This window comes from Rattus norvegicus, chromosome 8 (genome assembly GCF_036323735.1).
Source record: "Rattus norvegicus strain BN/NHsdMcwi chromosome 8, GRCr8, whole genome shotgun sequence".
In the NCBI taxonomy this organism is placed as follows: Eukaryota; Metazoa; Chordata; class Mammalia; order Rodentia; family Muridae; genus Rattus; species Rattus norvegicus.
The window spans coordinates 25,852,114-25,924,202 of NC_086026.1; the positions used below are offsets into that span (position 1 = coordinate 25,852,114).

At 38.9% G+C, this 72,089-nt stretch overlaps 2 protein-coding genes and 1 pseudogene across 2 annotated transcripts; 1 reads left to right on the plus strand and 2 right to left on the minus strand.

The window, feature by feature from the left end:
- The first annotated feature begins 15,564 nt into the window (after positions 1 to 15,564).
- Zfp317 (zinc finger protein 317) lies at positions 15,565 to 53,143 on the plus strand. The gene is given in 10 exon segments (NM_001134634.2): positions 15,565 to 15,756; positions 18,547 to 18,625; positions 23,057 to 23,168; positions 25,138 to 25,195; positions 34,214 to 34,418; positions 35,133 to 35,248; positions 35,758 to 35,884; positions 36,812 to 36,907; positions 38,688 to 38,770; positions 50,198 to 53,143. Coding segments are annotated over 6 exon segments (1,806 nt in total). The 5' UTR covers positions 15,565 to 15,756; positions 18,547 to 18,625; positions 23,057 to 23,168; positions 25,138 to 25,195; positions 34,214 to 34,387; the 3' UTR covers positions 51,551 to 53,143.
- A 9,855-nt stretch (positions 53,144 to 62,998) lies between these two features.
- On the minus strand, positions 62,999 to 63,729 carry Plekhf2-ps1 (pleckstrin homology and FYVE domain containing 2, pseudogene 1; annotated as a pseudogene).
- A 733-nt stretch (positions 63,730 to 64,462) lies between these two features.
- Or7d12 (olfactory receptor family 7 subfamily D member 12) lies at positions 64,463 to 65,404 on the minus strand. The gene has a single exon (NM_001000872.1). The coding sequence runs from the start codon at positions 65,402 to 65,404 to the stop codon at positions 64,463 to 64,465; it is 942 nt and encodes a 313-aa protein (NP_001000872.1).
- Between the last annotated feature and the right edge of the window lie 6,685 nt (positions 65,405 to 72,089).

Genomic DNA, 72,089 nt, shown 5'->3' on the forward strand with positions numbered 1-72,089 from the left:
AGAATTGATTCCAATTCTTTTTTTAAATGTTTTCTGCATCATGCACCCCAATACAACACTCTCCTTTCCCTCATACCTACTGTCCATTCTAGCAATTCCCATGACAACAGAGAAAATAAGTCTCATTGAGGAAGCTGTAGTATGTCACAAGGTGTTGCACAGTATTCCCTTTATTCATACTTCTTTTCTTGAAAATCTTAATTGCAATGACTCATTGGTTTGGAACAAGTCCTCTGGCTTCTGCTACTCTATAAACACCTGAGTTTTACTAGGACTCCTTTCTGATATCCTGTTGTTGTCATGTGTCATGATGATCCTGTAGTTTTGGCTCTATAGGACAAGCCCCTTCATGCAGTCTGGCAGTTCATCAATGGGGTGGATGTTGGGCTGGACCAATTCAAAGCTTTGGATCTGGGCCTGAGAAGTTTCTGAGATGGTCAGTCCACTGGCTTTCTCACTCTCATGCCCTAGGAGCTAGCTCATCTACAAAACCTGCAACCAGGGTTAACTCTACCCTGCTGCCTAGGTGAAGTGGAGGGCCCACAGTAAGTGGAAGCTTGTGAAAGACATTGCCAGTTGCCCTATGCTTAAGAATCCAGGGCCAGCTCCCACATCTACCATGAGTGTTAAAAAACAAGAATAGGGAGAAAGATGTCACCTGTGTTACAGTCCTTCAGTACAAAATTACCTGCAATGGCCACATCTATTTTCTGTACTCCTCAGGTAAGGTGCAGGGCTTGCTTTCCTGAGTGCTGCAGCAGGTCGTGGGCATGGCTTGTTCTCTTGATTATATGACCCTACTTCTAGCTCTTCACATACAAGGTGGCAAGGGGTAAGGATACAGGATGACACATCTTTCTCACCCACACTTCTGAAGGCAGGCAAGAGAAAGAGCCAACTCTCCCATGCTCAAATCCCCAGGGCTGGCTCATGCACAAACCCTCACATCCTAGGTAAACTCTACTGTACTGCCCAGAAGATGTTGAGGGCGTGTTCTACCAAATACTGGATTGCTGTAGGAAGGACCAACACTCATTTCATGCCCCCAGGATTAGTTTTTCCATGATGCTTCATCCTTCAGACATCAACATGTCTCCAGTGGCAGACAATCAGGGATACCTGCCTTGTCTTTGATGGTAAGAGACTCCTGCTGATGCAAGGCCAAAGACTCTGACATTGCTCCCTGTGGCAACACAAGACAAGACCAAAGTCATATAACCACCTACTTAAATCAAGGTGTTCTTTACCACCTTTGAGTCTCTAGTTCTTCATTTCTTCATTGTGCCCACGTCCTTCTGTTTCTCTTCCATTTCTCAACTATTTACTAGCATTTCTTAGTGGCTCCCAGGGTCTCTTGAGTATCTGAGGACATCTCAGGAGTGGTCTCAAGAGGACTGTCCACTACTCACACAACATAGTGTCTTCTGAACCCTCCAGACCTGTGTGGTGCTAGACTAGGTTCAGCTCAGGCTAGATCCCTTTCTAAGCACCATGGGCCTAGTCTTGTGGACTGCTTAGACTATCTTCTCACCAGGCCTTCCAGAGTTGCCTATTGTGAGGGTAATTTGTCTTGGGCTCATTCTTGCCCAGTGCCTGTGTTACCACATAACATTCTTCTAGTCACTAACTTGCATCAAATCCTGGGAGCCTGTCTGACCCTTCCTGGCACTGTATTTGTGCCTGTCCCAGGCTAGCTCTTTGTAAGAACCCCTGGTGTTGGACTGACAGTTGTCTCAGGCTCACCTTTTTTTAAAAAAAAAATATTACTATTACCTTTAATTTTACAGTTCAGTCATTGTCCCCTCCTGGTTCCCTTCCCACTGTTTCTCATCCCATTCCTCCTCCTCCCTGTCTCCAAGAGGATGATGTCCCTGTTCTATGCTGCTCCATTCCTTGGGGACACAAGTCTTTAGAGGGTTAAGCACATCTTCTCCCACTGACAAAAGACCGGGCATTCCTCTGCTTTATATGAGTCATCAGGGGGTGGGGGATCTCTCTTACCAGCTGCTGTATGCTGCCTGGTTAGTAGATCAGTGACTGAGAGATATCAGGTTTCCAGGGTAGTTGAGACTGCTGGTATTCCTATGGATTCACCCTCCTCCTCAGCTTCTTCTAGCCTTTCCCTAATTCAACCACAGGGGTCCCCACGTTCAGTCCACTGATTGGGTATAAATATCTGCATCTGTCTCAGTCAGATGCTTGTTGGGCCTCTCGGAGGACAGCCATGCTAGGCTCCTGTCTGTAAGTTTGCTACTACATCAGTAATAGAACCAGGCCTTGGAGCCACCCCTTGAGATGAACCCGAAATTAGGTTGGTCACTGGACTACCTTTCCATGAGTCTCCTCTCCATTTTTGTTCCTTGCAGTTACTTTAGACAGGAACAATTCTTGATCAGAATTTTTGACTATGGGATGGCAATACCATTCCTCCACTTGGTGTCCGGTCTTTCTACTGGAGGTTGACTCTACAAGCTTCCTTTATCCACTTTGGGTTTTTCATGTAAGGTCCCTCCTCCCTTTGAGTCCTGAGAGTCTCTTACCTTCCAGATCTCTGATACTTTCTAGATAATCTCCCAACTACCCACTTCCTAAAGTTGCATATTTGCATTCATTTTGCTGACCCTCAGGACATTTGTCCTGCCTCCCCCATCCCTACCAGTAATGTTCCTCTTTTCCCCTGACCGTCTCCTCTTCCACCTAGGTACCTCCCTCTACCTCTCTTGATTATTTTCTTCCCTCTTCTAAGTTTGATTGAAGCATCCTCATTTGACCTTTCTACTTGTTAAACTCCTTAAATTCTGTGGGTAAATTCTGGTATATAAGCCTTTATTTTCGATGAGGTTTCATTTGTCAACTTAATTTCTGAGTGAATGATCCTAAACCAATAAAATATCTAACCAATAATGATTAATTTTATACACATGTAAAAGTGTAGCTCTTATATCCCACAGAACAGCTTCTTTTATAGTTAATAGAGATCATAATAGAAATACATGACTGGTTAAAAAAAAAAGTAATGGCTGTGTGTTGGGTCCAAGGTTACCACATCTACAAGGCAACTCCTAATCCTGAGACTCAGGCAAATTTGCAGAAGTGCAGACATGTTGTATTTATCAGAGAACCAGAATGACTGCTGGCTGCCACAATGGCATTTTCTAAACATGGCTGGGAAGGTGCATCCATAAAACCTTAAATTTATTGTTGCATTTACAGTGCTTGCATAATGATAACAACAGTCAACATGGTTGGGTAAATTTTAATATGACCTGATCCCTAGCTAATGTACTATATGTAATGATAATATAACATATGCAATAGATAATAAACTATATGTACTCAATAATTGATGGGTGATTATATTATTACAATCTATAATGCAAATTACATTATAATTCAATAGGATATATATACATGTAAATATATACATAATGTATGTACATATGAGAAGAATTGCAGAGGACATAGGAGGAGGTGAAACAGAGAGGGGTGGTAATAATATAAATACAGTGGTCATGTAAAACTCTTTAAAAAGTTAAATTTAAAAAAATTTACAAAGGAAAATTAACATGTAAAAATGTATCTTACAGTTTCCTAAACTAAAAAAGTAGACAGTTAAATGATTTGAAGAAACTGAGACCATTTTAAAATTCTCAGTACAACAATGCAGTATATTCTGACCACAGTTTCTCCAACACTATCATCTCTCAGATTCTTCATAGTTCCTCAACCATCTTACTGCATGTTTACTTCCTCCCTTTCATTTCTTTTTATGGTGGAAAAATTAACCACAATGACTCAGTTGAGATAATTTCAATTTGGTTGGCAACATCCATACCATCATAATAATGACACAACTAAAATATATACACCTTTTTTCTCTATCAGGCTCTATCAGGTTATTGACTTGGGCCACATCGACATCAATGAGTTTATGTACATTCCGTTTGATCTGGTAAGGGAAATGCAAATCAAAACAACCCTGAGATTTCACCTCACACCAGTGAGAATGGCTAAGATCAAAAACTCAGGGGACAACAGATGCTGGCGAGGATGTGGAGAAAGAGGAACACTCCTCCATTGTTGGTGGGATTGCAAACTGGTACAACCATTCTGGAAATCAGTCTGGAGGATCCTCAGAAAATTGGACATTGAACTGCCTGAGGATCCAGCTATACCTCTCTTGGGCATATACCCAAAAGATGCCCCAACATATAAAAAAGACACGTGCTCCACTATGTTCATTGCAGCCTTATTTATAATAGCCAGAAGCTGGAAAGAACCCAGATGCCCTTCAACAGAGGAATGGATACAGAAAATGTGGTACATCTACACAATGGAATATTACTCAGCTATCAAAAACAACGACTTTATGAAATTCGTAGGCAAATGGCTGGAACTGGAAAATATCATCCTGAGTGAGCTAACCCAAACACAGAAAGACATACATGGTATGCACTCACTGATAAGTGGCTATTAGCCCAAATGCTTGAATTACCCTAAATGCCTAGAACAAACGAAATTCAAGACAGATGATCAAAATGTGAATGGTTCACTCCTTCTTTAAAAGGGGAACAAGAATACCCTTGGCAGGGAAGAGAGAGGCAAAGATTAAAACAGAGACTGAAGGAACACCCATTCAGAGTCTGCCCCACATGTGGCCCATGCATATACAGCCATCCAATTAGACAAGATGGATGAAGCAAAGAAGTGCAGACCGACAGGAGCCGGATGTAGATCGCTCCTGAGAGACACAGCCAGAATACAGCAAATACAGAGGCGAATGCCAGCAGCAAACCACTGAACTGAGAATAGGACCCCCGTTGAAGGAATCAGAGAAAGAACTGGAAGAGCTTGAAGGGGCTCGAGACCCCATATGTACAACAATGCCAAGCAACCAGAGCTTCCAGGGACTAAGCCACTACCTAAAGACTATACATGGACTGACCCTGGACTCTGACCTCATAGGTAGCAATGAATATCCTAGTAAGAGCACCAGTGGAAGGGGAAGCCCTGGGTCCTGCTAAGACTGAACCCCCAGTGAACTAGACTGTTGGGGGGAGGGGGACAATGGGGAGAGGGTGGGGAGGGGAACACCGATAAGAAGGAAGAGGGGGGAGGGGGATGTTTGCCCGGAAACTGGGAAAGGGAATAACACTCGAAATGTATATAAGAAATACTCAAGTTAATAATAAAAAAAAAAAAAGAGAAAAAGGAAAAAAAAACTAAAAAAAAAAAATAGATTTGAAATCCACAATGAACACAAGTGCAGTGTTCTTCAATCTTATTCAGGGCAGTGGTCATGGAAAATTTGATGATATTATAATGGTCAAGCTTCCTACAAGCCAATAAGAGAGAAAGACCACAAGAAACACACACAAACACAAACGCACATGCACACACACACACACACACACACACACACACACACACACACAAACACACACACACCCCAAATCCATACAAAAATAAAGTTTAAAAATGATATTTTACATTCAAAAGGCCAGTAAAATAAATAACAAAGCAATATATGACAAATAGTCAACAAAATACCATTGAGTTTATTTTGTGTTGGCCATCTAGTGGTTGACCTAGAACTCCCCTTATGTGTACTAATGATACAGTGAGTTTCCATTGAAAATTGATGTTTACTTTGCAAGCTGTTGTTTATTGAAGAAAGCTTTTTGGTTATGGATGGAAATGTGTACCCAATCTCCTTCTCAGTGCTAGGACCCCATCTAGCTTAAACATGTGCAGAACCTGTGCATGCTTCCAAAGTTTGTGTGAGTTAATATATGCATCAATCCTATTGTCTCTATGTCAACATCTAATGCATTGAGGGGTCCCAAGTGAGGGCCACATTAATCAGACACAGGGATGCACAGTGATAACATACCAATGCATAGTTTATTAAAAGTTTCAGTATATATTATAAAATTGCAGAATAAAGATTTTCCTACAGTTTCCAGTTTATATCAGGTGTGGTTTACCTAGAAATAGCTTATCTTGGTTTTAAGTGGCCCAAACCTCCTTGCAGACTGATGAATCTGCCAGCAATTCAACTCTTAGTTGTGTTGCTTCTAATAATTAAAAACAATGTTACTTTCTCATGAGGAAATGGACAGGGAGGTTGCTTCTTCAGGTTTGTAGAACCTTGGCAGAACACAAGGATTCTCTGCTTAAGAAAGTAAGCTTCCTGGGTCTCAGACTGCTAAGAATGACAAAGACACTAGGTTGCCTGGAAGCTGGCAAGCTGAGAATATTCTCCTCATGTCACTTTTCTACATTTCTGGAAGACATTGTCTCCTTTGTGACATCCATCTCACCCAGCTCTTATAATCTCTCTGCCTCTACTTCTCGATAGCTTCCTGAACTCTGAACAGAGGGCTTTGATAAAGAGATTCCATTAAAAGATTAACTGTTTTAAAGCACCTCACTTTTTACAGTATTTAGTTCTGGGTCTCTATGTGAATTTCCATATACTGCAAAAGGAAGAATCTTTGATGGGGGTTGATCTAGACACTGATTTGTGGATATACCAGAATATCACTACAGGTTACTTTATTGCTATGTTCCTTCACTAGAGCAATAATATTTTACATCCTTCAAACCCATAGTTTATTTAACTTAAGGTTGTTGACTAGTAAAGCAACATGATGATCTATTGGGTAGGGTCTTAAATCCAAGCAGAGACCCTGAAAAAATCATTTCCTATAATTACATTAAAATATTAGAATGTAGTAATATTAAGTGGTATTTAGGAAAAAAAGAGTATTTGTAATGTTACAATATGACACCTAATTAAGTTTTTAATCTGGTTCCGTGCCATCGTTACTGAGAAAGTAAAAGATTTTATTTTTATATATAAAGTGTCGATTTAATTTACTCTGGAAAAATATGTCCCAGATACATGGAATGAATATAAATAGGCAAAATGGGGAGAATTTTGTGATGCCAAAAAAAATCAATATTCATTTAGGTGAATAGCAAGAGCCTATATTGCTTCTTCAGTGAATATTTATGTAAATGGATAAATAAACTTATTTGTCTTGAAATTATTGAGTTTAGAGATCCTAATCTAGAAAAGATCACCCTGAGTGAGATAAGTCAGACCCAGAAATACAAACATGGGATGTACTTACTTATAAGTGGCTATTCTCCATAAATTACAGAATAACTATGCTACAATCAATAGACCCAAGAAGCTAAGGAACAAAGAGAGCCCAACTTGGGATTCTTGAACGCCACTGAGAAGAAGAAATAAAACCAGCATTGGGGGTGAGCAGATGGAGGGAACTGGGTGAGATAGGGGGATCAGCTGTGGGGAGGATGGAACTGGGGAAGAGGGCTACTCTGTTTTGATCTAGAAACCTAGGTCAATGGAAACTCCCAGGAATCTATGAGAGTGACCATAACTAAGACTCTTAGAAATAGGGAATATTAAACATTAAATGGCCACTTTCTGTAAGCAGGAAAGATCTCCAATGGAAAGACAGGAATACCAACAGACCCATAGAATCTTCAACCTACAATTTGTCCTGCCTACAAGATTTTTAGGAATAAAGATGGGGCAGAAATTGAGGGAGTGACAAACCAATGACCTGCCCAACTTGAGACCCACACCATGAGAGAGAGTCCACCCCTGGCATTATTAATGATATTATCCTATACTTGAAGACAAAAACCTAGCATAAATTTCCTCTGAGAGGCTTCACTTGGCACCTGATTGAAACACATGCATAGACTCCACAGACAAATATTAGGCAAATCTCAGGGAACATTTGTGGAAGACAGAGAAGAAAGTTTGAAGGAGCTAGAGGAGTCAAGGACACCATAGGAAAATCTACAGAATTGATAAACTGGGCCTATAGGTGTTCAAAGAGATTGAGCTCCCAACTAAAGATCACGTATGGTACAGATCTAAGCCCCCTTTACATATGTAACAGTTGTGCAGCTTGATCTTCATGTAGCCCCCCTTAATAAATGGGGCAGGGTTTGTTTCTGACTCTGTTGCTTGCTTCTGGACTCCTTTTTCCTTACTGAACTGCCTTGTTATAATTTTATGAAATATTTTGGTATGATGCTAACCAAGCAAGTGAAAGATCTTTATGACAAGAGCTTCAAGTCTCTGTAGAAAAAAATTGAAGAAGACTTGTTAAGATGGAAAGATCTCCCATGCTCATGGATCACCAGAATTAGCATAGTAAAATGGCCATCTTATCAAAAGAAACCTATTGATTCAATGCAATCCCCATCAAAATTCCAATGAAATTCTTCACAAATTGAGAAAGAGCAATTCTCAAATTTATCTGGAATGACAAATAACCCAGGATATCACAAACCATTCTCAACCATAAAAGAACCTTTGGGAGAATCACCATCACTGATCTCAAGCTATATTACAGAGCAATAGTGATTAAAAAACCACATGATTTTGGTACAAAGACAGACAGGTAGATCAATGGAACAGAAGTGAAGGCCCAGAAATGAAACCACACATCTTCATACACTTGATCTTTGACAAAGGAGTCAAAATCATCCAGTGGAAAAAAGACAGCATTTTCAACAAATTGTGCTGGTTCAGCTGGCAGTCAGCATGGAGAAGAATGTAAATTGACCCATTCTTTTTTTAATTGAACCATATTTTTATCTCCTTGAATAAAAGGTCAAGTCCAAGTGGATCAAGGACCTCCACATCATACCAGATATGATGAATCTAATAGAAAAGAAAGTAGGAAAAAAAAACCTCAAACACAGGGGAAATTTTCCTAAACAAAACACCAATGATTTATGCTCTAAGATCAAGAATTAACAAACAGGACCTAATAAAATTGAGAAGCTTATGTAAGGCAAAGGACACTGTCAATAGGGCAAAATGGCAACTAACAGAGTAGAGCAAGATATTTACCAACCCTAAATCCAATACAGTACTAACATCCAAAATATACAAAGAACTCAAGAAGTTAGATCCCAGAGAACAAAATAACCCTTTTTAAAAATGGGGTATAGAAGGGCTGGCGAGATGATGACTCAGCGGTTAGTGGCTTACAACCATCTGTAATGGGTCCAATGCCCTCTGCTGGTGTGTCTGAGGACAGCTACAGTGTATTCATAAGAATATAAAAATAATAAATCTTTAAAAATAATGGGGTAGAGAACTAAACAAAAATTTCTCAACTGAGGAACATCAAATGGCCAAGAAGCACCAAAAGAAATGTTCAACATCCTTAGGCATCAGGGAAATTCAAATCAAAACAACCCTGATAATCCACCTCATACCAGTTAAACTGGCTAAGATAAAAAAAATTCTGGTGACAAGAAGATTCTGGCAAAGTTGTGGAAAAGGGTGAACACTCCTCCATTGCTGGTGGGATTACAAACTGGTACAACCACTCTGGAAATCAGTTTGGCAGTTCCTCAGAAAACTGAAAATAGTTCTTCCTGAGGATCCAGCTATACCACTCCTGGGCATATACCCAAAAGAAGCTCCAACATATAATAAGGACATATGCTCCACAATGTTCATAGCAGCCTTATTTATAATAGCCAGAAGCTGGAAACAACCCAGATGTCCTTCAACAGAGGGATGGATACTGAAAATGTTGTACATTTCCACAATGGCATACTTCTCAGGTATTAAAAAACAACGAATTCATGAAATTCATAGGCAAATAGATGGAACTAGAAAATTTGATCCTGAGTGAGGTAACCAAGTCAAAAGGAAACACACAACACACATGGTACATACTCACTGATAAGTGGATATTAGCCAAAAAGAAGCTCTGAACACTCATGATACAATGCACAGACAACATGAAACCCAATAAGGAAGAAGATCACAACAAAGTGTGGATGCTACAGTCCTACTTAGAAGAGGGAAGAAAATTATATCCAAGAAGTAGAAGTAGAAAGGAATCTAGGATAGAGAGAAGAAGGTGATGGAGAGGAGGGCAGTTCAGACATGGGAATTGATAGGGGATAACTACAGAGGATCAGGGATTTGAAAGTAGGTGTATAGCATTGGGGAAGGGGGAATCTGGGGATAGGAACCAGGGAATCTCCAATACCAGGGACCCAACAGGGCGGACATTACCAGAAATACCCAACAAAAGGGAGAGAGACTGGTAGAAACCATATCCAGTGGGTAAGCATGGCCCCTGGTTGAGAGATGGGGCCACCCATCCACTTCAAAAATATCAATCCAGAGTTTCTTCTGTCAAAAGGAAATGTAGGGATAAAAAGCAGAGCAGAGACCAAAGGTAAGGCCAGCCAGAGATCGCCTCCCTTAGGGATCTATCCCATCTGCAGACACCAAACCCAGACACTATTGCTAATGCCAAGAAGTGCTTACTGAGAGGAGCCTGGTTGAACTGTTCCCTGAGATGCTCTGCCATAGCCTGACCAATATAGATGCAGTTGTATGCATCCAAACATTGGACTGAGCTAAGGGACTCCAGTGGAGAAGTTAGGGCAAGGAGTGTAGGAGCTGAAGGGTCTGCAACCCCATAGAAAGAACAACAATATCAATAAACCAGACCCCCTGAATCTTCCAGGGACTAAACCTCCAACAGAAGTGTACACATGCGGATGACCCAGGGCTCCAGCAGAGGATTGCCTAAGTGTCAATCACTGAGTGGGGAACATCTAGGTCCTGTGGAAGCTGGATGACCCAGGGTAGGGAATGCTAGGGTGCTGAGGCATGAGTGGGTGGGTGTGCTGGGCAGCAAGCTCATAGATGCAGGGGAGGGAGGAAGGGAAAGGGGGCTTGTGGAGGAAAAACATGGAAGAGGGATGATATTTGAAATGTACATAAGTAAAATAATCAATAAAAATGAAAAACAAAAACAAAACAAGATACAATGAACCTGATATAAAAGAAAATAGGGAATGGCCTTGAATACACTGGCACAGGTGACACCTTCTAGAACAGAAGGCCTTAGCACAGGAACTAAGGTTGACAATTAATAAATGGTTGTCATGAAATTGAAAGGCTTTTGAAGGCAAATGGCACCTTACAAAATGACAAAAGTTCTTTACCAGCCTCACATTTGACATGGGGCTAATATCCAAAGTACATAAAGAACTCAAGAAACTGGACATCAACAAACCTACTAATTCAATTTAAAAAATCGGGCATATATCTAAATAGAGAGATTTCGACAGAGAAATCTCAATGGCCAAGAAACACTTAAAGAAATGTTACATCTTTAGCCATAAAGTAAATGCAAATCAAAATGACTCTCAGATACTATGTTTCACCTGTCAGAATGACTAAGATGAAAAACACAAGGGATAGCTCAAGGTGGCAAGGATGTGGAGCAAGAGGAACGCTCCTCCATTGTTGGTAGGCATACAAATATGGCCACTTTAAAAATCAATATTTTTGTATCTTAGCCAATGAGGAATAGATCTACCTCAAGATTCAGCTATAAAACTCTTGAGCATATAACTAAAAGACGCTCCATTATCCCACAAGGGCACTTGCTCATCTATGTTCATGGCAGCTTTATTTGCAATAAACAAAAACTGGAAGCAACTTAGATATCCCTCAACAGAAGAACAAAGAAAATGTAGCACATCTACACAATGGATTATTATTCAGCTTAAAAATATGTAACATGAAATTTGCAGGCAAATGGATGAAACTAAAAATAAAATAATTGTCAGTGAAATAACTCAGGCCTAGAAAGTCAAACATGGCATATACCAACTTGACACAAGCTGGAGTTAGCACAGAAAAAGGAGCCTTTCTTGAGGAAAGGTCTCTATGAGATCCAGCTGTGAGGAATTTTCTCAAATCATGATCAAGCCAGAGATGGTGCCTGGTGGGTGCTACCATCCCTGGGCTGGTAGTCTTGGGTTCTATAAGAAAGCAAACCAAGCAAGCCAGGGGAAGCAAGCCAGTGAGTAACATATCTCCATGGCCTCTGCAGTAGTTCCTGCTTCCTGCCCTGTGTGTGTTCTAGGCCTGACTTCCTTTGGTGATGAACAGCAATATGACTATATAAGCTGAATAAACCCTGTCCTCCCCAACTTGCTTCTTGGTCATGATGTTTGTGCAGGAATAGAAACCTTGACTAAGATACCAACCTATAAGTCAATATTAGCTTTAAGGAAAGAATAACCAGGTTATAATACACAGATTCAGAAAAGCTAATTAAAAACAAGGTGGAATGCAAGAATCACCCTGGGAAGAAAAAATAGAAAAGATATTATGGATAATCAGTTGGGGTGGGGTTCTTGGGTGGGAGTTGGCAGGGGGGTTGACTCAGGTCCATGAGGGATCAGGTGGAGGGGGACAGTGGGAAAGACTATGAGGGGAGACAACTGCCAATGGGAGACTCCTTGGGGGCCAGCTAGAAACCTAGTGCAAACGAAACTACAAGTAATCTATTAGGATGACTCTAGCTAAGACTTCTAGCAATGGAGGATATGAAGCCTGAACTGGCCATCTCTTCTAACCTGTAGAGTGTTCCAGTGGATATATTGGTACACCAACCCAACAACAAAACCTTCGACCTCCAATCTGTCCTGCCTACCAGATAATGCTTGGGTAAAGATAGCACAAAATTATGGGAGTGTCTAGCCAATAAGACTTATTCCACTAAAGGGAACACACCCTTGAATCTGCCTGGAAGGGCAGGAACTAGAGCCTGGATTGCCCAGAGACCTAGGGAAAAAAAAGCATGATTTGAGAGGAAAAGTCAATTAAACGATTCCTAACTACATTCTGCTCTACTCATGGATTGGTGACTATCTCAATTGTCATATGAGAGGCTTTGTACATCAACTTATGGAAATAGATGTAGAATCCCAGAGCCAAACATTAGACACAATTTAGGGATTCCTGGAGAAGAGGGAGGAAAAAGATTCTAGGATCCAGAGAAATCAAGGGCACTACAAGAAATCCCATTGAATCAAATAACCTCATCTAAACAGAGAACCAGGGTACCGGCATGGATTGTACCTTGGCCCTCTACATATATGTAACAGTTGTGTAGCTTGTCACTCTTTATGGGACTCCTAGCAGTGAGAGCAGAGGCTGTTTCTGACATGAGGTTCACTTATTAGTTGTTCTTATAGCTTGGGCTATGATTGTTCTGTTCAGAAGTTTTCTCCTACCAATGAGTTCAAGAATATTCCCCACTTTCTCTTCTATCAGAGTCAGTGAATCTGGCCTTTTATTGAGATCTTTAGTCTATTTGGAGTCAGGTTTTATGCATAGTTGTATGTATGGATCTCTCTGTCTTGTTCTACATACAATTATCAAGTTTGACTAGCTCCATTTGTTTAAGACATGTCTTACTTTCAATGTGTATTTCTTTCTTTCTTATAAAAAATCAGTTGTCCATAGTAGTGTGGACTTACTTCTGGGTCTTCAGTTACATTAATTAATGTGGCTGTTTTTGTGCCAATTTCATGCTGTTTTTATTCCTAGACCTCTGCAGTATAATTGGAGATCAATGATCATGATACCAGCAGTTCTTTTACCATTCAGGGTTGTTTTAGGTATAATGAATTTTTTTGTTTGTTTTTAAATGAAGCTGAAAATTGTCAAATTTTTTGAAGAATTTTGTTTGAAATTTGATGGGAATTTTACATTGAATCTAAGGTTTGCTTTTGGTAGGAGGGTTATTTTTACACAGTTCTATTAGCTATTTACCTTACATTGTCACAACATAAATAACATGAAGTAATTTCCAGTTAAACAGTTATCTGAACTTATAGTTTGAGAGGATATAGTCCATTCTGATTGGGAAATTCCGGGAGCAGGGGCATAAAAGGGGCTTGTCATATTGCATCTGCTGTTAAGAAGCAGTGCGTAAATAGAACTGGAATCAGACTTTCAAACCTCTAGTGATTCTGTAACTAAAGGTTACACAGACTTCCTAAACAGATATTCCTGTACTGGTCAACTATTTAAGCTGTGGCTGCCATTTTACCTTCAAACAGCAACAGGGTTACAGCAAGATACTGGAAATCAATACTTCAGGTCTCACATGCTACCGGATGACATTTTTTGGCTCTCAGTGTGGTAGACCCTAGTGTTAAGTAGACATAGTCAAGGCAAAATGAGTAATATTTTGTGAATTATTGAATGCAGGCTGACAAGTAGAAGTATACAAATGTTGACTGCTATCATCTGAAATTTCCCTAATGGTAAAAATAGAAAGAAAATAATACAAATGTATATTGACTTTGACATTGGAGATTCTTCCTGTTGGTATTCTGTCTAAGCTCCACTCCCACAACTTCCTGGCAACAGCCAGGTATGCTCCGCCCTAGAGTTACCTGGCAACAGCCAGCTGTGCCTGACACTATATAAGGGGCTGCTTGTCCCTTCCTCATTCTCTTTGCTCTCTCTCCTCCATTCTTTTGTCTCTCCCCTTGGTTACTTCTCTCCCCATTCCCCTCCCCTGCTCCCTCCACTTGCCCATGGCCGGCCTCCTTTAATTCTCCACCCTTCTACTCTTCTTCTCTCATTAAACCTTTCCACATGGAACCATGTTGGCTTGGTGTATTCTGTCCAGGAAAGGAGCTGAGGTTTAAACCCCAATACTTCCACCTTTACTAATATTGTGATTTTCAGCCTGGGGTCATGGTCTATGCTGGGAGGACAGGTTGATAATACAGAGATACTATGGCTATGAGAATTTCAGAGCTTCATGTGAAGTTTGAATGCTAAGTAAAAACGAATTATCTTGGGCAATTTTCAGTATCCTCTATTCATTTCATTGTCTGGCCCTGTATGTGGTTGAACAACCTTTTATGAAATTCTTTAACATGTGTTATTAACAGATAAATGATATCAATTAATACTGAAACTATGAGTGGTATCGGGTAGCAACACAGACACACAGCAGAGGTTTTTTATTCTTTCTGTTTTTCTGCAAGATACTAATCATGTCACCCATCATATTTATTAAATGTCTTGATTATTATTAATGTCTTGATCAATTTCTGTGGTAAATATTTGTCTTTTATCACACAGTTGGTGTTTCTAGATCATGATCATTGGTATTTCTTTCAAAACAAATTTGTGGCAAGAACAGTTTTGTGTTGACACCGATTTTGAAATTAACAATCTGGTAGAGCTGCTATATTTGAAATTATGTTGGGAATGGTTTTAGAAATTTAATATGTGAATAAAATATGTAAGTAAGGCAGTCTGATTTGGGGGTTAGAGGTGTGGGTTATTAATGGAACATAGTGATTCTATACAGACTATTTAAAATAGAGTCACTGCTAAGAGATGATGGTTATTAGAAATAAGAATAAACTGAGTACAATGCTGTAGTGCAATTAGAAATTGGAAAAATACTCCTGATATACATTCTCTACTTGAGCGAACTTAAGCAGGCCGTCAAACTTAAAGACTACATTTCCCATAAACCATTTCTAAGGTAAGTCACATCGAAAGAGTTAATTGTTTACGCGAGAGTTTCCAGTACACCGAGAATGCGGAGGTTCATGGAGGCTATCAAACTCCATTTCCCAAGATGCACTCCGAGAAGGTTTCACAGTATAAATGGCTAATGAAGTTTCGCGAGATTTCGAAGGAAGTGAAGTAGAAGCCATTACTGTCAAGGAACTACTTTAATAAGACACATCTGCTAAAGAATGTTTGGGGTTTCTCCCGTGTTTGGTCGGGACCCTTCTGTTCCCCGAAGCGTTCTGAAGCATTCGGGGCCTTTAGGTGAACTTCTAGTTCTTCCGCCTTAGCTGCGGAGACTTCCGCTTCCTGCATTCCACCCTCTGGTAAGCTCATGCTTCATCACTTAACCCTTTAGCTCCAGGAAGCAGAGGGCAGTGGTCCCCATAGCTGGCGACCAAGGAGAACTTGGATTAGAACACTTCATAGGTGATAAAAGGAGTTTCTGCTTACCTGGCTTAAAAATATGTAGAACAGGATGTTCTTGGGTGACGAAAGGACAGGAATGCTCTTAGCATGGATTTTCTTTCTAAAACTATCATCCTATGCACACTTTCTTCTTGTTATCATTAATTTCTTCCTATTATTGTTAAATCATCAACTACTTTATGCGTTTGTTAGCTGGCAATCCTCGTGTTTATAAATTACTTGTAAAAGTGGTTTTAATTCAATTTAACATACTGCTAATTTAATTCAGAAGTTAGTGTATTCGCTAATGTTCTGCCTTGAACTTTTCCCATAATATTTTCCATGTTTTGTTTTAAATGAAGACCACAATTTTCATGCTTAACCATACAATTAAAAAGATAGCAATAGTTATATTCTTTGTAGAGGCCAAATTTTTGTTTGCAGTCTGTGAGGTGACAGTAGTATCGGTAAATAATAAACATGACTTTAGAGATCAGTGATAATGGTTACACAATAATGAACATACTGGGTGCCAGTGAAATTGTACACTTTAAATAAAATCACAATTTCTATGTTACGAAAAAATTAAAAATATGACCATTTAGGAAATTTATAAGTTAGATTATGGTGGAGATCATTAAGTCTTAAAGACTTGGGTGTTCTTTTTATAGTGCTTATTTTTCTCTCCCCTATAATCAACTATATGGATTTCACTGTTTCCCAAATACATATTACACTATTATGTATCTTAATAAAATCATTTTTCTACTGATGCAAGTATACTATTGATGTAATTTAACTGTTTCTAAGTATCTTGAATGCAAAAAATAGTCATTGCTTTTCAATAGTGTCACACCTTATATTTTAAAATGAGATTATAAAACTCATATACTGGATTTCTCTTTCCAAGGTATGTTGGATCTGTATCTAAATCTTAGAATATTGACATTTTTATGCCATTGAATTTTATAGTTAATCTGTTTCTATTTCTGAGAACCTTGACTTTCAGTGTGCAATTACATTTTCTGTTAATCTGTTATACTTTTTGAGATCAAGATTCTTTCTACAATATATATTTCTACTAATTTAGTACACTATTTGGATGTTATTCATAGGTAGTTCTGTCACCTGAATAAAATAAGTAAATATGTATGCTTCTTTTGAATTATACACAGTTGTTGCATCTTGGTCTGGATGGAGACTTGAAATATCGATAATGAACTTGTCTAGTGTCTAAGCGGTCCTGCTTTCCTTCTGACTCCCCAGTGCTGGAATTTTTCTTTCTATTTTTATGTCAAGAAACTTATCTTTTTCTGGAGGTGATTTGCTTTGTTTGTTTGTTTGGTCCTTTTTTTTTTTTTTTTTTTTTCTTTTCTTTTTTTCGGAGCTGGGATCGAACCCAGGGTCTTGTGCTTGCTAGGCAAGCGCTCTACCGCTGAGTTAAATCCCCAACCCCGTTGTTTGGTCCTTTTAATTGTTGTTGTTCACTTGTTTTTATTCTTTTTGTCCTCTGAGTTGCTGTACTCTTCCACTAAGTGTTTTCCTTTTTTCTGTTCTTTTTTTTCCCCACTGTCTGATGTGCTGATGAATTGAGATAACTTGTGCTTGACCAATATAATGCTGGTATATTAAATGAATAAGCAAATAATAGAGTTTTGTTTTGTATTCTTTTGTTATTCAAGAATAATAGAATTAAGATAACTGACTTTTCAGTGGTAATTAGGTTTAGAAAGGATACATTCTCTTGACATTAGGGAGTTTTTGCTGAGTTTGCTAATTGTGTGTGTGTGTGTGTGTGTGTGTGTGTGTGTGTGTGTGTGTGTGTGTATGTGTGTGTGTTACTATAAGTTTTTCTTTTCTATTACAGGCTCATGCCAGCTATCTTCCCAAAATGTGTCAGAGGTTTTTTGTCATCTAAATTCTTGGATATTTGGGTCAGAATATCACTGGACATGTTTGCGGACCCCTATAATTTCAGTATTTAGGAAGTAGAAGCAGGAGGATCAGGAGTTCAAGACCAGTGTATACTGTATGCGTGTCTAGTTATAGGCCAACCTGGGCTGCATGAGACCCTATCTGATAAGAACTATAAAAGGAGTTCAGTAAGATGACTCAATGGATGAAATCATTTACAGAGTAGTTCTGACTAACAACCTGACCACACACATCAAATCCCACCATTCCTTTAAGGAAAATGGAGGCTCGCACAGTAGAATATCAACTAGAAGCAAGTGGGATGGTGGGGGAGGAGGCATGCAACTGTCCTAGGAAGTACAGACACAGAAATAGGAGAGCAGCCTTGAATCAACAAGGTGGAAATCAACAGACCTGACTCTCAAGGGTTACTCTCTGACCTTCTTGTGTGTGCCCAGACACGTGTACACACGTTTTTGTTTTAAAAGTACAGTCTCACTTTATAGCCTTCCAATCTTACTGCTTCAGAGGCCAGAGTGTGTGCTTGTATTAAAGGGTTTTGTCATCTTGCCCAGCTCCAGAAAATTTTATTTAAAGCTGTACTTGAGTTCATGGAGGATTATGTTGCATCCATCTTTTCTATTTTGTTATGGTAAACATTTCTTTAGGAAGTTAGTATTTCCTCATAATCCTCAAGTTATATAATTAATATTTATTCACTATGACTTATGTCTTAATATGTCCTACATATTCTTAATATTTATATACTTAATCTTTTTTTTAAATTTCAACAGGATCTCACAATGTAGTCCAGACTGGCTTTTCAAACTTAAAATTTTTATGTTCTGACTTTCTTCTGTCCTGGGATTATAGGTGCGTATGTACCATGCCTGGTTTAGATATTATTTATTTATTTATTTAGAACAAAACCATCCGGTCTTTACCTGTTTTATTTAGATAGTCCCTTTTCTATTATGTATTAGCTGAGAGTTCTACATCTTCATCTGAAGGCTCCTAGTAGAAGGTTGACTTCTAGGCAGCTAGGGTGAGGGTCGTATATCCCACATCCACAGTATCACACCTACTCCAACAGAGCCACACCTTTTAATAGTTCCTAGGTCAACATATATAAACCGTAACTCTCAGTCAAGTATAGCTTGCCATATGGTTATCATATATAATGGCTCCTTTGATATGTGTATAGAGGTTTCTAATGAATTTCCTTCCTCAACATTTTGTTGGAAATAAATCTCACTCTTCCCTTCTAGCTCCTGGGACATGGGCTAGATAGCAGAGCTATATTGAAATATTTGTATGTATTTACTGAGAATGAAACTCATATTGTTTCCAAGTAATACTGGAGAAATGGATCTAAATAGTAGTGGAATTGCAGAGGCAATAATATATATTGTTTTGTGTATGTTTATATCCTGAATACTAGTTGAAATAAGGACAGGCCCAATTAAAATGCTGCTTTGTTCATAATAGTTGCAATTATATATGAATGCCCTGCCTGCCACTGTGTTGTGAAGTCATATATGGAAATAAAGTTGAACTTTCTAAGAATTACAGCACAGAAACAAAACCAAATTTGAATCATAAACTTGACAGCCTACGTATAACTTCTGCCCTTGTGAGAAGAAAGGCAGAGACTAGCGTAAGTTCTATTAAGTTCCAGGTGCCAGTTCAGGGAAGCCCTTCCTTGGGACCAACACTTGATGACCCATGTCTGTTTGAGTTAAGCACTCTAGTGAAAGGAACCTAAGTAGTGGCTGGAATAGTAACAGCCACTCCTTGTTAGCCCACTGCTTTCTATAGTCCAAGTCATAATGAGAAAAATGTGTCTGCATAGTAGTGGAATTGAGGAAACAATACACAGGGGTAATACTCACTGTGTTACAAGGTGGGCGCCATAGAATCCAACATCTGGTATCTCTGAAAATTCTGTATCCCACTTCATCTATGGTGCTGTCCTTCTGATTACCACTGTATTATATTGTGGATCTTGCAGAAAACTTCAGAACTAATATTTACTGTGCTTCAAACAGTTGATCTCTGCTGCATCTGTATGTGAGATCACCAGTTTGTGACCTTCATCCAAAACTTGTATATAGGGGCATTCTCTCTGCTTGAACTACCTGGGAAATTATTTGCTCCATGAAGTAGATGGCAAGGCTTAAGGTGCTAAACTGTAAGGCTGTCTTAGCACCATATTTGCTGTTGATATCACATAACCTTTAAGAATATTTCCAACCCTTTAAATTCTTTATAGGTCTTTTCTTTGTAATGCTTGCAAGGCGCTTGCCTCATAGAAAGTATCTTGCTGTAAGAGTAAATGCATATTGACTTCTGTTTTTTTTTTGTTTGAATTTGTTGCTTGAATCACTGTTTACTTTTCTGTTATGAGTTATCACTCCAGCTTAAGGACAACAAACAGAGCAGAGAGGCGAAAACCTTACTTGGAGTGTATTGTATGATTAGAAATGTAGAGAAAGAACTAACCAAGTAAGCTGTGTAGGACGTTGGACATATGGCATCCTAATTTCATTACTGTAGCTGTGATAAGTACTCTAACAAAAAGCATCATAAAGGAAGAAAGACTTTGCAGAGAAGACACAGGCCGCAGTGCAAGGCAGCTAGCCTCATGATATTCAGAGCCACGAGCAGAGGAAAAAGAATACATCCATGCTGCCTGCTTACCTGCTTCTTATTACTCAGCTAGCTCCTTACACCCTCACACAGCTCATTGCCCAGTGCGCGAAATGGTGCTGCCACAGCGACCTGTGTCAACTAGGAGTTGAGCTAGTTTCCCTGTGCTTGACCACAGGCCTGTCTGGGCTTGACAATTCAATTGAGACTCTCTCCCAGGTGACTATTAATTTTGTGGAAAGGGGACATTTTAAATTAGCCATTATAGACAGCAATGCCTACTGACCTTTGTGTGTGTGTGTGTGCGCGTGCGTGCGTGTGTGCGTGCGTGCGTGCGTGCGTGCGTGCGTGCGTGTGTGTGTGTGTGTGTGTGTGTGTGTGTGTGTGTAGCTCCTTGGAGATAGCAACAACAAGAGGCTAGCTCTGACCAGTTTTCTGTGAGGATTTGTAGGCAAAAGCGTAGAAGAAAGAATGCATTGTTCCTTCATTGCTCAAAGTGGCCATAGGTTTAACTGATTTCAGGAACCAAAATATATTGCTGGGTAAATCAAAATATTCACTCTGTAGCAGATTGAATTTGGAATAATGTTGCAGGAGTTAGGGTCAGACCCTGGATCCTGTCAGCCTTAGCAGAGTAGGTTTGGTAACCATTCTCAATAAGGCAATTAAAAAGATCAAAGTGAAGATTAGGGAAAGGATATTCATTCAGTGAGTCCTCAATGGAAAAAAGAAAGCCTAATGATTCTTCAAGTCCTGCTGGTGCTGACATGAAGTTTCAGCTTGAGCAGAGGGGGAGAGTATGTATACTTAGCAGTTGCAGTGAATGTGTAGTGTCCCCTGCAATATGATCTGATAAATTATCAGAAACTTCTTCAAGTACTATAGGTTCCCCTCCCCCGCTGAGTGACACCAAACTTCAACCTATTCTTTTTCCAGTGAGATTCCTGGACATATTTTATTTTCTGGATTGAATTGTTTCAGCAGTCTGGTAGCAAAGAGAAGGGTATCAGGGCCCTTTAGAATATCTTCATTTCTGTGAGGATGATGACAGCAAGATTTGCAAGACTTTGTTTCATCCCCTCCTCTTTCTACTCATTACTCCTTCCCTTCCTTTATTGTGTAGTTTTGAGGCACAAACTCAGGCCCTCAGCGTGGCAGGAATACATTCTGCTACTAAACTGTATTGTTACCTCTAAATTCTGGTTTATTAGTTATTCAGGTCTACATTTGTTGATTTGTAATAATATATAGCCCGTTATAACTTACTAAATAATATTTGTGGGTGGGGGAGAAATGTAGATGAAAAATGGAATATCTTGGAAGCAAGAGATAGGAAGTGCCAATGTCCTAAGTTGTGTGCATGTCTGGGGACATGGGACTCAGTCAAGAAGTCATTATATACTAGCATAAGTGAAGGACTGGGTAAGGGACATTATTCTGAGGAAAATATGACACTTTCAGAATGTTTGCAGCAAAGATTTGATGTTACATATATTTTATAAGCAAAGTTCATGGCAGCTTAGGAGATTGATTTTGGTTTAGGAGATTTGGGTTGATTTGCTGAGGGGGTGAAGTCTGAGATCAAAGCAGTTATAGTGTAGATGCTGAGGAATAGCCAGAATTTTTCAGGTATTGAGTGTGAAGTGACAGGATTTGATCATTTGAATGAAAAATGGAGGAAATTGCTCCATTCTTTAAGACATGGACTGGTATTAAATGCAGAGTTTGTTTTGGTTAGACGGGTTGGTCAATAAGACCCAAAGATCCCAATATTGTCCTGCTTTCTCTTTTCCTGTGATATGGCCGTGGACTTGACCTGTCATGGCCAGTGTTGATGTGGGTGATGTGATCGGAAATCATGTCTTTATGTGTGCCTGGCAAGTGTTTTACCATCTCCCCAGCTACTTCTTTTGCAGTGCTGAAGATTAAAGGTTTTACCCATTCCAGGAAAGGTTCTCTATCATTGAATTATGTCTTCCAGGCATACTCTTTCTTATTTTTCAAATTAATAGGTTAGTTATACATTTCTTTTATGCTTTTAACCATCTATTTTGTATTTCTTGCCTAGTTTGAATGATTCCAAAACTGTAGCTCATCAGCTTGGCAAGTCAAGTGTTTTTGCTCATGTGTAAAAAATATGTACATAGCTGAAGGAGCTGCAAATCAAACGATTCCAGAAGATAGTTTCCCAACACTTAACAAAAGGGTTATATGTGTTTATAAATATTGGTCAAGCATCTTACTATCTAGAAATTCATTCAATGAGGAAAAAGAGTTATAGAATTTTAGCTGTAAGAAATTATTAGAGGTATAGTTTTTCTATTTGCAAAATGTAAAAAATTCAAATTACTGTAACATAGAATACAGAACATTTAGTAACATTGAAGGCTTGAGGATGGTTGGAGAAAATGGGCCAAGAAGAGTGTAAGAGCCAGAGAACAAGGACACTTGCTCCAATATTGTGTTTTCTTTTAGGAAAGGTGACGTGAACTAGAGGTGGATAGGGAGGAGGAGCTGTGGGGTACTGAGGGAGTGAATAGGTTCAAAATTCTCAAAGAATCAATAAAATGTTATTAAAAATGAGAAACCTCAAGGATGTTTTGTAAATACTTTTGTTGATTCTAAATGCCATTGTACTGCTTTTTTAACTTTCAGACAAGATTGCGATCCAGTTTCCAGTGGTGCTTGTTGCTGACCCAAAGCAGAGTTTCTACGAGGTTGCCTATGCTTGGTGGAGACAGGATCCAGGGAGAAAGAAAGGAAGCAGGTGTGCAATTGGCCATGGAGGATTTCAGTTCGAGGGTACCAGTCAGAACACCGTAAGATCCTCCACAGTGATCATAGTAGGCTCTTACAGCAAATGGGGATGCCACAGTCCCAGGGAAACTGATGGTTAGGGGAATCTTCACATAAGTCTTTTCCTTTGGTCCACACACTGAGGTGCTATATCGTACTCCATACAGACTAGAAAGGCTTGCTGCTTGGTTTCTCCTTGGCTTCACTCCAAGTGCCTTTATTGTTTGTTTTGTTTGAGAGCAAACAAATACATGTTTGAGATTGTTCTTGTCCTCTGTAAGGTTGTTGTGTCCATAATCTGCCTCACCACAGGGCTTGGCCACTGGGGAGCCAGGATGTAGGACGTTTAGCCGCATTTACCCCACACAAGTTTTGGGCTGGGACGCCTGTGGGGTGGGAAGCTCAGTCTGAGGTGCGGGACAGCTGGTTCAGGGTAGGGGTGGGGGTTCCTAGGCCTGTGACTAGGTGAGGCAGAGTGACGGCCTACAGGCTAGATCTAGTCTCGAGGGTGGAGGAGGTCTCCTGCTGGTGGCTGCAGTGGCTTGAGCTTTGATCATGGCTGAGAGCAGAGAGGCCTCCTGCAGGAGATTAGACAATGTCTCTGTAGGTGAAGGCCTTCTGCATGGCTTTCATGGAGGATCCCGATGAAAAGATGGTTTTAAGGCATTTATTGTCAAGGCAGAAAGTGGATGTGAAGGACCATACCCCACTTCTCAGGGTGCACCTGAGATTAAATGCCTTTTGCAGGGAGGAGTGTCTGGGAAGGAAAGCTTATTGGCTAAGCCCTCCAAGCCTTTAGGTACCTCATTAAAATGGAGATATGTCTTGAGCCTAAGTGACCACAGGTCATATCCTATACATGTGGAGGGCTTGGAGTGTTGCCCTTTAGTGACTGATGGCCACAAATCTATGGGTGGTGGAGGCTAGTGATGGGGGCCTGGTGCCTGGGAATCAGGCAAAACTCCTATCATCCCTCCAGGGTCTCTGGGTTTTTGAGCCTTAACTCAACCAGGAACCAGGCTATCTTTCATGCTCCCACAGTTCTCCATTTATTTGCTTAAATTTTTTCATTTATCCTTTGTAAATTTCATATCATCCACCCATATCCTACTCATGTATTCAACCCTCCATTGCACACACACACACACACACACACACACACACACACACACACACACACAATGAAAAAATAATAAAAATTAACGGAAGAAAATTCTCTGTGGAAGCTGCAATGTGTCCCTAGGTGTGACACACAGTATACCTTTCTGCTCAAATAGCCTTACTTGCAAACGTTTATTGCAATGATTCATTGTTCTGTTTCGAAACCTCTGGCTTGTGCTATTCTTTCAATACTAGATTCTCACTGGGGCTCCTCTCAGATATCCTGCTGTTACCTTCTTCATGGATCCTGCAGCTTTAGTTCTGCAGGAGTGGCCCCTTTCCTGTGCTCCAGCAATTCATAGATAGGGTAGATGTTGGTGTGGCCCAACTCAAAGTCCTGGATCTGGGCCTGGGTGGGGGCTGTGTTGTTCATCCTACCAACTCAGGTATCACCAGGACCAGCTCTCCAGCAATGCTCAGAAGAGGTAACCAGCCCCCAACTCCCACCCCATCCTGCCCAGTGTTTCAACTTGTGAGAGACAGAGCCAACTCTAAGTCACAAGGGTCAGCTCTACACTATTGTGCTCCCCAGTTGAGTTGCAGGAGGCCTGCTCTCCAGAGAGCTCCAGATGTGCGTGTGTTAGTGTGTGTGTGTGTGTGTGTGTGTGTGTGTGTGTGTTTTATGTGTATATATATATATATATATATATAAATATACATCCTTACAGTAGATGTATATTGATTGGTACTCAAAACTGGATTTTATGTCTACCATATTTATTCTTGATTACTCGTTAATAACATTTTTTTACTTGTTTCTTTATTTTTTGTGTTTTCAGATGTCTCATTATAAGGTGGTTTGTAATTCTCAATCCTCAAACCTTCTATGTACGAGAGGTTAGTGGAATGTATTACGAAGCTTGACTTCCTTTCTAAGTTTTGATTGCCACTTATTTTAATGAATTATGATTGGAAAGTCCATGCATAATCCTTTTTTAATGTGTAAATATTGGCAAATAATTTCTACAAGAAAATGTCTACAAATAATCCAAACTCTAGTACAGTCCATACCACACAAAAGCTACTTAGCATGAATGCATATTTTTTCATAATGTCCAAAAATGAATCATGCATATATGATAAAACTTTAAAAAACAGAAGAATCAGAGTTTAGAGTAGTGGTTTTCACTGAGGCTGTCCCAGTGGAATTGTGGACATGTGCATAGTTGAGTACAATATATACTTTATCTATTTGTTAGTTAGAATCTATTCTTTAGGTGTTTCTTCCCATGTCTAGCTCATATCTTACATCCTCAACTATTTTTAAGTTTAGACCTCTCTGTTTATCTCTCTTCTCAGGGTATTCCAAGTGCTTTAGCATTTAGGTAGATACCCCTCTCTGTCTCTATGAAGTATCGGTGTGAAATAAAATTTACAATAATTGCACAAGTATTGGAGTAGGTGATGCTTTTCATGAATATGTGTAAAATTTTAAAAGTCGTATTTTCAGTGTGAATCCCTTATGAAATATCAGGTTAATTTAGTATCTTTTGTTTGTTTGTTTGCCACTGTGTTATCAAATCAGGTAGGAAAGAGTTAAAGAAATTTAGGAAAATTTGAGGGCAATGAGGTAGTTCAGCAGGTTAGGTAACTTGCATGTGCCTAAAGATCTGAGTTGGATTCCTAGAGTCCACATGGAGGAAGGAAAGAACAACACGCACCTACAAAAGATTAAGTGGTGTGCTTTTGTCCTGTTTTGATATATAGGTCCCAAAATGAGGCCATAAATTTGAAAGAAGAATGGGGATTTAACAGGAGGGATTGTAGGGAGGGAGGAATGATGTAATTATATTAATATTTCAAAAAATTTTAAATTCTAATATTCAATTACAATCGGATATATCATCAGGTTGGCATGATAAATATCTAGTAGGGAATTCATGCTTAAGTCATTATTTCTTCTAACATTTGTAGTAGTTCTTAAAATGTTAAAAACATTTCCTTTTAGGTTTTGAAATGTGTAATCTTTTTATTGCATTGTCTAATTATTCTCCTGTGCAATAGGATCTTTTTATTTACATTTCAAATGTTACCCCCTTTATTGGTTTCCTGTCCATAACTACCCTGTCTCATCCCCCACCCCCCTTTTTCTATGAAGGTGTTCCCCCACACAACCACCCACACCTTCCCACCTCCCTGCTCTGACATTCACCTACACTGGGGCATTGAGCCTTGTCAGGACCAACAGTTTCTCCTCCCACTGATGTCCAACAAGGCCATCCTCTGCTACATATGCAGCTGGAGTCATAGGTTTGTCCGTGTATACTCTTTGGATGGTGGTTTAGTCCTGGGGAGCTCTGGTTGGTTGCTATTGTTGTTCTTGTGGGGTTGCAAGGCCCTTCAGTTCGTTCAATCCTTTCTCTAACTCCTCCAATGGGGACCCTGTTCTCAGTTCAATGGTTGGCTACAAGCATCGTCTTCTGTATTTGTCATGTACTAGCAGAGCCTTTTAGGAGACAGCTATATTAGACTCCTACCAGCATGCACTTATTGGCATGAGCAATATTGTCTGGGTTTGATGGTTGTATGTATGTGGGCTGGATACCCAGGTGGGGCAGTCTCTGGTTGGCCTGTCCTTCAGTCTCTGCTCCAAGTGTTGTCTCCTTATTTCCTCTTGAGATTATTTTGTTCCACCTTCTACAAAGGACTGAAGCATCCATACTTCGCTCCTCCTTCTTCTTGAGCTTCCTGTGTTCTATGGATTGTATCTTGGGAAATCTGAGCATTTTGAGCTAATATCCATTTATCAATGAGTGCATACCATGTGTGTTGTTTGGTGATTGGGTTACTTCACTCAGGATGATATTTTCTAGTTCCATCCATTTCCTTATGGATTTCATGAAATCAATTGTTTTTGATAGCTGAGTAGTACTCCACTGTGTAAATGTACCACATTTTCTTTATTGATTCCTCTGTTGAAGGACATCTGGGTTCTTTCTAGCCTCTGGCTATTATAAATAAGGTTGCTATGAACATAGTGGAGCATATGTCCTTGTTATATGATGGGCACCTTTTGGATATATGCCCAGGAGTGGTATAGCTGAGTCCTCAGTTTACTAACTATGTCCAGTTTTCTGACGGAGCTCCAGATTGATTTCTAGAGTGGTTGTATCAGATTGCAATCCCACCAAAAAAGAAGTACTGTTCCTCTTTCTCCACATCATCACCAGCATCTGTTCTCACCTGAGTTTTTTATCTTTGCCATTCTGACTGGTGTGAGGTAGAATCTCAGGGTTGTTTTGATTTGCATTTCCTTAACGACTAAAGATGTTGAACATTTCTTTAGATACTCCTTAACCATTCCATAATCCTCAGCTGAGAATTCTTTGTTTAGCTCTAAACCGTATTTTTTAAATACAGTTATTTGATTCTCTGGAGTCTTACTTCTTGAGTTCTTTGTATATACTGGATATTAGCCATCTATCAGATGTAGGATTGGTAAAGATCTTTTCACAATCTGTTGGTTGCCATTTTGTCTTAATGACAGTGTCCTTTGCCTTATAGAAGCTTTGCAATTTTATGAAGTCTCATTTGTTGATTATTGATCTTAGAGCATAAGCCATTACTGTTCTGTTCTGGAAATTTTCCCCAATGTGCTCAATGCTCTTCCCCACTTTTTCTTCTATTAGTTTGAGTGTATTTGGTTTGATGTGGAGATCCTTGGTCCACTTGGACTTGAGCTTTATACAGGGTGATAAGAATGGATCAATTTGGATTCTTCTACATGTTGACCTCCAGTTGAACCAGCACCATTTGTTGAAAGTACTATCAACACTTTTATAGTGGATAGTTTTAGCTCCTTTGTCAAAGATCAAGTGACCATAGGTGTGTGGGTTCATTTCTATTCCATTCATCTACCTGCCTGTCTCTGTGCCTATACCATGCAGTTTTCATCACTATTGCTCTGTAATATAGCTTGAGGTCAGGGATGGTGATTCCCCCAGAATTTCTTTTATTGTTGAGGATAGTTTTCAATATCCTGTGTTTTTTGTTCTTCCAAACAAATTTGCAAATTGCTCTTTCTAACTCTATGAAGAATTGAGTTAGAATTTTGATGGGAATTGCATTGAATCTGAAGATCGTTTTTGGCAAAATGACCACTTTTATAATTTATCCCTCCAGTCCATGAGCACGGGAGATCTTTCCATGTTCTGGGATCTCCTTCAATTTCTTTCTTCAGAGACTTGAAGTTCTTGTCATACAGATCTTTCATTTGCTTGGTTAGAGTCACCCCATTTTATATGATGTGTGACCATTTTGATGGGTTTCGTTTCCCTAATTTCTTTCTCAGCCTGTTTATCCCTTTAATAGAGGAAGGTTACTGATTTCTTTGAATTAATTTTATATCCACCCACTTTGCTGAAGTTGTTTCTCAGATTTAGGAGTTCTATGGTAGAATCTCGGGGTCACTTAAGTATACTATCATATCATCTGCAAATAGTGATATTTTGACTTCTTCCTTTCCAATTGGTATCCCTTTGACCTCCTTTTGTTGTCCCATTGCTTTGACTAGGACTTCAATTACTATATTGAATAGGTAAGGAGAGAGTGGGCAACCTTGTGTGCTTCCTGATTTTAGTGGGATTGTTTCAAGATTCTCTCAATTTAATTTGATATTGGCTACTGGTTTGCTGTATATTGCTTTTACTATGTTTGGTTATGAGCCTTGAATCCCTGATCTTTCTAAGACTTGTATCATGAAGTGGTATTGAATTTTGTCAAATGCTTTCTCAGCACTTAATGAGATGATCATGTGTTTTTGCCCCACTTTGAGTTTGTTTATATAATGGATGACATTGATGGATTTCCATATATTGAACCATACCTGCATCCCTTGGATGAAACCTACTTGATCATGATGGGTGATCATTTTGATGTGTTCTTGGATTCAGTTTGTGAGAATTTTATTGAGTATTTTTGCATAGATATTCATGGGGGAAATTGGTCTGAAGTTTTCTTTCTTGAATGGGTCTTTGTGTGGTTTAGGTATAAGCATAATTGTGGCTTCATAGAAGGAATTGGGTAGTGTTCCTTCTGTTTCTATGTTGTGGGATCATTTAGACAGTGTTGGTATTAGGTCTTCTATGAAGATATGATAGAATTCTCCAGTAAGCCATTTGGTCCTAGGGTTTTTTTGGTTGGGAAACTTTTAATACTGCTTCTATTTCTTTAGGAGTTATTGGACTGTTTAGATGGTTTATCTGATCCTGATTTAACTTTGGTATCTAGTATCTGTCTAGAAAATTGTTCATTTCATTCAGATTTTCCAGTTTTGTTAACTAAATGTCCCATAAACAACCTGGAGTAAAATTGTTTTCTAGCCTTTTACTCTGATGTAGTAACTGTCTTTGTCACTGAGGTGTGTTTCTTGTATGCAGCAAACTGCTTCGTCCTCTTTCCATATCCAGTCTGTTAGTCTGTCTTTTTATTGGGGAATTGAGTCCCTTGATGTTTAGAGATAGTGAGGCATAGTTATTGTTCTTTTTTGTTATTTTTGTTTCTACAGGTGGAATTATGTTTGTGTGGCTATCTTCTCAAGGGTTTCTTGCAAGAAGATTCTTTTCTTGCTTTTTCTAGGATGTGGTTTCCCTCCTTGTGTTGGAGTTTTACATCTATTATCCTTTGTAGGGATGGGTTTGAGGAAAGATACTGTGTAAATTTGGTTTTCTTGTGGAATATCTTGGTTTCTCTATCTATGTTAATTGAGAGTATTGCTGGATATAGTATCCTGGGTTGGTATTTGTGTTCTCTTAGGGTCTGTATGACATCTGTCCAGGATCTTTGGGCTTTCACAGTCTCTGGTGAGAAGTCTGGGGTAGTTTTGATAGGTCTGCCTTTATATGTTAAATGACCTTTTTCTCTTACTGCTTTTAATATTCTCTCCTTGTTTTGTACATTTGGTGTTTTGACTATTATGTGACGGGAGGTTTTTCTTTTCTGTTCCAATCTATTTGGAGTTCTGTAGGCTTTTTGTATGTTTATGGGTATCTCTTTCCTCAGGTTAGGGAAGTTTTCTTCTATAATTTTGTTTAGATATTTAGTGGCCCTTTAAGTTGGGAATCTTCACTCTCTTCTCTACATTTTATCCTTAGACTTGATCTCATTGTGTCCTGGATTTCCTAGATACTTTGGGTTTAGGAACTTGTTGTGTTTTGCATTTTCATTGGTGGTTGAATCAATGTTTCCTATCCTATCCTCTGCTCCTCAGATTCTCTCTTCTAATCTTCTGTATTCGGTTGGTAATGCTTGTGTCTATGGCTCCTGATCTCTTTCCTAGGTTTTCTATCTCCAAGGTTGTCTCCCTTATTGTTTCTATTTCCATTTTTAGATCCTGGATGGTTTTGTTCACTTCCTTCACCTGTTTGGTTGTGTTTTCCTGTAATTCTTCAAGGGATTTTTGTGTTTCCTCTTGAAAGGCTTCTACCTGTTTACCTGTGTTGTCCTGTATTTCTTTAAGGGAGTTATTTATATCCTTCTTAAAGTCCTCTAATATCATCATGGGTTGTGATTTTAAGTCAAAATCTTGCTTTTCTTGTGTGTTGTGGTATCCAGGGCTTGCTGTGGTGGGTGATGATGCTATGTGGGCTTGGTTTCTGTTGTTTAGGTTCTTACCTTGCCTCTCACCATCTGCTTATCTCTGGTGTTATCTGGTCTTGCTGTCTATGACAGTGGCTTTACCCTCCTGTAAGCCTGTGTGTCAGCACTCCTAGAGACCGGCTTTCTCCCTACCTTGAAGGGAACAGAGAGTTGTGGCACAGGGTCAGCTTTGGGCTCATGCAGAAACTGGAAGGATCCTATCTCAGACTGCTCCTCAGTTCCTGTGTCTAGAGGGCTCCAGGCGGGTTCCTCTTGGGCCAGGAATCTGAGCAGAAGTGGTGTTCTCTCCTTTCCTCTCAGGATTGTCTGCATTTCTAAGAATCCAGCTCTCTCCCAACATGATCGGGTTATGGAGAGCTGTGGCGCAGGTTTAGCTCCTGACACAGGTGGAAACCCAAAAGTTGCTATAGGGTTTAACACTTTAAAGTGCTGAGATAAAATAAATGATTGGAGGTATAGCTCAGAAGTAAAGAGCAATTGGTGTTGCAGACGACTTTTCATGGCACCTTTATGACAGTTCACAATATGACCTTGTCTTTCATTCTCTATATGCACCAGGAACACGCATGATGCATATACATACACACAGGCAAAATACATAAAATCATTTTAATTGGTGTGAAATAAAACAAAACTTTCCCTTATTGATCAATTCAGTGATGATCCATACATTCATAGTGCACTTCATTCCCTCTGTGTAACTCTTGAACTTTTCTTTAACTTCAAACTGAAACTGAGAATCCCTCAATTCTTTTCTCCATAGTCCCTGGCAAAAGCATTCTGTTCTTTGCCTTCATGAATGAATCTGACTTCTTGAATCTCATGTAAGTGAAATCACATATCTGCCCTTCTTTGTTGTGGTATTTTCTTTTAGCACATTGTTTTCATTATTTATATGTATCGTAGCATGTTTCAGAACTTCATTCCTTTTAAGGCTGGTTATTATTCCTTATATTTGCTTGTCCATACTTCTTGCTAACTCTTATAAACTGTTTGCTTCTCCCTTTATTTTCTTCTTTGTTCCTCTCTTTTCCTCTGTCTCTCTTTCCTTATCTTACTTGCTTTCTCTTTCTCCTCCTGCCTGCACTCCCTCAATATCTGGTACTACGCACACAATTACCAAAACCCTTCAAGGCTGTTGAAGTTAATCTTTATGATTATATTCATGGTGTCCAATTCATCCATAAAAATTTTTGATTAGTTTGTTTATTTGTTGTTTTTATTGTTTTTAAGTCAAGACCATTTTTTCTGTCTGTATTGAAAATAAAGTTCAACCCACTTTTTAAATTAAAAGTTCTAAAACAGGGATTCTAATGGTTCTTTGATACTGAATTGTTTTGTGCCCTTATTGAAAATTGTTTGTTTACCCATGCCAGAGTTCTTCCTAGCTTATGGTTTTGACGTTCCTGTGTCTACTTTAGTTATTTTCCATACTGTGAAAGTCTGGATTTATGATTTTTTTAAGTTTTACCTAACTTTAATTATTGTTGTTAGAGTTCTTTATTTTTTGCTGTCACTCTTTTTTTTTTAATAATAATTATTTAATTTTTCCCCTCTCTTTTTTCCCCCATTTAGCATTTGGTCTGCTGAGGCCTATGCTTAAGAGTAGTTTGCTTTTCCAGTGAGACACCATTGGAGAAAACTGGTTTTCATATGTAAGCAGTTATCACTTGATGATATCGTCTGGGTTAGGGACTGGACTTATGTGCACTTTTCCTTTTAGTTCTGTTTCCAGTTTTTTGCAATTCTGAATAGAGCAGCGCTGAACATGGTTGAGTATGTCTCTATAATAGGATAAAGCGTCTTTTGGATATATACCCATGACTGATATAGATGGATCTCAAAATAGATCTACTCCCAGCTTCCTGAGAAACCGCCCCATGGATTTCCATCATTGCTATATACGCTTGATTCCCCTGAGCAATGGATGAGTGTCCCCCTTACTCCACATTCGCATCAGCATGAGCATTCATTTGTTTTATTGATTTGGGTATTCTGGCTAGTGTATGGTGAACTCTTAAAGTTGGTTTGATTTATATTTCCTTGGTGACTAACAATATTGAACATCCTTTAAATGCTTCTCAGTCATTTGTGTGTCCTCTTTTGAAAATTCTTTGTTTATATCTGTACTCTACTTTTAAATAGGGTTATTTGTTTTCTTGATGCCCAGTTTTTTAAGTTTTTTTAATATAGTTTAGATATTAGCTCTCTATCAGAAATATAGTTGGCAAAAATCTTTTCCTATTCTGTGACCTCCTACTTTCTCCAAATGATAGTGTCCTTTGTCTTACACAAACTTTTCAGTTTCATGTGGTTCCATTTATTAATTGTTCATTCTGGGTCTTCGATTCAGTTCCATTGATCAATCTTGTCTATTATTGCTTCTGCAATTGTTTTGTTCAGAAAGTTTTTTTTCTCATGCCAGTGAGTTCAACTCTTCTCTGTGTTCTCTTCCACCAGATTCAGTATATCTGGTTGAGGTCTTTGATCAATGTGGAGTGGAGTTTTTTGCAAAGTGAAAAGTTTCTATCTATTTGGAGTCTTTTTACATGCAGCCACTGAGTTTGACCAGCATCATTAATTGAAGGTGCTACATTTTTTCCAATTTTTTTCTTCAAAAATCAGTTGCTCATTGGTGTATGGACTTATAACTGGATGTTAAATGAGATTCCATTTATCATCATGCCTGCTTTAATGTTAAATCATGCTGTTTTTATAGCTATATTTCTGTAATACAATTTGAAAATTGGTGATGATAATACTTCCCGCAGTTCTTTTATTATTCAGAATATTTTATATTCAAAATCCAATGTGTGTGTATGTATATATGTGTGTGTGTGTGTATATATATATATATATATATATATATATATATATGTATATGTATATATATATATGCCATTGTAAAAGGTATTGCTTTCCAGATTTTTTCACAGTTCATTTTTATAGTGTATAGAAGGGCTACTGATTTTTGCATAGTGATTCTGTATCTTGCTGCTTTACTAAAAGTATATATATCAGATATAGCAGTTTTAAGATCACTTATATATATATATATATATATATATATATATAATCCTAATATCTATGATTTAAAATCCATCGACTGTCTTTTTCCATTTATATTCATTTGTTCTCTATCAATTGTATTATTCTTCTAGCTAAAACTTCAAGTGTATTGAATAGGTATGCATACAGTGGTCACTTTTGCTTTGTTCCTTATGTTAGTATAAGTGCTTTGTATTTCTCTTCATTTAGGTTAATAATCTGTCTGATTATGAATCAAGAGGAAATGTCAAGATACCAAATTCAGTGTTCTCACTAAGTATGAGAGACAGCCTTTGAAGATCCCCCTTGTGGCAGTTGTCAGCTTGGAAAAGCAGTGCTTCTTCAAGTACTCCCACATTCAGCTAAGGTTACTGTGCCCCACAAATGGCTACCATCTGTCTGTCTCCCAAGTTTGGTAAGTTCTTATGTTCTTACTTTCAGTAAATGAACTTTTATGGTTCCTACCACTCGTAAGATAGAGAAGATACATATATGTAAGCTGTTGAGCCAGGATGAGTGAGCTGAGCAGTGTTAGTCTATGTTATTGACTAAGGGCATGCGTGCATTTGAGGCAAAGAAAAACGTGTATAGTTGTATACATAGAGAATAAGGTAAAGGTGAAGGATAACCTTATATGATCTGTTGTTTTCATAAAATTGAGAAAGGCATCAGCTTTACTTCTTAGGGCTTCAGTTTCCTCACTCAGAAACAGAGACTGACTGTGTAGAGGTTGAATATCCCTCAATCTGAAACCCATATCTGAAACTTTATAAGGGTAGCCATGATGCCACTTGAAGACAATTTTAAACTTTACTCATAACATAGGTTATTCAAAGTAACTATGTTGTAAAAGTAACAAGGTATGATATTCAACTATGTGTGTTAACTGTGTTTAAACATCAGTACCATCCCTAAGATACATATATTTATTCAAAGATCCCAGACTTAAGGTCTAAGCAAATCATGTATAAGATATATCACTGCTCATGGCTGTGTGTCACCAACACCCTCTTGTTTGTGAATATGGAGAAGACTGTGTGAGTGTTGGCACTTATTTGAGTATGCTTACTGAGTGAGTCTCAAGGACTTTATTTTCTTGCCTTAGCTATGTCCTCTCTGGGCTCTGCAGATAACCAGGAATCAGAATTTCCTCTTCCATCAAAATGTGATTCTTGTCATCAGAGTTTGAGTTTGTTTGCTTGCCGTGCTCCAGAGCCTGATACACCAGCTCATGTTTATTCTCAGGTACATAAGATCACAAGGCCCAAGTGTGGGACAAGTACATTTTAGGACATGACCACTACTGCCACCACTGTGTATTGGTATTCTTGTAGATATTTATCCAGTTCAGTGAATGCCTGGTCAAGGACCAGCACATGAAGGAAAGTTGGATGGCAATATCCATTATTAGGGAAGTTAGAGGTTATTTGTGTAACAAGTACTTCTTTCATGTTTACATAGTGCTCAGAATCAACTTGTAGACACAGAAAGCAAGTAAAGCTACAAGCTTTTAGCTACCCTAGCCATGAAAAGAAATTTTCTTCTTGCTAAGAGTTATATTTGAAGCAATGACACCGGTTAAGGTCAACTCAGAAGAGATAATTATCTGGGAATATCTTTCTAATACATATACAGAAACCTTCAGAAGACCATATCTGGCAAAGCCGCATCATATCCCTTGTGCTGATATTCTGCCTCTGTTGTCTGCCTATGCACTGGTTTCTAATTGCCCTTAAATATATATGGTATTCCAGGAGTTCGTGACATTTCAAGATATTGCTGTTGACTTTACTGAGAAAGAGTGGCCCCTGCTAGATTCTTCTCAGAGAAAACTGTACAAAGATGTAATGCTGGAGAATTATAGCAATCTAAGTTCATTGGGTAAGGCTAACATTGTTCCTTCATCTATTCTGCAATAATATGTTTTATGTAGTAGTACTTGCTGTGACCCAAACCTAGGTGTGGTTTATAATAAAGTAGGAAACAAGCAGAGCTGATTCCTACTCTCATAGATTCTCTGGTAGTAGGTCCCGTTTCATTCAGCTGAGAGGTTTTCAAGTGTGTGACTGAGATTAACGATAATTTTCTAAAATAAAAGGTTCTCATTCTTGTCTATAGGGAATGCTCACTGAGTAAAGGAAGTTACTGTAAAAGTACTATGCCCAAAGTTTAAATTCTTAGCAATCACATGCAAAGCTGTTGTTGTAGATAGCAAGTGATAGCTGAGAGCTGTTGGGGATGGAAATAGATAAGTGCTGGGGATTGTTGGACAATAGCCTAGCTCCAAGTTCAATGAGAGACTTTCTCCAGGGAATGAAGTAGAGTTATAGATCAGTGACCACACACACACACACACACACACACACACACACACACACACACACACACACACACACACAGTGGGAGGAAGGGAGGGAGGGAGGGAGAGATTTATTAAAGTTAACTTTGAAAATAAAATAAGAAAAATTAATTTATTTCTAAAAGTTTTCATTTTTGTTTTTGGGGTGTAGCTCAGTAGTAGAGTGCTTTTCTAGATAGTACAAGGTCTTGGTTTTCATTCCTAGCACTTACCATAAAAAAGGCCATATTCTTTTGGATGGCAAAATGTATGAGTCTTTGTGGTTTTCTTTTTTTAACGAGAGACTTTTATTGTGTTCCTTAAAAAAGTGGCACCATCATTTTGTTGCTTCTAAGTCAGCCTTATCCATATACAGATAACCCTGAAGACCAAATTGTTGACCACAGTCTAATGGAAGGCTTGTTCATCTGCATGGTCCTCTTTCAACATGTGTCTTTCCCCGTGAGTAGGTTTTCAGGTTGGCAAACCCCGCCTCATCTCACACCTAGAGCAAGAAGAGGAGCTGAGAATGGAGGAGAGAGGCATTCAGCAGTGTCCTTCTCCAGGTGAGTGAGCACCGGTACCAAGGTGTAATTTTGGCTGTTAGTTCCTTTTCAATGATTTGAGAGGGGTTACGCATTGCTGCTTTCCTGTTTCTTTTACAAAATTACCTTGATGTGTATTTTTATCGGTTTAGGAACTCACCACCATCATCCTAGTGTATGTTGTGTCATAACATAACATGTTGCATTTGTATAGTAGGTAGAAAGTAACTTAGGAGAAAAAGAGTTTATTTAGTCACAGTTTCAAGCTAAAGTCCATCATGGCAGGAAGGACCTGGTGACAGGAAGGTGAAGGGACTGATAACTTGGTGTGTGCCTTCCTGATGTAAAGAGAGATATAAAAATGTACTCAGCACATTGCCCTTTATATTTAGTATGTGCCCCCATCTCCACCTAGTCCATGGGATGTTGCAGCCCACATTTAGGCTGGGTTTTCTGGGTCTGGAATGATCTTTGTAGGGGTGAAATGACATGGTTTCAGCCCCTGGAAGAGGTCCCATGGGACATAGGGCTCCACTAGTATTGAGTATCATGTATCAATGGCTTCACTGGGTGTAAGGCTTGTTTGTATAACAATGTACTTATTTTCACATTCATTCAAGGAGTGTCCTCTCTGTTATCCTTAATGACTCCATGATGATCAGAGACAACTGGAGTCCAGGAGACAAAGGTGTGGCTAATGTCTCAGCAATGTGTTAAATTTTGGGTCCTTTAGGACAGCCCTCAAGGCTATGGGAAAGAGTTCTAAATACATGAGGTCGAAAATACCTAATTTCTCAGCTATTCAAAAATTAGAATGCAATATGAATTATATGAGGGGCTTCATGAATCTAAAGGAACAAAGGCAGCTATAGTATGAGCCAGCTTGTCAGAAAGATACAAAGGTTATCCTAGGACAGCAAGGTTAGGCCCAGGTGTGATATACATAGTAATTTCAGGGCAGGGTCCCACCCATCTAGCTTACCATCAGTGCTTAACAAAGGCAAACTGATCTCAAATTCTTTTGCAATGTCTAGGAAAAAAAAGTGTGCTTGCTGTTTTCTAAGAATCAAAGGGCTGGGTTCTTGGGATGCTGATTCGTAAGGTAATCAAAAGGAAAACCTGGAGTAAATGACTGGGTTAATGTATAAAATAAAAGACCGGATCTGTATTCTGTAGGGAATGAGCTATCCAGAGAACTTTTTACTATAGAGAGAACTGACACACACACACACACAAGCAAGCAGAAGGGATGGATGGAAAGATCTCTTAAGATAGCAAGGAAGCAGAATATAAACAGAAATCTCCAGAGAACACAGAAGAGTAGACTGGAAAAGCTGTATCAAGCCGAACACAGGTTGCCAGCATGGATCCACGATTTGACCTCTCACAGACAGCCCTTGTATCAGAACCCTTCAAGCTGAGGCTTGTCCTTAGCACCTCATAGTAGGTCCCACCCCTTCAAAGGTTCTACCACATCAGTGTCACTATGCCATGTACTAACTCATTAACATGTGGATTCTAGAATAAATACCTTCAGAACATTAATATGGAAGTATATCTGATAACAAGAACTAGGAAAGGAAGTGTTCTTTGCCTTTTTATCTATCTATTGTTTTAAAACCTTTTAATCACTAGATTTCATCTCTGTGTTCCTTTAGCTCTAAATTTAATATTTACCATCATTTTATTTATTTGTATGTTCTTCCTTGTATATCATGAGAATTTACAAAAAAATTTACTTTTCATTCCCATCATCTTACTTTCTTTTGAGTGTGTCAAATTTTCCAGTTTTTTCTTTCAGATTGGGAAACTACATCTAAGATCAAATGGTCCATTCTTATGGAAGATATTTTTGGGAAGGAAGCATCTGATGGTGTAAGATTGGTAAGATTTCCTTACTCTAAATCAGTGTCAGTCTTCTACACTGGAGAAACTCAATGCAGCCACTAGTCAGCTCACTCAAAGGATCAGTCACGTGACTTACTCTAGAAGAAACAGGACTTCCATAAGTGCTAAGTTACAGTTGTTCCTTGGTATCTGCATTCCAATGAGCTGCACTCAGTGAACTTCCTGTTGATACCAAAATCTAAGGGTGCTTAGTTTCTTTGTATAAAATGCCACTTTGTATCATCTGCATAGAACCTATACATATCTTCCTATATGCACTGCATTCTCTTTATGTTGCCCATAATTCATAATATAGTATGGTATATAAAATGTGTATATAGCTTTACTATTGTATTGTGTTGATAATAATGACAAAAGATTACATCTGTTTGGCATCTCTATTTCTGCCTTGAAATTCTTTGTGAATGAGATTATTGAATTTTTTTTATTGGCTAGTTTATGTATTTACCTTTCAAATGTTATCCCCTTTCTCTACTCCCGCCTCTCCCATACCCTCTCCCCCTGCTTCTGTGAGGCTACTCCCCCTCTTACCAACGCATTCCCACCTCAACACCCTGCATTCCCCTACACCAGGGAAATGAGCTTTCACAGGACCCAGGGCCTCTCCTCCTATTGATACCAGACAATGCCATCCTCTGCTACATATGCCACTGAAGCATTGGGTCGCCCCCATGTATATTCTTTGGTTGGAGTTAGTCCCTGGGAACTCTAGGGGTTTGCAAACCTCTTTAGCTCCTTCAGTCCTTTCTCTAACTTCTCCATTGGGATCCCCATGCTCAGTCTGATGGTTAGCTGCAAGCATCTTAATCTGTATCAGTAAGGCTCTGGCAGAGCCTCCCAGGAGACATCCATATCAGGTTCTTGTCAGCAAACACTACTTGGCATCAGCAATAGTGACTGGGTTTAGTGGCATGATATGGATCAATCCCCATGTGGGGACAGTCTCTAGATGGCCTTTTCTTCAGTCCCTGATCCACTCTTTGGCCCTGTATCTCCTCCTGTTAAGTATTTTGTTCCCACTTTTAAGAAAGACGAAAGCGTCCACATTTTGGTCTTCCTTCTTGAGCTTCATGTGGTCTGTAAATTGTATCTTGTGTATTCTGAGTTTTGGGCTTATATCCACTTATTGGTAGTGCATACCATGTGTGTTTTTTTATGACTGGGTTACCTCACTCAGAATTATATTTTCTAGTTCGAATTCATTTGCCTAAGAATTTCATGAAGTCATTGTTTTTAATAGCTAAGTAGTACTCCATTGTGTAAATATACCATATTTTCTGTATCCATTCCTCTGTTGAAGAACATCTAGGTTCTTCCAGCTTCTGGCTATCATAAACAAGGCTGCTATGAGCATAGTGGAGCATGTGTTGTTGTTATATGTTGGAGCATCTTTTGGGTATATGCCCAGGAATAGTGTAGCTGGGTCTGATAGAATTCTGCACTAAACCCATCTATCTGGTCTTAGGCTTTTTTTGGTTGTGAGACTCAATGACTGCTTCTATTTTTTATCTGTTTAGATGGTTTATCTGATCCTGATTTAACTTTTGTACCTGGTATCTATAAAATTGTCTGTTTTATTCACATTTTCCAATTTTGTTGAGTATAGGCTTTTGTTATAGGATCTGATAATTTTCTGAATTTCCTCATTTTCTGTATCTGTGTTTCCCTTTTCATTTCTGATTTTGTTAATTTGGATACTGTTTCTCTGCCCTCTGGTTAGTCTGTCTAAGGGTTTTTCTAAACTGTTGAATAAGCTGGTTTTCTTGATTCTTTGTATAGTTCCTTTTGTTTCTACTTGGCTGATTTCAGTTATGAGTTTGATTATTTCCTACTGTCTACTCCTCTTGTGTGTATTTGCTTCTTTTTCTTCTAGAGCTTTCAGGTGTGCTGTCAAGCTGCTAGTGTATGCTCTCTCCTATTTCTTTTTGGAGGCAATCAGAGCTATGAATTTTCCTCTTAACACTGCTTTCTTCGTATCCCATAAGTTTTGGTATGTTGTGCCTTTATTTTCATTAAATTCTAAAAAGTCTTTTAATTTCTTTCTTTATTTCTTCATTGACCAAATTGTCATTGAGTATAGCATTGTTCAGCTTCCATATGTATATGGGCTTTCTGACGTTGTTGTTGTAATTGAATACCAACCTTAGTCCTTGGTGATCTGACAGGATGCATGGGATTATTTCAGTCTCCTTTTTCTATTGAGGCCTGTTTTGTGACCATTTATATGGTCAGTTTTGCAGAAGGTACCATGAGGTGCAGAAAAGAAGGTGTATCCTTTTTTTTTCATGATAAAATGTTCTATAGATATCTGTTCAATGCATTTTGTTCATAACTTCTATTAGTTGCTCTGTGTCTATGTTTAGTTTCAGTTTCCATGATCTCTCCATTCTTAGAATGATGTGTTGAAGTCTCCCACTATTATTGTGTGTGATGCAATGTGTGCTTTGAGCTTTAATGAAGTTTCTTATATGAATGTGGGCACCCTTGCATTTGGAGCATAAATGTTCTGAATTTAGTGCTCATTTTGGTAGATTTTTTTTCCCTTGATGAACACAAAAGTTGGTTTTATTCGATATTAGAATGACTACTCCAGCTTGTTTCTTGGGATCATTTTCTTAGAAAATTGTTTTCCAGGCTTTTACTTTGAGGTAGTGTCGGTCTTTGTAACTGAGGTGTGTTTCTTGTATTCAGCAAAATCCTGGGTTCTGGTTATGTATCCAGTCTGTTACTCTATGGTTTTGTTGTTGTTGTTGTTGTTGTTGTTTTCTTCTTTTTTTTTTTATGGGGAAATTGAGTCTATTGACGTTAAGAGATATATAAAGGAATAGAGATTGTTGCGTCCTGTTATTTTTGTTGTTAGAGGTGGAGTTGTGTTTGTATGCTTTCTTCTTCTGGGTTAGTTGAAAGAAGATTACTTTCTTGCTTTTTCTAGGGTGTAGTCCCCTTCTTCTGTTGGAGTTTTCCATCCATTATCCTTTGTAGGAATGGATTTGTGGAAAGATATTGTGTAAGTTTAGTTTTGTCATGGAATATCTTGGTTTCTCCAGCTGTATTGATTAAAGGTTTTGCTGGATTTATAACCTAGGCTGGCATTTATGTTCTCTTAGGGTCTGTATGACATCTTCCCAACATCTTCTAGTTTTCTTAGTCTCTGGTGAGAAGTGTAGTGTAATTCTGATAGGTCTGCCTTTATATATTAATTGACCTTTTTCACTTACTGCTTTTAATATTCTTTCTTTGTTCATTTGGTGCTTGACTATTATGTGATGGGAGGAATTTCTGTTCTGGTCCAATCTACTTGGAGTTCTGTAGGCTTCTTATATGTTTATGGGCATCTCTTTCTTTAGGTTGGGAAAGTTTTCTTCTCTCAATTTGTTGAAGATGTTTACTGTTTTGGGTTAGGAGCTCTAGCTTTCTGTATTTTGACTATTGAGTCAATGTTTTCTATGGTATCTTCACCCACTGAAATTCTTTCTTCAATGTCCAGTATTCCATAGGTGACTCTTGCATCTATGACTCCTGATCCCTTTTCTAGGTTTTCTATCTCCAGGTTTGTCTCTCTTTGTAATTTCTTTTTTTTTTATTTATTTAATTATTTATTTTTATTAACTTGAGTATTTCTTATATACATTTCGAGTGTTATTCCCTTTCCCGGTTTCCAGGCAAACATCCCCCTCCCCGCCTCCCCTTCCTTATGGGTGTTCCCCTCCCAACCCTCCCCCCATTGCCGCCCTCCCCCCAACAGTCTAGTTCACTGGGGGTTCAGTCTTAGCAGGACCCAGGGCTTCCCCTTCCACTGGTGCTCTTACTAGGATATTCATTGCTATTTATGAGGTCAGAGTCCAGGGTCAGTCCATGTATAGTCTTTAGGTATTGGCTTAGTCCCTGGAAGCTCTGGTTGCTTGGCATTGTTGTACATATGGGGTCTCGAGCCCCTTCAAGCTCTTCCAGTTCTTTCTCTGGTTCCTTCAACGGGGGTCCTATTCTCAGTTCAGTGGTTTGCTGCTGGCATTCGCCTCTGTATTTGCTGTATTCTGGCTGTGTCTCTCAGGAGCGATCTACATCCGGCTCCTGTTGGTCTACACTTCTTTGCTTCATCCATCTTGTCTAATTGGGTGGCTGTATATGTATGGGCCACATGTGGGGCAGGCTCTGAATGGGTGTTCCTTCAGTCTCTGTTTTAATCTTTGCCTCTCTCTTCCCTGCCAAGGGTATTCTTGTTCCCCTTTTAAAGAAGGAGTGAAGCATTCACATTTTGATCATCCGTGTTGAGTTTCATTTGTTCTAGGCATCTAGGGTAATTCAAGCATTTGGGCTAATAGCCACTTATCAATGAGTGCATACCATGTATGTCTTTCTGTGATTGGGTTAGCTCACTCAGGATGATATTTTCCAGTTCCAACCATTTGCCTACGAATTTCATAAAGCCGTTGTTTTTGATAGCTGAGTAATATTCCATTGTGTAGATGTACCACATTTTCTGTATCCATTCCTCTATTGAAGGGCATCTGGGTTCTTTCCAGCTTCTGGCTATTATAAATAAGCCTGCGATGAACATAGTGGAGTACGTGTCTTTTTTATATGTTGGGGCATCTTTTGGATATATGCCCAAGAGAGGTATAGCTGGATCCTCAGGCAGTTCAATGTCCAATTTTCTGAGGATCCTCCAGACTGATTTCCAGAATGTTTGTACCAGTTTGCAATCCCACCAACAATGGAGGAGTGTTCCTCTTTCTCCACATCCTCGCCAGCATCTGCTGTCATCTGAGTTTTTGATCTTAGCCATTCTCACTGGTGTGAGGTGAAATCTCAGGGTTGTTTCGGTTTGCATTTCCCTTATGACTAAAGATGTTGAACATGTCTTTAGGAGTTTCTCAGCCATTCGGCATTCCTCAGCTGTGAATTCTTTGTTTAGCTCTGAACCCCATTTTTAATAGGGTTATTTGTCTCCCTGCGGTCTAACTTCTTGAGTTCTTTGTATATTTTGGATATAAGGCCTCTATCTGTTGTAGGATTGGTAAAGATCTTTTCCCAATCTGTTGGTTGCCGATTTGTCCTAAGCACAGGGTCCTTTGCCTTACAGAAGCTTTGCAGTTTTATGAGATCCCATTTGTCGATTCTTGATCTTAGAGCATAAGCCATTGGTGTTTTGTTCAGGAAATTTTTTCCAGTGCCCATGTGTTCCAGATGCTTCCCTAGTTTTTCTTCTGTTAGTTTGAGTGTGTCTGGTTTGATGTGGAGATCCTTGATCCACTTGGACTTAAGCTTTGTACAGGGTGATAAGCATGGATCGATCTGCATTCTTCTACATGTTGCCCTCCAGTTGAACCAGCACCATTTGCTGAAAACGGTATCTTTTTTCCATTGGATGGTTTTGGCTCCTTTGTCAAAAATAAAGTGACCATATGTGTGTGGGTTCATTTCTGGGTCTTCAATTCTATTCCATTGGTCTATCTGTCTGTCTCTGTACCAATACCATGCAGTTTTTATCACTATTGCTCTGTAATACTGCTTGAGTTCAGGGATAGTGATTCCCCCTGAAGTCCTTTTATTGTTGAGGATAGTTTTAGCTATCCTGGGTTTTTTGTTATTCCAGATGAATTTGCAAATTGTTCTGTCTAACTCTTTGAAGAATTGGATTGGTATTTTGATGGGGATCGCATTGAATCTGTAGATCGCTTTTGGTAAAATGGCCATTTTTTCTATATTAATCCTGCCAATCCATGAGCATGGGAGATCTTTCCATCTTCTGAGGTCTTCTTCAATTTCTTTCTTCAGAGTCTTGAAGTTCTTATTGTAGAGATCTTTTACTTGCTTGGTTAAAGTCACACCGAGGTACTTTATATTATTTGGGTCTATTATGAAGGGTGTCGTTTCCCTAATTTCTTTCTCGGCTTATTTCTCTTTTGTGTAGAGGAAGGCTACTGATTTATTTGAGTTAATTTTATACCCAGCCACTTTGCTGAAGTTGTTTATCAGCTTTAGTAGTTCTCTGGTGGAACTTTTGGGATCACTTAAATATACTATCATATCATCTGCAAATAGTGATATTTTGACTTCTTCTTTTCCGATCTGTATCCCCTTGACCTCCTTTTGTTGTCTGATTGCTCTGGCTAGAACTTCAAGAACTATATTGAATAAGTAGGGAGAGAGTGGGCAGCCTTGTCTAGTCCCTGATTTTAGTGGGATTGCTGCAAGTTTCTCTCCATTTAGTTTAATGTTAGCAACTGGTTTGCTGTATATGGCTTTTACTATGTTTAGGTATGGGCCTTGAATTCCTATTCTTTCCAGGACTTTTATCATGAAGGGGTGTTGAATTTTGTCAAATGCTTTCTCAGCATCTAATGAAATGATCATGTGGCTTTGTTCTTTCACTTTGTTTATATAATGGATCACGTTGATGGTTTTCCGTATATTAAACCATCCCTGCACGCCTGGGATGAAGCCTACTTGATCATGGTGGATGATTGTTTTGATGTGCTCTTGAATTCGGTTTGCCAGAATTTTATTGAGTATTTTTGCGTCGATATTCATAAAGGAAATTGGTCTGAAGTTCTCTTTCTTTGTTGGGTCTTTGTGTGGTTAGGTATAAGAGTAATTGTGGCTTTATAGAAGGAATTCGGTAGTGCTCCATCTGTTTCACTTTTGTGGAATAGTTTGGATAATATTGGTATGAGGTCTTCTATGAAGGTCTGATAGAATTCTGAACTAAACCCGTCTGGACCTGGGCTCTTTTTGGTTGGGAGACCTTTAATGACTGCTTCTATTTCCTTAGGAGTTATGGGGTTGTTTAACTGGTTTATCTGTTCCTGATTTAACTTCGGTACCTGGTATCTGTCTAGGAAATTGTCCATTTCCTGTAGATTTTCAAGTTTTGTTGAATATAGGTTTTTATAGTAAGATCTGATCATTTTTTGAATTTCCTCTGAATCTGTAGTTATGTCTCCCTTTTCATTTCTGATTTTGTTAATTTGGACACACTCTCTGTGTCCTCTCGTTAGTCTGGCTAAGGGTTTATCTATCTTGTTGATTTTCTCAAAGAACCAACTTTTGGTTCTGTTGATTCTTTCTATGGTCCTTTTTGTTTCTACTTGGTTGATTTCAGCTCTGAGTTTGATTATTTCCTGCCTTCTACTCCTCCTGGGTGTATTTGCTTCTTTTTGCTCTAGAGCTTTTAGGTGTGCTGTCAAGCTGCTGACATATGCTCTTTCCTGTTTCTTTCTGCAGGCACTCAGCGCTATGAGTTTTCCTCTTAGCACAGCTTTCATTGTGTCCCATAAGTTTGGGTATGTTGTACCTTCATTTTCATTACATTCTAAAAAGTTTTTAATTTCTTTCTTTATTTCTTCCTTGACTAGGTTATCATTGGGTAGAGCATTGTTCAATTTTACGTATATGTGGGCATTCTTCCCTTATTGTTATTGAAGACCAGTTTTAGGCCGTGGTGGTCTGATAGCACGCATGGGATTATTTCTATCTTTCTGTACCTGTTGAGGCCCGTTTTTTGACCAACTATATGGTCAGTTTTGGAGAAAGTACCATGAGGAGCTGAGAAGAAGGTATATCCTTTTGCTTTAGGATAGAATGTTCTATAAATATCCGTTAAGTCCATTTGGCTCATGACTTCTCTTAGTCTGTCTACATCTCTGTTTAATTTCTGTTTCCATGATCTGTCCATTGATGAGAGTGGGGTGTTGAAATCTCCCACTATTATTGTGTGAGGTGCAATGTGTGTTTTGAGCTTTAGTAAGGTTTCTTTTACATATGTAGGTGCCCTTGTATTTGGGGCATAGATATTTAGGATTGAGACTTCATCTTGGTGGATTTTTCCTTTGATGAATATGAAGTGTCCTTCCTTATCTTTTTTGATGACTTTTAGTTGAAAATTGATTTTATTTGATATTAGAATGGCTACTCCAGCTTGCTTCTTCTGACCATTTGCTTGGAAAGTTGTTTTCCAGCCTTTCACTCTGAGGTAGTGTCTGTCTTTGTGTCTGAGGTGTGTTTCCTGTAGGCAGCAGAATGCAGGGTCCTCGTTGCGTATCCAGTTTGTTAATCTATGTCTTTTTATTGGGGAGTTGAGGCCATTGATGTTGAGAGATATTAAGGAATAGTGATTATTGCTTCCTGTTATATTCATATTTGGATGTGTGTTTATGTTTGTGTGCTCTTCTTCTCTTTGTTTTGTTGCCAAGACGATTAGTTTCTTGCTTCTTCTAGGGTATAGCTTGCCTCCTTATGTTGGGCTTTACCATTTATTATCCATTGTAGTGCTGGATTTGTAGAAAGATATTGTGTAAATTTGGTTTTGTCATGGAATATCTTGGTTCCTCCATCTATGTTAATTGAGAGTTTTGCAGGATACAGTAACCTGGGCTGGCATTTGTGTTCTCTTAGGGTCTGTATGACAGCAGTCCAGGATCTTCTGGCCTTCATAGTTTCTGGCGAAAAGTCTGGTGTGATTCTGATAGGTCTGCCTTATATGTTACTTGACCTTTTTCCCTTACTGCTTTTAATATTCTTTCTTTATTTTGTGCGTTTGGTGTTTTGACTATTATGTGACGGGAGGTGTTTCTTTTCTGGTCCAATCTATTTGGAGTTCTGTAGGCTTCTTGTATGCCTATGGGTATCTCTTTTTTTAGGTTAGGGAAGTTTTCTTCTATGATTTTGTTGAAGATATTTACTGGTCGTTTGAGCTGGGAGTCTTCACTCTCTTCTATACCTATTATCCTTAGGTTTGATCTTCTCATTGAGTCCTGGATTTCCTGTATGTTTTGGACCAGTAGCTTTTTCCACTTTACATTATCTTTGACAGTTGAGTCAATGATTTCTATGGAATCTTCTGCTCCCGAGATTCTCTCTTCCATCTCTTGTATTCTGTTGGTGAAGCTTGTATCTACAGCTCCTTGTCTCTTCTTTTCTTTTTCTATATCCAGGGTTGTTTCCATGTGTTCTTTCTTGATTGCTTCTATTTCCATTTTTAATTCCTTCTACTGTTTGATTGTGTTTTCCTGGAATTCTTTCAGGGATTTTTGCGATTCCTCTCTGTAGACTTCTACTTGTTTATTAATGTTTTCCTGTGTTTCTCTAAGGGAGTTCTTCACATCTTTCTTGAAGTCCTCCAGCATCATGATCAAATATGATTTTGAAACTAGATCTTGCTTTTCTGGTGTGTTTGGATATTCCATGTTTGTTTTGGTGGGAGAATTGGGCTCAGATGATGCCATGTAGTCTTGGTTGCTGTTGCTTGGATTCCTGCGCTTGCCTCTCGCCATCAGATTATCTCTAGTGTTACTTTGTTCTGCTTTTTCTGACAGTGGCTAGACTGTCCTATAAGCCTGTGTGCCAGGAGTGCTGTAGACCTGTTTTCCTGTTTTCTTTCAGCCAGTTATGGGGACAGAGTGTTCTGCTTTCGGGTGTGTAGTTTTTCCTCTCCACAGGTCTTCAGCTGTTCCTGTGGGCCTGTGTCTTGAGTTCACCAGGCAGGTCACTTGCAGCAGAAAAGTTGGTCTTACCTGTGGTCCTGAGGCTCAATTTTGCTCGAGGGGTGCTGCCCACGAGCTCTCTGCTGCGGCAGCAACCAGGAAGATCTGCGCCGCCCTTTCGGGGAGCTTCAGTGCACTAGGGTTCCAGATGGCGTTTGGTGTTTTTCTCTGGCGTCCGAGATGTGTGTGTAGAGTGCAGTCTCTTCTGGTTTCCCAGGCGTGTCTGCCTCTCTGAAGGTTTAGCTCTCCCTCCCACGGGATTTGGGTGCAGAGAACTGTTTATCCGGTCTGTTTCCTTCAGGTTCCGGTGGTGTCTCAGGCGCAGGGGTCCTGCTGCTCCTGGGCCCTCCCCTTCGGGAACCCAGAGGCCTTATACAGTTTCCTCTTGGGCCAGGGGTGTGGGCAGGGGTGGGCAGTGTTTGTGGTCTCTTCCGCTCTGCAGCCTCAGGAGTGCCCACCTGACCAGGTGGTGAGGTCTCTCTGTAATTTCTTTATTGTTTCTATTTCCACTTTAAATCCTGGATTGGTTGGTCTATTCCTTTACCTGTTGTGTTTTTCTCTAATTCTTTAAGGGATTTTTGTGTTTCCTCTTTAAGAACTTCTATTTGCTTACCTGTGTTCTCTTGTATTTCTTTAAGGGAATTATTTATGTCCTTCTTATCATCCTCTATTTTCATGATAAAGTGTGATTTTAAATCCACCTCTTTCTCTTCCAGTGCGTTGTGGTATCCGGGACTTGCTGTTGTGAGAGAACTGGGTTCTGATGATGCCAAGTAGCCTTGGTTTCTCTTGCTTAGGTTTTGTGCATACTCCTCACCATCTAGTTAGCTCTGGTGTTAGTTGGTGTTGCTGTCTCTAACTGGAGCTTTTCCCTCCTGTCAGCTTGTGATCTTAGGAGTGAGAGCACTCTTGGGAGACCAACCTTCTCAGGGTAGGTTTTGGGTATGGATGATTGTGGAACAGCCTTATCTCTGGACACAGATGGAGGCTGGAAGGATCCTGTCCCAGCCTGCTTTGCAGTTCCTGTGCCCTGTGTGCTCCTAGTGGGGTCCCTCTTTGGACAATTATTGTAGTGAAAGTGGGTCTCACCTGTAGGCTTAGAAGTGATAGCACTCCTGGGAGACCAGCTCTCTTGGGGCATGATTTGGGTAAGGAGGGCTGTAGGACAGGTTTAGCTCCAAGGTGCAGATGGAGACTGCTTCCATAAGATAGGACTATAGGCAAGCCTGTAGGACATTTTCTTAATTAGTGATTGATGGAGGGAGGTCATAGCCCATTGTAAATGGGACCATCCCTGGGTTGGTGTTCCTATAAGAAAGACTGAGGAAGCCAATAAGTAGAAGCCCTCCATGGCTTCTCCCACTAGTACCTGCCTCCAGGTTCTTACCCTGTTTGAGTTCCTGACATGACTTCCTTTAGTGATGAACTATGGATGTGGAAGTGTAAGCCAAATAATATTCCTTCCCATATCACTATTGCTCATGGTGTTTTATAGAGCAATGGCAGCCCAAACTCTGATATCATTGTTCCTACTTCATTTGAGCAACGTCAAAGCAAAGAGGAGGCTTGAAGTGGTTGTAGGCACTCACTTATAATACCAATTCAGAAGACTAAAGCGAAAGATTTGGAGCACCAGTCTAGCCTGGTTTATACAAGCTTTTGCCTAGTTTTAAAAAAAAAAAAGTAAAGGTAGAATATTGGCTGTAATGCTATAAGGATCCATTATAGCAATGTTTTTCTATTGGTGCTAATTTATTCAGAGCTAAGATTTAAAGAGGCTGGGGCTGTATACTAATGTTCAAGCCCATTGATGTATTTTTATCAAGCCTTTCTTTCAACCATCAGCACAAAAAAACCCATAAAATGAAATAAGGATTGTTATAAATGTCAAAGTTAGCTCTCATCTCTTAACCAACAGGAAGCATCTCATCTTTTGGAGAAATCATCTGACTTTACCCATTTATTTGAAGTCCTTAATATTGGTCGTCACCTTGCACAGCCAATAGGAATGCCCACAAGCAAGAGACCCTATCACCACCACACCTGTGGAGCTGCTTTCAAGAACAGGATTCACCTGACTCAGCACATAAGCATGTATGATGGGAGAAAAATGCATGAATGTCACCAGTGCCAGAAAGCCTTCACCACCAGTGCTTCTCTTACAAGGCACTGTAGAATTCACACTGGGGAGAAGCCTTATGAGTGCAGCAGCTGTGGCAAAGCCTTCAATGACCCATCAGCTCTAAGGAGCCACACAAGAACTCACCTCAAAGAAAAGCCCTTTGACTGTAGTCAGTGTGGTAATGCCTTCCGGACCCTCTCTGCTCTGAAGATACACATGCGAGTTCACACTGGTGAAAGACCCTACAAATGTGACGAGTGTGGCAAAGCCTATGGCAGGAGCTGCCACCTCATTGCCCACAAGCGAACACACACTGGAGAGAGGCCCTATGAGTGTCAGGACTGTGGAAAAGCCTTCCAGCACCCCTCCCACCTGAAGGAGCATGTTCGGAACCATACTGGGGAAAAGCCTTTTGAGTGTATACAGTGTGGCAAAGCCTTCCGATGGAAGTCCAACTTCAATTTGCATAAGAAGAACCACATGGTGGAAAAAACTTATGAGTGCAAAGACTGTGGAAAGTCCTTCAGTGATCTCCTATCAAGAAGGAAACACATGAGGAGTCACATTGTAAAGAAACCAGTCGAGTGTCATCAATGTGGGAAAACCTTTCGAAACCAGTCCATCCTAAAAACACACATGAACTCTCACACTGGGGAGAAACCTTATGGTTGTGATCTCTGTGGCAAAGCCTTCAGTGCTAGTTCCAACCTCACTGCACACAGGAAGATTCACACTCAAGAGAGACACTATGAATGTTCGTCCTGTGGGAAGGTCTTTGGTGATTACCTGTCACGAAGGAGGCACATGAGCATCCATCTTGTCAAGAAGCGTGTGGAATGTAGACAGTGTGGAAAAGCCTTTAGGAACCAATCTACCCTGAAGACACACATGAGAAGCCACACCGGTGAGAAGCCATATGAGTGTGACCATTGCGGAAAAGGTTTCAGCATAGGATCTAACCTTAATGTTCATCGGAGGATCCATACTGGGGAAAAGCCTTATGAATGTCTTGTTTGTGGAAAAGCCTTCAGTGACCATTCATCCCTTAGGAGTCATGTGAAAACCCACCGGGGGAGAAGCTCTTTGCACCATCTCTGTGGAAAAGGTTTCAGTGAATACTCAGATGCAGAGGAAACATGGCAAGTGTAAGTCGTCAAGAATCTTTCATGACCTCTCCATATACAGAACGCAAAAGATCAGTTTGTAGAAAGACTGAGAAGACCTAAGTTGGTATTCAGCAACTGGGATCTCTTGAGAACCTAGCAACTGTGAAAAATTTGTATTGAGTAGCAAGAAACTTTCAACATATATTGTGCTCTGAACTTAGGCAGAGAGTCTTCAGTGTGGACATTTAGTATTAAAGTCAGCAACACTTTGTGGGCACACCAGAGTGAATCCTATCATTCAGTGATTAGAGAAGTCTTTCCTCATCTCACCTTTGTTCCTCATGGGAGAAATCAGAGTTTTTTTAAAAAACAAAACAAAACAAACAAACAAACAAAAAAAACCCCTCAGAAATAACCTTGGAAAAGTACATTAAAAATAGGAAAGCAACCTGGCCATTTCTTTATTGATTTTGGCTCAGAAGACAAGAATGCTTCTTTCTTTTTAAAAAGAAAAATCTGGCAGAGGCAGTACATGGCACTCAAATTCTGTTTATAAAAATATTCTTTTAGGGCTTTAGTCAGTAGCATTGGATCTCAACCTGGAGCACTTTTGCTCTCCAGGGCAGTTGTGTCTGGGAAGATTTTGGTTTTAAGAATGGAGAGAGGTGCTACAGACGATCACAGATGCTATCAAATAGCCTATGATATATAGAAGTCTTCCTATGTGTACAACTGTAAAAGTACTGAGTTTGAGAACAGTCTCATTCATTCCTTGGGTACTGTGATTCCTGTGAACACTAACAGGAGAAAATTTTTACAGTTTTTTAAAAGAAAAACCATCGCATTGCAGTTCTCTCTGAAAATGTATGAAAACGTACACTGCTTATAACTTTATGAAAATAATTTTAGCCATAGTCCCCTTGTATGTGAATTTAATTAGAGTTGTATTTAAAAGTCATTTTTTGGTGATAACTGACTCCAGCTCTTTAGTTTTTTTGATCTTTTTATCTTTAGGATTATGGTTCTCTAAATAACTTTGTCCCCATCATAAATAATTAAATATAGTATTTTTTACTATAGCTTTGTAAATTATATCTTTATTTCACTTTAGTAACCTTAACATGACCACTGGCATATTTAGAATTGTGTAATGTTATGCACTGGGTAATATAGGTATTTTTAGGTACCTTTGTCATATGCATTGTGGTCAAAGCATGAAGCTTCCTAACAGATAGTACTTTTGGTTTTGCCTTTCTGTCCAAAAGACCTATAAGATTTCGCATATTCATTTAAACACCTTCTATAGCAGAAGAATAACAGTTTTATCTATAGTGCCACTATAAGAAATCTTTTTTAGTTTTTCATGCAACTCATATTCTCTACATGCCATGACCCCTGGATATTCACTCATCAACAGAGATACATGTGTGGTATTCTGAGAAAAAGCTCTTGGGGAAAAAATACCTGATTTTTGTTTTTTAATTCGTTGTGTGACCCTGAAGATGAAAACCACAGTCTAAAAAGAATAGAATAGAGAAGTCACAGTGACCCTAGTCTGTATTTTTGCTTCTGAAAGAGTTTACATTGGTATTCAATATTATATCTAGACTTTCTCTTCCCCGAGAAAATAATAAAATTGATTGCAAGTTTAAAATGGGACTGATATTGTTTTGTTTGTTTGTTTGCTTTATTGGCTGGAAGTGTTTCCTGCCCTGTTGGATGCTGGTCACAGCTGATACCCCTTTCTCTGAAAAGTTAATCACTGCTAAGTTTATGTACAGATTTAGTGGGTATTCTATTAGATACAGATTTTTAAGTCCTTTAATTCAAGTGTTGTGACTTTTCAAGATGATGTGTTATGCTTTTGACAACTGTATATAGATACACTCCAGGTTATGTAGGAGTACATCCAATAAACCTATCATTAGTCAAAATGAAAGTAATTCCGTCAGTAGATCCAGATTCCCTCCACAGTGCAGTGAGGTCATTCTATTTTTATTGTACATTCAGAAACATTAGAATCCTAATTAAACCTAGCAGGTATCACTTTTTCTAAAATCCCAAAGAAGCAAGTACTATCACATTTCCAGTTCACATGTGCAGCATCTGAGACAAGAAAACCTAAATCCAGCTTGCCAGCAAATACTTCTTGGACTTTAAACCCTTGTGTCTGGCTCTGTCATGAGTGCCTCTTTTATGACATTATTCTTTGATAACTAAAATTCAAAGTAGGGACTCAAAATTTTACTGAGCTGAGACTTTCTTTCTAGTTGTTGTCAAAGCATCCGAGGCATTTGTTTATTATGTATGACATAATAGCAAAAAAATAAAAACCTTAAACATTGAGGTGAGAATATCTATGGTGTTTAAGTAGCACAGTCAATGAGATTGGAAAATTGTTTTTTTAACGTTGAACAGAGGTGTGGTAACTGTATGTCTTACAAGCTGAAGAATAGAATTCCTAGCAGTTCAGAGTAAGTAGAGTACTATTCTTGGCAATTATTTAGCAGCCAAGGCATGGTCTGAACAGAGCAAGCTTGAATACCTTGGATTAGGCTTGTACCAGGAACTTGGTCTGGAAGACTGCCTGTTATTCTCAATGAGTCAAGGAAGTCAATGAAGGGTTTAGTTTTGGATTATAATTTAAGACTGTTTGGCCTAAACTTCAAGTGACATTGTCTTTTGTCATCATCTCTGAACAGCTGAGATTATATTGGGTTGGGGGATTTTGGATAGGAGTCTTGATAATTTTTCGTTTATATTTTTTCAAAGGATCATACTGGCTTCTAAGTTGATAAAATAAAAGGGAGCAGGGTACCACCAGAAACTTGTTATAAAGGCTTTCAGAACAGATTAGTGATAGGTGTGATGAGGAGTAAGAAACATTGGTCAATGGTTTCAGTTTCACTTGAGATAATAGTTCTCCGTTATTTCACAAGGTATGAAATTGCTGGATTCTGGCAATAAAATACCAAGATTTTCTTTTTTTTTTTCTTTTTGTAAAATTTAAGACCTATTTTATGAGTTTGAGTGTTTTCCTTTATGGATGTTTGTGTACCACGTGCATGCTTAGCCCATACTAGGCCAGAAAAGAATGTTTCCCTGAAATTGAATTACAGAAGATTGGGAGCTGTTCTAGGTTCCAAACCCAGATCATCTATCTGCAAGAGCCCAATAATATAACAGTTGTGTTCTCTCTACTTCTGCTAAGACATTTCTGTAGTGATGTTGTAAAAATACACAGTGTGTTTTAAAACATGTTTTATAAATACAGGAAATCTCAGTTCCAAAGAGTGCATCTGAATTCATCATTACATGAGCAAATCCATGGCATCACCCGGTCAAGAAATAATCACAAGAATCTCTTCTTAACACTTCCAATTAAAAGTTATGCTCAGTTCTTCTTAGTTTTCTTTAATGTTTGTATCATAAATGATATTTTGTCTCTTATTATATTTCCTTTGTGTATATGAGAATTAAATCTTTTTCTTAATTGTATAATATTTACTGTACACATTCATGTTTTAGTTGATTTTAACATTGCTTCTTTGGTGGTCTGCCATAAATAATACTCTGTTGAGATAACTTAAATCCCAACATTCTTCTTCACCTGCAGATTTTATTGTCTAGCTGTGTTAGCTAGTGCTGCTGGTAGCCAAGAGAATGTGAATCTTTGCTTAGGACTGAGACCTTTAATTTAATCCTCTCAATATACTCCACCTCTGATTCTTTCTTACTCCACTAAGAGTCTGGGAAACCTATGTAAGATATTTAATAGAAGGTCTCTCAGATACTAATCAAAAACTAGGTAGGTCTTGATGGACACCAGATGCCCATCAAGAAAGGAGTATTTATGCTGTTCCATAATATTGGTTACTTAACTTTTTGACCTTGCTAAATGGATAAGCAGCAGCAACAATTTTAATACATCCTAAGATGGGATGGAGGCTAGAAGATATCCGTTATTATGTCCACATGAATCTTTTGGGTTCAGAATATGAGCAGATATGAATGGGAACATAATGACAAAGAATCTGAGGAAAGGCATCCTAAGGGTTTATATCTGAAGATCTAGAATGTTAAATCTCTGCTGTGGGTAGTAGATACATATTCCTGGCTGACTTGCCTTTTCAGGAAACGGGGTTACCCAGAAGTCCTCAAGAAATAATTGTTTCAGCTTCAAAGTCTTTTGAAATAGGAAGAGGGCTTATTGTGCCTGCTGAATAATGTTATATGTGCCTTTCTTTATTTTGCTATTGCATACCAATTCCAGCTCTCTATGAATCTGCATTTGTTTCATTCTGTTGCAGGGATTAGAAAAGGTTTGCCTAACCATGTCAAAACTTGACTTTCCTTGCTGTTTTTAAAAACACCTGCGTCTATAATCCCCTTACCTTTTTCCAGTGCTAGAGATAGAACACAGGGCTGTGGGCATATGGGTAAGTACTGTACCCTCAAGTGACACCCCAGCTCAGACCTTCATTCATACGTCTTTGCCCTATATTTTGTTTTGGTATCTTAAGTCTTACCTTTTTTGGATCCCCCCACCAAAACAAAACAAACAAAAATAACCTTCATTTTAAGCAATGTGTGGTCTTTCCATTTTGTATCATCAACACTCTTGATTTCAGAGTAAAAGCCAATTTTAAAATGAATTTAGTGGGTATCTCAAATTAATACACAAACCTTTCATAGACAGATTCTGACCTTGGACTTTTAAAACAATCTCCACTAAAATGATCATTATTAAAATAGATGATGGGAAGAAAATGGCAGACTTGGATTCTTTTTGTGAGTTAATCTGGCCTCTTATCGGAACTGTGCAAGAATGTCATTAACCATGTAGATGACAGGAAGAGGTGGAAGCACAGCTAACTCAAATGAAAGATGATTAAGTGCTCATCGTTGATCTTCATGTCCTCCACTTAGTAGAGCACTTGGGCTAATGTGTGGTGGGCAGGAGTTTTAACACCCCTCTGAGAATTAGCTTTTGTTGGGAGTCCCTTTGTGCCCTCTTCCTCACCAAACACTTTACTACAGTTCTTGAGTATATGTATCTGAGTGGACAGTTGTATCTCCCTGTATGAAAGTGCTGGCTGTTTAGTGAGCCTCAGCTCATTAGTTTGCCTAAGCTCATTAGTGAAAGAATTACTGTCGCTTACTAGTTCTTGCCTAATGTTGGAGAGAAGAATGTATATCCCAGAGGCTTGACCTAATGGAAAAACAAACTTTCTCAGCTTTGAGAAAACCTGAGCCATTTGTTTAATTAGGAGACTCGGGACTGCAGTACCGCTTCTCCCTTGTGCCCAATCTCCTCCTCCTCACAGAAGTAAGGGTGAGCTGAGCTAATGAATTCTCATGGGTACGTAAGTGGCTGAGGCCTCTTTCATCTCATTGCTCTTCCCTGCCAGTTCTCAAAACAAGGTACCTTACATGTTTGCTCAAGAGGGAACATAATTGAGAGCTAATATAGTCTTGCTTTTTTTTTTTTTTAATTTATTTCCTGAGACCTCTCCAGCATAATCCCTCTGCCTTGTGTAACATTAGTCCAACTTTTAGTCAAGCTGAACTTTTTTCCTTTTTTTGGGACTTCAGTATAAACACACAGAGATTCTAGCTCTGGGGAAAGAAAGACCAATAAAGCATTGCCTTATCCTTAACTGAATAAAGGGTAGGGACAAAAATGCCAACAGGTTAACTGATAGGAAGCACCCAGGAGACCCAAGAGAGGACATGTTGAATTTGGGGCTGTCAGACCCATGGAAAGGTGATGCAAACATTCTGTGTAGAAGTCTTATTAAAATTAAAGAGAAATGGCTGAGGAATAAGTACATAAAGCGTGTTCCTAGCATGCATGTGTCCCGGGGTTCATTCACTAGTACTGATAAAAACAAACAAAACCAAGTAACCAATAACAAGAGCAGAGTTCAATAAGCATGCCAGTGTTGAATGCACAGATACAGTAAGGTTTTAAAGAAATCACATTATTGGTGTAAATAAGGAAAGGCCTATATTTTAAAGCTGGAATGATATAGGGTAGATTGAATACCATATCATTGTGCTAGTGCTAGTGCATCCTCTGTTTAACATTTTGGTTAAGAGCTACAGACTGTGACAAGCTACACTGCTATTTAGATGTTTGTTTCTATCCCATCAGCCATCCATCCACTCATATGACTGACCACAGAATGGACCTCTACTCAGTTTCATGGAAATAATGTAGATACAGAGAGATGTTTGATTGTTGTTTTCTTTTCTAACCATCAACTTGTAGCTGAGGAGGAAAGGATGTTCTTGAACTTCTGATTCTTCACCCTCATTTCTCAAGTGCCAAAGTGACAAGCCCCTGTCTCTATGCCCAGTCACACAATTCCAAAGTTTCAAGCACACAGTAATCAGTCTATCCCCAGGTTTGTGGTAGCAATTCTTATTGCAGCCTACTACAAACCATTTTGTTTACTTTGTAAATGTCTAAGTAAGAGTGAATTATTTTACTGGGATACCTTTCTCATTAAGAAATTACATATAAGCTTTTAAGATCTCTGTGCCTGTAAAACCATTATCACTACTGTCATGATAGTCTCCAAAAAGTTATATGATTTACCTATTATTGCTCCTCACTGTTCCCTGGCAAATGACAAAACTTTTTGGAGGCTACCTTGATGGTGTTATAGGTGTAGAGATCTTAAGACGTAAGTGTAATTTCTTATATACCAAAGATATCTCAGTAAAATTATCCACACTTACTTAGACATTCATAATGTAAACAAAATGTTTATGACAGACTGGAATAAGAAGAGCTGCCACAAACCAGGTAGCATGTGTGTGTGTGGGGGGGGGGGTAGGGAGAAGAGGGGTGCTCCTTAATGCACAAATAGGTGGTTCTCTTAATCTGTATCTGTTTCTTCTGCCTTTTCTTAGATTTTTTTCTGCATTCTGTTTGTTCGAGGTTTTTATTTTTTTTGTCATATTTCAATATTTTTATATTATCAGTATTCCTTAGCGGCCAGAATGTGGTGGATTCAGATGGGAGCATGGGTTAGGAGGAATAGAGGGTAGGACATATGTTAAAAAATATTTTTCAATACAGGGTGAAATCTTGATTAGGACTTTTTACATAAAGTAAAAGGAGCATATAGGAGCATTTCCTCCATATGACTGGAAATTAAGTATTGTATTTACCAGGCTTTGTAGAAAGTGCAAGAGAAGTATATGCTATAATTCAAGTTTGCTGAGCCAGTGTTTCTTCTAATGTTTGATCATTAACATTGACCTCTAGTTAATCTCCATTCCCATAATAGAAGAAGGCAGTGCAGATTGGCAGCATATATATTTTTTTGTCTAACACTATTTCCTGGTTCAGGAAAAGCAAAATTTTGCCCGAAAGTGGACAAGATGACTGTAGGTAACAAGGATTTGAAAAAAAAAAAAAACAAAAAACAAAAAAAACAACAACAAACAAAAAACAAAGCAAAGCTGGTGTATTTTAGAAGTAATTCTAGCAATATCTTTCTTGTAGCAATGTTCTACTTGTCTAAGCTGTCATTTGCAGACCCAATTTCTTTTTAAACGACTCTGCTCAATATATAGTATGAGACTGAGGCCTGAAAGAAGTTTACAGATAATTTCATATGTGAAATGTGTAACTCTCAGGCCTACATATGCTGGTAAATTTTTCTGTCCAAGGCTGGTATTCTTTTGTGTCAATAGTAGTTATTTTAGCCAGTGTTCTTTTAGCCAGAAATAGTCACATGCTACTATTATTTTTTCCTATCTAAGCTCTTAGATTCTATGAATGATTTTTCCCTGGGAAAGCACATTAATTCTATAACACTTTGCCATTATTTCTAAATCTCAACCCTCCTCCAGGCGAGGGCCAGTATCTTGGTTTCTGTTTTGGATCTTTTGTTAGGATCATCTGAGTTTGTTTTTTATTACTTGTCCCTTTTCTTGACTTCTGGTTCATAATAGATCATTAGTTATTACCAAAGAAGATTTTATTCTCTAAAGATATTTTTGGTGAATGTCTATGATTTAATGGGAGAAGAGCACCTGTTAAAATAAAAAAAATGAATTGAGACTATAAATTATGTTAAATAGCTAGATATCATAGAATTCATAAAGAAGCCTGCACCACATGGGTAAAAATGTGATCTGGCCTTGAATTCCCAGAGTCCTGGTTCATAAACCTTGTAGTAGAATAATAACTTCTAAAACAGAAAGCGAAAAATAAAGATGGCAATCTATTACGGATCCATGCTCCTGAGGGTGAATATCTTGCATATACCCTTCAACATACACACCTCCAATAGCAAACCAGGTAATCAATGCTAGAGATCTGTGTTTAAATGGTAAAATATTATGGCACTGAATAAAACTTTTCTCTTGAGGTCAAGTCAGTTTGTCTTACTTTCAGGTGTTTCTTGGGTAATGTAGCTGGGCACAGCTTTCAGGAGTGGAGGGTCTGCCATTAAAACAACACCCTTATTGACATAGGATAGGATCAATAAATACATTGCGCGCGCGCGCGCGCGCGCACACACACACACACACACACACACACACACACACACACACCTGCCACTTACAAGGTCTCTATGTATTAGTCACATAATGCTGATTCTCTAATCAATCTGGTAATTATTGCCAAGAGTCATGGATTTTTTTAAAGAAATGATAAAGTTACAAGTAGAACTGAATTTGCCGAAGTCTATTCCCACGTCTCATCAAGTGGATGATTCAGCATTATACAAGCCAACTCACGGTAAGTTTCAGTTTTGTGATCTAAGTCCTAGAGCATTCCGTATGATGTTAGAACATATGTAGAAGCACAGTCAACTTATCAGCTCATTGGTATGGGGGAATCTTTGCATGGAGCTCTTTAAGGTACATTTTTAAACATTTTGTTATTTGATAATTTCATACATTTGTATATTATATCTTGATTAGACTATCCTCAACTCCTCTGTCTCACACCACCAAATCCTCCCTGACATGACTCCCACATACATGCAAGTTTCTATAAAAATAACTCATTGACTTCACATAGTTTTACATACATGCCCATGTGTATGGGGCCACCTAGGCATAGGCAAAATTCTAATGCCCAAACCATCAAAGAAAGATGAAAACTCCCCTGACCTGCCAATGTCTCTTCAGTTTGGGATAGAGACTCAAAAATCCCTCCTCATCCAATGCTGGAATGTTAACTGCCTTGACCTTATGTAACTAATCAAAGCTCTTGTAAGTTAATAAATGCAAGGCAACTTCTATTTCATGTTTGTGAAAAGGAACTGAATGTGAAGATTTGAGAAAGTGTAGCAAAACAAAGAATATATTAAGCAAATTATTTTGTATGTTTTATATACTGCTGTGAAGTTTAGGCTGACTTTGATAACTGATTTTTCTGCCTCTACCTACTGACTGGCAATCACTTTGTGTTTTTGTTTCATATTTATGAGAACGTGCTGATATATATGTTATTATATTTTATATATGGTGGTGGGGAGAGAAAGAGAGAGAGAGAGAGAGAGAGAGAGAGAGAGAGAGAGAGAGAGAGAGACTGACTTGTACTGGCTTTAGCCCCAGAATTTTATCTTTTTTTTCAAGCAAAAATATTTTTATTTTAAAAACAATCAACAAAGGTGGACAATGCAAATGTTATCTCAGGACATTTCCCCTTAGTTCATGAATTTACAAATTTCCACCAGCATTTCTCTGATTTTTACGGTCCTTTCAAACATGCTTACTGACTAGATGTATGTGTTGCCCTGAAAGAAAAATCCGTCTGATAATAAAACCAACCAAGACAATAAACAGGAACAAAGTCCCCAGGCCATGCTCTACTGTGCTTTACTCACATTTCCTGCAGGGAGACAGACCTATATAGTCCATAGACTTTCAGAACTGACTGAACAGAAATGTAATATTAGTACTGTAACCACACAGTAAACTAAAAATGACTCTTCCATTCACACTTTACTGAAACAAACTCCAGGACATCTGCAGAATTATGCAGGTTTTAAAATTTGAAAAGGAGGGTGTGACTTGAAAAGAACTCTGAAAAAAAAAAAAAACTTTCAGCCTACTGGTTTCCCACATTTAAAAACCTAGTTACTGCAGCATGCCAATGGCCAGAATTTGCACAGCACAGCCAGTACTGTGCAGTGAGTGGGCCTACAGCCTAATGGCTGTCTCCAAACATAAAGAGAGCAACTACCAGTTCTCAAACAACCTGGGCCGATGTAACAATCTAGAAATATCAACTACTACTCTATCTCCATATACTGTGAAATGACTTCAGAAACAGATTAAACATACCATTGTTTTACAAAAAATAAAAATCGGGACTTCATAAGCTCTACAAAATACACCACCTGTAAATCAAGAAAATTTCACACACACCAAAAAAATTGATGATGCTTGCAGACAGGAAATCTAGTCAAACTCTGATCTCTTCTGGATCTGTAAGACTCCATGTTCTACTGTGAGAATTTTCTCAAAACTTTTCATTTTTGCCAGGTGTTAGAAGTGCCTGGGGCAGCATAGGCAGATGGATTTCTGAGAATTCAAGGCCAGGCTGGTCAACAAATTGAGTTCCAGGACAAGCAAAGCTACACAGATAAACCCTGTGTGGAAAAAAATAAGGGTTTCCTCAGATTTTTCCTTTAGGAAGTACTGTAAAGCAAATACAGTTATATGTAAAAGTATCTTAGGAAAGTAGAAGCCAGTGGAATATACCACTTCTATACTAGTGACAAATTTCAAATCAAATTCCAAAGAATGGCAACTGGCTAATTTTAAGCATACATGTAACTATTATCATTTGGTGCCTAAAAGATGTAAAAATATAATCACAACTATTTTATGAAAAATATGTTTTCATATAGGGAGATACCTCTAAATTTAGTTCCTGGTGGCTGTCAAATATTCTCACCAACATTGATCAAACATTCATTTTCCACCTGTAAGAGCACCACTATGTTTAAATCAATCAAAGAAGTAAGAACGTAGGCCTTGTGTTGATTTCAGTGACAGTGCTGCCACAGTAAGACACCATTTGGGATTGAGAAAAGAGAAGTAATAAAGAATTTCCAAACCATGTTCCTTTACTTGTGTCTTAACCATTACATAGAATGCTAGGGGGAAGCCATGGATGTCGAGGTTCCCACCATTCTGTGCTTTTAGTTTTTCCATATCACTGGGAAAAATGTAATGCAAGATCTGTTAAATAAACATCTTGTCCAACTTACAAGAAAATAATCTAGAAATAAGCAGAGTAGAAAGCCAAGACCTTATCGGATGCATTTTCAACAGTTTGTCCCTGTGAGGCCAGAGAGGAGGAGAAAGCACAAGGCTGCTTTCTACAGGAAACTGAGGCACAGAGAATAAGACCTTCTCAGGCAGTCATGACCAGAGCAAAACTGAAAGAGCCATGAATTTTATGCTTCCCTCAAAGCTGATTCTCAGACAATTATTTCACAGCATGTCCTTAGTCACTGCTGTCATTGTCATCATTGTCATCATTTAATGGAGACTTCAATGACTGACTGTAAGTCTGATCTAGTTGGCTGACATGCAGCCATGTCCCCCGTGGAAAGCAGCTCATAGCAGAAGTCACAAATCCACATAGGCTTAGAAGGCAGGCTGGGAAGAAGAAATCTCTTTTCAGAACAGGGACCACAAACAACAAAGTCACATTTGCAGCAATGATGCCGCTGATTCAGGTGTGAATTTTGCTTTCAGACAGTGCATACACACGGTGGCCTCAGAGTCAGGAACCCTATTTAGCAGCATGTTCATTGCTATGCGTCTTTCTACTTTTGTAGAATAAATCACTGACACACTTATGTATGTGGTTCATCCACTGACTTTTCTGTGACAGTGGCAGCATAAACTGCAAAGGACTTAGTCTGTGTCTTAATAAGTCATCCATTCTGTAATTCCTCTACATCTTTGATAGAATCAATGGTGACATTTTCCAAGGGAATAACATATTGTTTGTTGTATTTTTTCTTCTGGGTAACAATATTACCGTATGCAAGAATATCATTAAAATAAGAAAAACTGCCTTGCTTTATGCTTATTTCTGCACAGCTTAGTCAATACTCCTCCAATAAGCACTGGTCCAGGGATGGTCAAGGCTGACCAGTTGCCAAAACAGTTCTCCACAATACTTACGCATCTAGTATTTGCTTCACTGTTTGCCAGTCGATCCACCATCTTTTGCTAATAACCCGCCAGAGCATGGGCCACGGCGCCAAGTGTGCGACTTCTCCTCATCGCCAACTCCGGGCACGAACTTGGCCTGCTCCCCCACCCCAACCTCGCAGGGCACGGTGGGCACAACCGCTGGCACGTGACTTCACCACCCCTCTAGTTCCAGAATTTTATCTTAAAGAAAAATTCCAATGGGATCCTCACCATAGGTCAGTAACAATCACAATCACGTTTTTATTTTGAGGTACTAGAGATCAAGTTCAAGGACTCTTGCACAGTATACAAAACCCAACTACCATCATGACTAATAATAATGATGAAAACAAGGCTCAATAAATATATTTTGTAGAGAAAAATAAAGTTACTTTGATAAATATATATTTAATAAATTTTTCGCTGACAAAGACCAAAAACAAACAAAAAAAGCCTGCAAGCATTACTGTGGAGACAGTGACTTAAGGAGTTGAGCATAAATATATGTCATATCTCTCTTTTACTGGCTGTGTTTTCTACTTTGCCCCTGCCATGCTTGTAAGTATATATTCTTGAAATTATTTACATAAGGAATCTAGTTGCTGACTACTCATGATTCACTTTGTTTCAATTTTACCTATTGTCATGAAATATTTTCTTCTTGTACTTCATGAGTAACATTTCTTCTCTGTATCTTAAGACTATAGAAGAATGCCACTTGTGCTAAAATACTCCAATCATCAGCCCTCTAGATTCTATTATCTTAATGAAACCTGTCTCTTATGGTATGAAAAAGTCTTCTAAGAGCCTGTTTCAAGTCTTTGTTCCTTAGACTGTAGATAAAAGGATTTAGCATGGGAGTAACCACAGTATACATCACTGAGGTGATTGAACCTTCTCTGGATTTATAGGATGTTCGAGAAGTGAGGTAGACCCCAAGGCCTGTGCCATAGAACAATGAGACAACTGAAAGATGAGAACCACAAGTAGAAAAGGCTTTATATTTCCTCCTAGCAGATGAAATGCCCACTATAGAGTTGATGATTTTAGAATATGAGAAAAGAATCCCAGACAGAGGAATAATACCTAGCAAACCAGTTACACAGTAAAGCAGGACATCATTGGCATATGTGTCTGAGCAGGCAAGCTTGAGGATCTGAGCAAGTTCACAGAAGTAGTGGGGGATTTCTGTTTTCTTACAGAAAGACACCCTCAAAAACATTAAAGTTTGCAACAATGAATAGGCTAGACAGAATAGCCAAGACAATAGAAGTAGAGTACCACAAAAGTGAGGGCTCATGATAATCATGTAGTGCAAGGGGTGACATATGGCCACAAACCGGTCATAGGCCATTACAGTCAGTAACAAACTATCCAATCCAGAAAAACACATGAAAAAATACATCTGAGTGAGGCAGCCTTCGTATGTTATGGATATATTCTGTGCCTGGATGTTCACTAACATCTTGGGAACTGTGGTGGATATGAAGCAAATGTCTGTAAAAGATAGGTTAGAGAGAAAGAAATACATTGGAGTGTGGAGGTGGGCATCAGAGCTAATGATCAGGATGATCAGCATATTTCCTACTATGCAGACCAGGTAAATGAACAGGAACAGTGCAAATAGAAGAGGCTGGATATCATTTTCTTTTGAAAGTCCCAGAAGGATGAATTTTGAAGTAGTTGTGATGTTTTCTGGCTCCATATAATTTACAGTCTTTACCTGGAAATAAGCAAGCATAGTTACTTACAATGAATTCATCATTCATTTCAAAATCATTAGTGGAGCATTATATTTTATCCCATTTTTATTTGCTTTACTGCCCAAGACTACTCATTCTACAACAGCTACCCACAATGCCTTGTCTATTGCAACATTCCTAGCTAGTAGTAATTGGTATCTTCTATAATATTTCTAAGAATAAACCCATTTTCATGAACATCTCCCATCTACTTTGTAGTAAGTGCCTGTAAGATTCCCAGGAAAATGTTGGACTAGCAATTATTGGACTATAGAGTTTGAAGATATTACCTTATGCTTTTGCAAGACTATCCTCTTTCATTTGACTTGAAAAAGGATATTTTGAAAATATTTCATAGGAGATTCCACTATTGTTATGTTAAAATTGTCAGTCCTAATTTATCCTTCTAACTGCATCATAATATGCTCAATCCAAAAAGATTAATTCAAGTGATCCATCATATATTAACTTACCATTTGCATGTTTATATTCTCAATTTTTCTTATATTCAAGCAACTGTGTCTTCTTCATTTCATGTCAGAATTTCTATCCTGCAATTGGATTCAACAATGAGTGCTATATTTCATGGATTCAATGGACTTCACCTCAAAAGTATCTTTGCTTTTCATGCACATAGCTTTATTTTGATCTTTAGAAATTTGAGGACAATTCAAATAAATAAGAATAAAACAAAAATAAAAATCTAAAACAAGGGCTAGTCTGCTCCCCCAGAAGATGCTATATCCTAAGGCATACCAGAGGATTCACTGCATTCGGTATTTGGTAAGATCACTCCACAGGGTCCCATAGCTGCCACTAGGGGCCATTGGACTCAGGGACCCACCATCTCCCCAAAACCTCCAACCGCTAAATACCAGTCTCCTTCTGCCTGGTCCTTTCTGCTGGGATAGAGGGCTAGCTAATCTACTTCCTGGAAGAGGCTATATCCTGAGGCTACTGGATGATCCCCAACAGTCAGCATTTGAGAATCTGCTGCACTCAGAACATTTAACATATCTTGAAGCATACCAGAAAAACCACTGCACTCAAAACATTTCATACCACATCCTTGGCATCCCAGATCTGCTACACCCACGGAATCTGACACCACAACTAGAGACATCCCAGGAGATCCACTGTACCCAGAACACCACAGCTTGAAAACATCCCAGGAGTTCCTCTGCACACAGGACTACTGGGCAATTGACACCACAATCTGAAGACGTCCTAGGGGTTCTGTGGCACACAGGGCAACTGATCCAAAAGACTGAAAACCTCCCTGAAGTTCTTCTGCACACAGGAAAACTGTGACTGCTTCTCCTCTGAATACCCAACAGTCTGAAAGCCTTCCAGGAATTCTACTGCAACCAGGACAACAAATCAGAAGCTTCTCTGTCCCTCTGAATACTCTACCATTGGAAGACCCCACAGGAACTCTGCTACAGTTAGGGCTACAGGCCTACCAGAAGACCTGTTGCAACCCAGGGACAAAAGAGGCAAACTCCAGACAGAGTCACCCAGATAGACAAACACTATGGATATCCAGATGGCAAGAGACCAGCACAAGACAATAAGCAACAGAAGTCAATATATGTGGGTATCATCAGAACCCAGTTCTCCCACCACAGCAAACCCTAAATACACCAACATACCTGAACATCAGGAAGCTGGACTAAAATCCTATCTCATGAAGATAATAGCATCCTTTAAGGAGGATATAAACAACTCACTGAAAGAAATACAGGAAAACACAATCAAACAGATCAAGGAATCACATAATGTGATCTAAGACCTAAAAGTGGAAGTAGAAAGAATAAAGAAAACAAATGGAGGCAAACCAGGAAATGGAAAACCTAGGAAAGAGGTCAGGAATTACAGATGTATCACCAATAGAATACAAGACATAATAGAGAGAATCTCTGGTGTAGAGGATACTTTAGGAGAGATTGACACAAAAGTCAGAATTCAAAATGGAAAAAACTAACCCAAAACGTCCAGGAAATTCAGGACACAGTGAAAAGACCAAATCTAAGAATAATTGGAATAGAGGAGAAGGAAGATCCCCAAATCAAAGAACCTGAAAATGTCTTCAACAAAATTATAGAAGAAAGCTTTCCAAACCTAAAGAAAGAAATGGCTATAAAGGTACAAGAAGCCTACAGAATACCAAATAGGACCAAAAATGAAAATCCTCTCATCTCATAATAGTCCAAACACTAAATGCACAGAACAAAGAAAGACTATTAAGAGCTGCAAGGGAAAAAGGCCAAGTAATATACAAAGCTGACCTATCAAAAACACCCAGACCTCTCAACAGAGAGTGGGAAACCCAGAAGTGCTAGACCAGAGGTCAAGCAGACTCTAAGAGAACACAGATGCTAGCCCAGGCTACTGTACCCAATAAAACTCCCAATGAAAATAGATGGAGAAACCATTATCTTCCAAGACAAATCCAAATACAAACAGTACCTCTCTACCAATCCAGCCCTATAGAGGACACTAGAAAGAAAATTCCAATTTAAGGAAGGTACCTCTATCAAATAAAAGACCAGATAATAAGCATCTCAAAACAAAGCCAAATGCTTATGGATTGGCAGAATTAACATGGTAAAACTGGCCATCTTACCAAAGGCAATTTACAGATTCAATGCAATCTCCATCAAAATGCCAACACAATTCTTCAAGGACATGTAAAGAGTAATTTTCAAATTCACCTGGAAAGGCAAAAAAATCCCAGAATACCGAAAACAATTCTTAACAATAAGAAGGGCTGGGGGAAATCACCATCTCTGACCTCAAGCTCTACTATAGAGCAATAGTGATAAGAACCATATGATATTGGTACACAGACAGATAGGTTGATCAATGGAATAGAATAGAAGACCAGAAATTAAAAGCACACACCTATGCCCACTTGATCTTTGACAAAGAAGCCAAAAATACAGTGGAATAAAGAAAGCATCTTCAATAAATGGTGCTAGTCTAACTGGGTCTCTATATGTAGAAAAATGAAAGTAGAGCCATATTTGTCACCATGCACAAAGCTCAAGTCCAAGTAGATTAAGGACCTCAACATACAACCAGATACACTGAACCAAATATAAGAGAAAATGGGAAAGAGCCTTGAACTCATTGGCACAGTGGGAAATTTCTTAAACAGAACTCCAATGGCTCTCAGCCTAATATCTAGAATTGATAAATGGGATCTCATGAAACTGGAAAGCTTCTGTAAGGCAAAGGATATAATCGAAAAGACAAATCAGCATCCTACAGATTGGGAAAAATATCTTCCATAATCCCACATCTCGTAGAGGGCTAATATCCAACTCTATATAAACAACTCAAGAAGCTAACCATCAAAAATCCAAACTACCAACTCAAAAAAAGTGGGGTATATAACTAAACCGAGAATTCACAACAGAAGAATCTCAAATGGCACAGAAGCACCTAAAGAAATGTTCAAAGTCCTTAGTGATCAGAGAAATGCAAACCAACATGACTCTGAGATTCCACCTTACACTAGTCAGAAGCTAAGATCAAAACTTCAGGTGACAACACCTGTTGGCAAGGATGTGGAGAAAGAAGAACTCTCCTGAATTGCTGGTGGGATTGCAAACTGGTAAAAGCACTCTGGAATTCAATTTGGAGGTTCCTCTGAAAATTGGAACTAGTCCTACCTAAGGATCCAGAAATAACACTTTTTGGAATATACCCAAAAGATGCCCCATCATGCGACAGGGGCACATGTTCCACTATGTTCTTCTTGGCCTTATTAGTGGTAGCCAGAAGCTGGAAACAACCCAGATGTCCCATGGCAGAAGAATGGATACAAAATGTGGTTTATTTACACAATGGAACTACTCAACCATTAAGAACTAGGACATCCTGAATTTTACAGGCAAATGGATGGAGGTAGAAAATATCATCCTGATTGAGGTAACCCAGACCCAAAAGGACATGTACAGTATGTTCTCACTAATAATTGGATATTAGAAAAAAAAAGTAGAGAATACTCAAGATACAGTGCATCCACAGAACTCAAAGTCAAGAAGCTGAAGGGCCCAAGTAAGGATACCTCAGTCCCACTTGGGAGGGAGAACAAAGCAACTAAAATTGGGGAGAGAGGGAGGGACAGGTGAAGGAAAGGAGATGGTAGATGGAGAGGAGAACATGATCTGATATCAGGTACAGGAAAATGACTGAAGACCTGAGTGCCAGCAGAAAGAATGGAAACAGGTGACCTTGGGAGGAAGGAGGTTGGGAGGACTCTCTACAATGTACCAGAGACCTGGGAAGTAGAGATCCTCAGGACTCAAAGGTCCTAATATCCAATTATTAGTGAGAACATACTGTACATGTCCTTTTGGGTCTGGGTTACCTCAATCAGGATGATATTTTCTACCTCCATCCATTTGCCTGTAAAATTCAGGATGTCCTAGTTCTTAATGGTTGAGTAGTTCCATTGTGTAAATAAACCACATTTTGTATCCATTCTTCTGCCATGGGACATCTGGGTTGTTTCCAGCTTCTGGCTACCACTAATAAAGCCAAGAAGAACATAGTGGAACATGTGCCCCTGTCGCATGATGGGCACCTTTTGTAGGGCTAGATGAAATGCTGTGCAGTGGAGAGAGGGAATATATTGAACCCATCTCCAGCAGAAAGACAGGATATCGAGTGAGGGATGGGGTTGATATCCCACAGTCAAAGCTTGGACCTATAATTTTTCCTGTCTGAAAGAATTGCAGGGATGGAAATGGAGAAGTGCCTAAGGAAAAGACAGACCAGCAATAGGCACAAAGTAGAATCTAGCTCAAAGTGTGGCCCCAAGACCTGACACCACTACTGAAGCTGTGGGGTGCTCACAAAAAGTGACCTATCATGGCTGCCCTCCAAAAGACCCAAGAAGCAGCTGAAAGAGTCAGATACAGATATGTGTACCAAACCAATGAACAGAAACTGCTGACCTGTCTGGTTGACTTACAGAAAGACTGGAGGAAGCTGAGGAGGGAAACCATGTAGGAGAATCAGTAGTCTCAGTTAATCTGGACCCCCTGAGATCTCTAAGATACTGGATCACCAACCAGGAAGCATATACCAGCTGAGATGAGGCCTTCAACACATGTACAGCAGAGGACTCCCGGTTCTGGGTTCAATCAGTGAAGATGCACCTAACTCTCAAGAGATTGGAGTCCCCAGGAAGTTTAGAGGTCTGGCGTGGTGATTGGAGTAGAGACATACTTTGTGGAGACACGGGCCAGTTGGCCGGGAGGAGGTAAAGGATGTGGATCAGTCCAGGGGTGGCTCTGGAGGGAAATAAAATGTAAATAAATAAATAAATTTTAAAAATCTAAAACAAGAGAAAAACATACTAGGCATGATAATACATTTTTCTAATTGCAGTACTGAAGTGAATGAAGAGAAAGAATCTCAAATTTGAGGCAGCATGGGCTTCTCATAGCTATATCACCAAGAAAAGTAAAGATGAAAAACCCCTGAAAATGTATATGTATAAAATATATTTTACATGATACACATTCTCTCTCTCTCTCTCTCTCTCTCTCTCTCTCTCTCTCTCTCTCTCTCTCTCTCTCTCTCTCTCTCTCTCCTCTCCTCTCCTCTCCTCTCCTCTTCTTATTCACAAACCCTTCAATAGGACTAGAGATGTAGCAAGGTGTTATTGGTTACTCACCATGTGTATGACTTTGAGTTCAATCTTTAGCTCCATTAAAACAAACAACACAAGCAACATATATACAATATATAATATATTACATATTATATACAATATATTATTTCTTCTATAATAGGTATATTTCTTATTCTTTCTTCCTTAAAATCACAGTAAAACTACCATAATGTTTACATTATATTAATAGGCTATGTCACCTAAAAGTTATTTAATATATAAAGAAAAGAGTATGAAATTTTACAGAAATACTGTACCACTGCATAGAAGGGACTTGAAAAGCTACAGATTTAAAGCCATCCCATGTCTGCAACTACAGAAAAATGGCTATTAAAATGTAGTTTTTCCACAAATATCTGTTCACTGAAAGATAGTTCTACACTTCAGCTACTTCCTTTCTACATCCAAAGTTGGACTAGAGACACTTTTTACTTTCATTTATTTGCTTTACATTGTCCTTGCTTTACCTCCTCTTGGTCACCTTCTCCAACAATCCCTCTCTTTGTACTCTGAGAGGGTGGAGCCCATCTGGTGATCCCCTCACCCTGACATATCAAATCTCTGCTGGGCTAGGAGCATCTTCTTCCACTGAGGCCATTATTATTCACAAGATCCTTTAAGGGGGCTAGACATGTAGCTCAGTATTACTGGGTATTCACAATGTGTATGGCTTTAAGTTCAATCCTTAGCTTCACAGAAACAAACAACAACATGAAAACCTCTTTAGCCAAAAAGAGAGGTGCATATATTATTAAGATTGTCATTTGAACATAAAGGGAATGGCCATTTGTCTCAATTTACTGCATTTAAAATCCTTAGTTTTTGTTTTGATACTAATTTCTGAATTGTGATGGAATTTCTCAGTTTCAGTGTGCTGTCTTCAATTTTATCCTTGCATTATATAAGAATTTCTTCCTTTAGTTTAAAATTCCTTTGAAACATTCATGGTCTTGCTTCTG

Bases quoted from the DNA above. Each gene is read 5' to 3' on its own strand.
- Or7d12 (NM_001000872.1), bottom strand. From the start codon at position 65,404: ATGGAGCCAGAAAACATCACAACTACTTCAAAATTCATCCTTCTGGGA.